Below are 72,089 nucleotides of genomic sequence, written 5' to 3' on the forward strand. Positions count from 1 at the left end.
CAGGGAAATTGAAGTTACAACTGGTTGTACGTGCTTGTGGGGCGTACCTATGCACAGTTGCAAACACACACATCCCTTCCTGTGTCAAAACATTGCCAGAGTTTCAAAGGGGTGCTTGAGATGACCTCTCCGGTGTGGGGATTTAACAACAGCTAAGTTCCAGCGAGATCTCGTTTTTGAGAGCAACGTTCTGCTTCCAGGCCCTCCCAAAACCAACTGTGGGATGACTGCAAGATGGCTGTCACATCGAATACAGTACTGAGAGCTTTAATCCAATTGGCGGCAACGCTGCTATGAGACTTGGAAATCTCCTCTAACCTCTAACCACAGTTTAGTGCGCAAACTATTGTGTTTGCTCTTGGGAAGCTTCGCTCTTGCCAAAGAGAGCCAGTATTTATGCTATTTGGCATATTTATTATTCAGTTAACCCATTCCTTATAAGTAAATGCTTTTTTAGAATTTATAACTGTCCCAAGAACTATGGGTGATGGATAGAAATAAATAGCCATGAGGGGGAAAACAAAAGAAAACAAAACTTTAAATCTCTCTTCTCCCATAACTTTTATAATTTCTTCTATTGTCCTTTGTTTCACAGGGCTATTTGTCATGATGAAGGGAAGCAAGAATCAGACAGTGTCTGAGAAATCTGGTTGTGCTTAAACATTTGTGAAATTCAGGGAAACGGGTTGTGCAATCTGACATCAAATAAAGATCAGATGACCCATAGGCTTCAGTTTCCTCGTGTATGAAGGTAAACGGGCTCTGCAGCCAACATCTTTATTTACTGGGTTACTCAGTAATACTGGGATATTATTGTAGGGCACATCAACAGGGATTTTTATACCTCTGGTTCCTCTGGGCAGGGTGACGTACGCAGATTAGTTCTATTCAGAATGAAAACTCCTTATTTTGCAGTTCACAGGGAACTACGCCATCTCTTTAGAGAATTATTGCTATATTTGTGATGGTTGAAAGCTCTAAAGGGAAAATGGATTTACCTTACTTTCTAAGAGATGCCCACTCTGTCGAAGCTAGATAGGGGCGTGTATACTACTGTGCTTGTCAGATTCTGATCTTAGGGTTAATGTAGCTCATCTGAGAAAAATCATTACTGGCAGACTTACTTGGGTAATAACATTATCTGGCAATAGGGATGTGAAAGTCATATAACCCGACTTGCTCTGAGACCTGGCTAGACTGGTGTGGACCAGCTGTGGAGGTGGGACCATTATTCCTGCATAAACCCAACACGGGCTCTCCCGTTTCCAGGATCTGACCTAACATCTTTGCCTGGTCCTGCTCTGTGCTGTAAAAACGTATCTGCTGCCACAAAACTGATCCGGGTATTTGTAAATCGGTGCTCCGTTGCTTCGTGTATGTAACCAACCATACCATGGGATGAAACCAGACCCTCTGTTTTCCCATTAATGAACAAGCAACAACCATATTACAGAGGGAACTGATTGTATCAAAAGAGACATGTACACAAAATTTCTAGTGTTGTTTGTCAAAGAGTTTATTCTCAAAGAGGCAATATTATTTCAGCCTGAGCATGCCTGTCTCAAGGACTATCTATATAGTATTGCAACAGCTGAAAACAAACCGTAACAGGTTCACGCATTTTCCACTCAAAAATAGCCCTATTTTGTGAGTGAATTCTTCAACATTATTTAAATTCATCTTTAAATTGCGAAGAATAGGTTTCAGGCTAGGGGACAAAGGGGAAAACTTTTTGACTCCCATCATATTCAGTGATGTCAGTGAAACTTTGACAGTTAACTAAACTCGCAACAAGTAAAAGTTAGACAATTTGATGTGAAAAACCAGAAATATCATGGGGAAACAGGTAAGAAAACCCTGTATTTCTGATTCATAAATTAGCCAGTAGAAAGAAAACTCATCTACAATTCTTGGCACAGTTTTCTGAAAACTGATACATGCATAAATTTATTTTTCTTAACAGAACATTGGTATTATTATCTGCAGTTTTCCAAGAGTCAGATTTCTATTCTGTTTATATTTCCATGTTCTTTTTCACTTTTTTTGATGTTATTTCCAGAATTCATTTACTTTTTTCTTCTTTTTTTTTTTTTTTGTACATGCTCTTTTCTACGCTGGGAAAGAGATGTGTTTCCAAGTCATTCTTCAACTGGCTTATGAATGTGACCTTTATCTTAAAACCTGTTTATTCTATGTATTCCATAGCTTTTGTGACTATTTACAATATGTATTGCACATTATTGGCTTGATCCAACATACAGTGAAATCAAAGCAAAGACTTCCCGTTGACCTTGACAATTGTTGGATTAAGCCCTATGGTCCAAGTAAAAGCAGCTGTAATGAATGACACAAAAATGTAATAAAGAACTCATTTATTGGCTTATTAAGCTTATTAAAATAACCTAGTGTAGATTATTCAGTTTTCATTTACAAATTCAAATTCAAACAGTATCTACCTGAAGCTCCAGTATGCTGATTGCTGTTATTTTTAAATACATTGTGGTACAAACTTTTTACTTCTCCTCTTCTGTGTGTCCACTCAGCTCTTCATGCGCTGCTGTATATTTTCCATTATCTGCTGAAGACTCAGTTGCTCGGTGGCAAGCTGTTCATCAATGAATCTTTGCATTTCTTCCCATTTCCTGGAGCCTTGCTCAATGCCTTGCTGAATCAGTGTGCGTGTTAGTTCCACTTTGTTTCTGAGTGCCTCTTTGCTTTTTTGGGGCATTTGGTAAATGGACTGCCAGTCAAATGGCTTGGGCACGTCTATTCTAAGCTCTCCTTGACGAACAGCGATATACGGCTTTATGCTCTCAGCTGCTATTTGCTCAAACCAACGAAGAAGCTCTGAGATATACTGCAGGAATGCAGAGTAATTTTCTATAGTTAGATCAATTAACCTTTTGGCCTCGCTGATTAGCTTTTCTTGGGAATGACTAAGCTGCCCATAGATCTCCTGGAGTTTTTCTTTGACTTGCTTGTTATGTTCATCGATTTTCCTCTTAGCAGCTGCAGACCAATATCGGATTTTTTCCTGAGCAGCAGATGAGAGCTCCATCACCTTCTGTTTTCCTTTTCCTTCAACATCAGTTATAAGGTCATAATATTCCTGGCTGTAGTTTTCCACCAATTCTCTTACTTGGTCCGTCAGGCGTGTAACTGATTCAGCAAGATTTCCAACATAATTCTTCTGCCAAACCACTAGTGTATCTATTAGATTCTTCAGCCATTGTAGTACCTTGTCTTCCACCTCATAGTATTTCACTGACCATCCAAGTGTAGTCGGATCAAAATACTCCTCCCGCAATGCCTTTACATAGAGGAGAAGCTGCTGCAGCTTTTCTGAAATGTCCTGGAACGTCTTCTGGCTAAGATTTTTAAAGTGAGAAACATATTTTTTAACATCTTCTGCCAAGGATCTCAGTTTCTGTGCATAGTCTGAAGCCATTGCATCTTTGTACAGCTGCTGCGCTTGGACTTTGATGTCCTCAAAATTTTTGGATTGCAAGCTTCTAACCATTTCTTCTACCTTCTGAAAAACTTGTTGCACTACTTGTTTCAGTTGCTTCAGCCTTCCTGTGAAGTCGGCTTCCTGGAGAGTAGCAAATGTCTGCCTGATTTTTTCCTGCAAATGTTTCAGCATTTCTCTAATTTGATCAAGTACATTACGACCTCTAAGAATTGTTTCAGAAGCCGGAACTCTGACTTCCAGCTCATTGATAGCTGCAATCAAGGCATCAAAGTACTCCTGAAGTTTTGAAAGGCATAAATCAGCATATTTTGCTACCTTCTCTGTAGTCTTAAGGTATATTTCTTCACCAGTGTACTTTTCGGACAGCCCAGGCACCTGGAATTTTGTGGTCTTCAGGAATTCAATGGCTGAGTCAATTAGGTGCTTTATTCTCTTGTGATACTCTTCTATTATGTCAATTGTAGCATCCAAAAGCTTTGCTTTTATTCTTTGATAGTCAAATTGTTCAGCTTGATCCGCTGCTTCTTGATATAGCTGTTTAGCTTTGACCTTCATCTCCTGATATTTGCCAGAGGCTTCATTGGCAGCTGTGCGAAGCTGAGCATCTATTTGATCTATTTGTTTTACAGCTAATGTGTATGCTTTGTCAGCATTATACTGCATGATATTCTTCATCTTTAAGGCAGCAGCACTAATTTCCAGTCCCATATGCTCCTTATGATACCGATTAACGTACCTATAGGCTGCATTTGTCATTTTAGGTACTTTTTCCTTTAGACCCAACAGCAAGTCTTTGGCAGCATCCTCTTTCCAGTTTAATTTCATTTGAATCAGGTCAGGTTTCTTGAGGGATATCTCACTTTTTAGTATTTCAATGTCCTTCTGAGGAGCAGACTGAAATATAGAACAGGATAAGAAAAAGGTAGCTTGTATATAAAACAAATCAGGTATTATTTATGAGTGTACTTCAACATTCTCATCTTTGCATCTTTAATTTTATTATACAGTAGGACAAATAAACTACATTTTTTTGTCTACTGTATGTTTGCTCTCATACTGAAAAGTTATTTTGGAAGAAATTATATTGTATCAAGCTACTTTGTGTCTCTTCAAACAGTAGGACCAGCACATAGCTTAGTCTGGTCTTTTTAAAAATTTGACTGCAAATAAGATTTTTCCTTCCTTTGTATCAAGTACCTATCATGTCTCATAAGGCACGCAAATTACTTGAGAAAACGGACCTTCTACTCATTCTTGAAATCATTTAAAGTGAATTCAAAAGGCATTTTCTTCATATGAAAATATTAGAGGATTTCATTTTGTAATCATTTAAATCAAAAAGACAATTTACAGAGTTACTCAGAGTAATTAAAAGCCCTTGAATGAGCATCTATTTACATAAACAAATTTTCTAGTTTTCAGTAGTAAATTATTGTCAAGTTAGTGAATTATGTGTTGCTTGTGATTCCTAAATTAGTATTTCATTCTGGAAGGTAAGATATTAAGTTTGAAATTGTTGTAGTATGCCAATAATAATACCATGTTTTGTTAGCAAATCTAGTAAGGTTTTTAATTCTCATAACATATTGTGACATATTAATGGATTAAAAAGATGGTCTGACCTCTTCCAGTGCCCTGGTTCCTATAATGGCCACTTTTGTAATAATTACAAGTAGCCTGATGGGTATATGTTAAACCTGATGGGTGGCTTATCTAAAACTGGATTTGTACTTTCTTCATTTTCAGGGTGTGTGTCTTCCTGACCATAGGAGAGGGCAAAATTAACTGCATGGAGGAGTTGAAACAGCCTCTTCACACAGATGCTACTTTTAGTATTGGAAAGGCCAGCGTAGGAAACAAAAACTTTAATTACTGATAATATACTTTTCTTAGGACAAAGAGTGGTTAATTTGTGTCTTTACATAAACATACACAAACTTTAAAAGGGAACTTCTCCTCTGATGGCCTAACATTTTTTGCTTTTTATTGTTCATATCAAACTTACCCGAGTTCGGTAGTAAACTTTCGCCGTGAGAACGTCAGTGTCCATTTCAATGACGTAGCCCAAGGTCCCAGCAGAGGGTGAAGATACTGAGCCGGACAAGCTCCTGTCAGTCTCTTGATAACGCATATGAACGTCTGTAAAAGTTGGGCTGATGATGTCTAGTGATGCAGTGTTGTCCATGACTCTACAACAGTGAATACACAGCTATGAAGGAATGCGCAAAGCACGAGACCAATGCTGTATGTCTAAATACAATACCACCTATTATTTTATACATATATATATATGTATGTAAACAATGCCTTTGTCATCAAAAAAAAATGTAGGGTTTTACTATCCACGTTTCTTAGGATTTAGCCTAACACATTCAAAACTTCACATCACTCCAATTTTCCTGTTTTAGATAAAACTATATTGAGTTCCGTTGAGAATGTTCATTAAATTAGGGCAGCAAAACAAAATCTGTAGCTGTACCACTGTCAGCTTTCTACAGACTTCTACAAGGTGACTGCAATTTCTTCCGCCAGCACAAGTATAGGCAGCATTGTTTATCTGCATTTGTACTTGCTTTCACAGGCTCTGTCCCTTGGATATATCAACACAACACTTGCAGATCATAACAGGCAGTTAGAAGGCCAGCTCTGTAATCCCTAGTACCGGTAGCTGTGAAGAAAAATTACTCTTTAATGGCTTGTGGTGACAGAGGGATCCAGTCAAAAAAACACAACCTATGCTGATGGTCAGACCTAGAATTGCTCTGATTATAAAATACTGTGTTTATATCTCAGCAGTTTTTTGAAATGGGGCTGCTGAGAAAGCTATTCTAGAAATGCTGAGAGGGAACAGCTTTCCTGCTACCTTGAGAGGGAAAAAGGCACAGCCGATAATGACGGGGTAGCTACATTGGTTCATATTAATTACAGCAAAGCACTCTGGGGCAATAGAGATCAAAGCAACAATACATCGTTGGCAATGTTGTCTATTATAAATTATATCATTAGAACAAGTCTTTACCTAATTCCTGAAACAGTAAGATCTTCCTTGTAGTTTGCGCTCATGTCACGATGTGAAAAGCTGCCAGTTGTCTTCATAACAAAGATGCCTTCTTCATATTTGTAGTTCGAAACCACTGTGAAAAAGATTTCAAATGTGTGTATTTCCAGAACTTACCAACAAACAACACAAAATACATGTCCATTTGTATGTTAGATGGCCAATTGTGGGGTGTTTCAGTAATATGTAAAATTATGTATCGAGAAACTGACTGCCCATAATTCCCCAAATAAAAAGATATGAAAATATTTGTTCAACTGGAGTATTTTAAAATTCAATGTTTCTCTATATTTAGAACAACATGGATATAACATTTTGTATTCATGCAGATCATAAATGGTGATTCTAATTTCTTGAGAGTTTAGAATTCTATTCTGGTGCATATTTTTAGTACTATTGTAAAGTATAGAATTCAGTGATATATGGGACTCCAGACTTTTCCGAGTTGAAATAATTTTTGAAATCAAATATGCTTAGTTCCTGAGGAAAAAGATAGGTATTCCTTCATCTGAACTGAATCAGATAAAAAAGTCACCTGCCTTCTCTCCTTTACATGTATTATCATAAATAATGGAGGAATGTTATGTTGTTCACAATGTAAAGTAAGAAACTGCTACACAGAAAAGAGATCTTTTCCATTTTTTTTCACGCTATGCCATTAGTTATCTTATATCTAGTCATTAGCCTTCAGGGTGACTGACAGAGACTCTGATACTAATTTATTAAAAAATGCTGCTGTTGATAAAAGAAGTATAATCTAATGTCAATGCTAACTAGACAGCAACACCTTCATATACAAAGTCCTGGAAAAAAAAAATCTGTAATAACCCAGTATACAGTATTTCCCCCCCACATTGTAGCGTATAGAATTTCAGTGTCTTACCATTCAAGTCATATTCCAGGAACTGCAATGTTGAGCTGCAGGTAGAGTCAATGGACTGTTCGAAAGAGTCCTTTTTGTTTGTTAAGTCTGTTCTCCAGGTGACATTGTACAAAGGGGAAGCAACTTTGAAAGATCCGGTCAAGGCACCAAATGATGGGATGTAAATTCCAGCAGGCAAGGATATTTTGAGAGGGGGGATCTCAATTTTCTGCTCAGGAATTGTAATTGTAGGCAGATCAAAATCTGCAATCTTATTGGCTACTTCATCTAGATCTACATGGTAACTGCCAAGAGAAATACTCTTTGGAAGAGTGAATTGAGACATGGTTATTTGGTATTCAGGTATTGTCACCTCAAAATACGGTATTTTATATTCTTCTAATGTAATATAGTTGGCTCCTACATCCACTTTGGGGAATCTTAGTTTTGGCAGTGTGGGTAAATTAACATCAAATGGCATTGTGTTTAGTGTCTGTGGAATTTTTATGTTGCGCAAGTCAATGGTGTATGCTGGGACCTGGAGAGTGGTGAAAGGAACTCTGAACTCTGGAGTGCTGAGAACAGGGCTTGGAATCTTCAGGTGTAACTCAGGAATACTGAAAGTAAAGCCATCAGTCAGCTTATTCACAGGTATGGGGAAAAAGTAGCCATCATCACTCTTTGTGTACACGAGGGATGCTGAACCATTTAAGTACTGTTTTCTGTCAGCACTGGTAGTGACGTCCAACTTCAAGATATCCCATAAGCTCTTCTCAGAAATAGGACACTTTATGTTTTGGAGGAAGTCCATGTGTCCTTCCAGAGACCCAGAAATATCAAACTTTGCCTTTGATTTTTCATTTGATAACTGCATATCATGACTGAGAGATATTGACTGAATTTGGCCTTCACCCTTCCAGCCAACTTTCTGGTTTGCAGTATTGATTTTCACTACAACAACTTGTTTAACTGAGGCTGTTTCCAGGAAGAAATTTGGCTGAGTGGCTTGAATCTGAAGATCTGCTGATATACCCCAAGGAGCAAGCTCTAAGGTTGCTTTGCATCTCTGAGCCCCTGTTGTTGTGAAAAGAGGTGTATACCGTGCATAGTTTTTCCCATTGTGCTCCCAGACTGCATAAACACGACGTGTAGATGCTTCAACTGCAAGTACTTCTTTCATTTCACCGTTCCAGAGTCCATCTGCTTTGGAGTGGGCCTCAAGCTTGAGAGATGACCGAGCTCCATTAGCATTCAGATAGGTGTGTGCCTCATGGTCTAGACTTCCAGAAAATGCATTTCCGGTGTAAAATACTCCATCAATGTCCCCATTTGTAGAAGTTTCTACTGATATGTAAGATGTAAGACTTTCTAAAGCAAGTTTGTGAGCAATTCCTCCCTTAGCACTGGTGCCATATTTAGGAGTATTAAAATCATACGTTAATTTTAGCATTGAGGAAATTGTGGGTTTAGACTTAGTATTTCCAGAAAGTTCTTGGCTGAAATTCATTTTTAAAACTGGTGTGTTGATTTCTGCATTTGTTGCCACTGAAGCTTCCAAGTTCCTTTTTGTGAGACTAATAGCGCTGTCATGATTTCCTCCTAGAAATTTGTTATTAGTAAGGGACAATGCTGTGGCCAGCTTCAGCCCCCTTTTTCTTGTCAAACTTGTTGAACCATCCAGCTTAAATTGCAGTGCATCAATGACAGAAGAGGATGAGACACTGAGCTGCCCAGCAATATCTGACTGATTGAACAGCCCAGCACTTGCAGCTAAAGTGATCACACTGGATTTAAATGAGAAGTCGTAAGTAATGTTACCCATGGCAGGAATTAAGATGTGGTTTGATGGGCTGTTGATTCTGAATCTAGGAAGCTTTAGAGTGCGTAGATCCTGTGGGACATGAAGGACTGGAAGCTCCAGAGAAGGTAAGACGAGTGTGTAAGACGGTACTGAAAAGCCAATAAATGGGATTGTGAATCCTGTTGTGCTTATTTCTTTTGGGAGCATGTAACCAAAGGCTGGCATCTCAGCAGTAAAAGGAGAAACCTCAATATTCACAAGTGGAATGGTGTATCCTGGAATCCTGAAGGTCCTTGGTAGTTTGTTCAGTGATGTCTGTATTTTGTATTTGTCAAATTTTGTTTTGGCTTCATTGTATGACTTTGTGAGAAAATCTAAAGCGGTGTTTCTTCCTCTCTCAAAATGCTTGTTGAAGGAAATGATGTATTTATTAAGTACTTCATGCACTGTTGCTAAAGGAAGTGGGATTACATGCATGTCTTTGTTTTTGTCATACTGAGCATTCAAATTTAAATTAAAGGCTTGTCTTGTGGTCTTCAATAAATCCTTCAGGCCTACCTGTTCCCACAGTGAATAATCTTTTAGCTGAGGAGTTTTGATTCCAGTGTAGGGAACCTGAAGCTGAGGAATGCTTAAAGGTATATTTAGGAAGTCCAGGTTGGCATCTCCATTCATTTCAACATGAGCTTCAATTCTGTCATCGTTGTTGCCAGCAGACATATTATGGGAATATCTGTACTGATTGAACCTGCCGGTAGCTTGCCAGCTGACCTGCTGAACAGAGGAACTGAGTGCAAAACCATAGTTATTCAGGAAGTCAATTTTGCCAGTCAGTTTCATGGGGAAGCTGATTTTCACATTTCCATCATTGTTTGTTAATAGACGAATTTCAAAAGGCTGTGCCAAGAAGGAAACCTCATTATTTACAGTTCCAGTAATCCTTCCATTAAGACGAGCATTGTGAGAGCCTGTTAATTCTACTTTCATTCCTCCGAGCTGTCCTGTGCCTTTTACATTCAGTACACTACGTCCCACGCGTTGCGACTCAATTTCAGACTGAATCTGAAGTGTTGCATAATTTAGGAAACCACATTCATATCTCATGGCTTGGTTGACTTTCAGGTACTTGTCGTTTATTCTGTTGTTGGCAGAGAACGTAATAATTGGGCCCTCAACCCTGAAAGTGGCATGTGAATCATGAGTGCCTTCATCGGAGAAATTAGGAGAAGCCCATTTCCAGTTTCCTTTACCAGTGGAGGTAAATGATATGTGTCCTGCTTCTACCTCTGTTGTCATATTATTGATTAGATCAGCTTGGCTGGAGAAATCAGCTTGTGGAATATTCAGTCTGTGGGAATATGCCGTTCCACTCTGCATCCAAATTTTTCTTTGCAGCTTGACCATTAAATTGTTCTGTAGTTCTATTGAATTTTTCATTGTATATAAGTTTGCTCTAGTTTCAGCTTCACCTTCTACTGAAGTCCCTAAAAATACCACTTCATTGGTGTGATCAACTTTGAGGAACCTGTGGTTGACCTTCATGGAATTTTTAAGATTCAGCTGCTTCATCTCAGGGGCCAAGAGACGAGAATCTGCAACAACACTAAAAACCAGGAAATCTAACGCAGAGGTTGTTTGAGCTGAAAGGGAGGTCACAAATTCTGGACTGTTTGCAGATGATGTAGTATTATGAACCTCAGCTTGTGTAGACAGTGTAAAGAATGGAGAAGTGACTCTGAAAGCACCAGACAATTTGCCAAATGTAGGGACAGTCACAGTATGTGGGATATGTGGAAGCTGAAACTCTGGTATCTTCATGTTAGGAATCTGGAGCTCATTTAGATTTAGCTTTGGAAGCAATAATTCTGGTATTTGAAACTGAGGCATTTGTATCTCTGGGAAAGAAATGTCAGAAAAAGGCATATCTCTCATCTTCAGATCATTAAAATACAAATCAATTGCTGGCAACTGAAATTCACCAGACATGAGTTTGTCGATTGTTTTCACAATCTGAAGTTTAATCTCATTCAAGTCAATTGTATAGGAAGGAACTTCAAAGGTATTTAGAACTCTAAACCCTGGGGTAGTAAATTTCATTGGGATTTTCATGTCCTTTAGTCTCCTAATATTTATCTCATAGGAGGGGATATGCAGATCAGTCAGTGGAACAATGAAGTCCGGTGTTCGAAATGTCGCTTCCCGAAGACTTCGGAGACTAACCTCAAAGGCAGGTATAGTGACTATAACAGTTCTGATTTCAGGGACTTTAAATCCTGTTTCAACAAACTGGTTTAAATTTTCAGCCCAGTTTTTTAGATCGTACTTTTCAGCCAAAGCAACAATTTTCTTAAAAGCTATGTTCCACTGGTCAGAAATGTACATGACAACAGAATTATAGAGTTGGCTTATCTTCTGAAGAAACCACTGGAATTCCTGGGAAATATCCATTTCAGAAATCCTCTCTCGCAGGTCTTCCAGATGTTCATTTACCTTGGCTTTCAGATTAGCAAATGTTGTTGAGTTTATGAGCTCCTTGAACCAGTTAATTATTGCAGCGAGCTTCGTGTCCCTTAGTTGTTCCATGTATTTTGAAATCACAGCTCTAAAATCTCTCATATACTGTTTCAGTGCTTCTGCTTTCTGTGGAAGTTCTAGATTTCTGAGTTCCTCATTTATTTTCTGTGTCACTTCTCGGATTTTGTTGTTTGTGTCATCAACAAACTGGTTATAGTCAAAAGACTTGAGCTTTTTAATAAGCATGTCAAGGAATTTGTTGACTTCCTTTATCATCATTTCATAATCAAAGGTTTGCACTTTCTTGACAGCATCATCAATAAAAGCAACAACTTTATCAAAGCATGACTTCACATCGATATTTTTCAGGTAAATGGTCAGTTTCTGGACAGTTTCTTTTATTCTGTACTGGTTAAGCAGTTCTATCATTCTGTCCATTAAAAAATACACCTGCTTATCAATTTCATATTTTACAATCAGTTTGTGCACATGACCTCTGAAAGCGCTGATCTTCTCAGATACTTCGTATTCCTCCATCCAATTTAGAATAAAGTCTTTGATTTGTTCAAGAACTTCATTAATTTTTTCAATTGGTAATGAAAGCTTTAATTTTTCCAAAACTTCTTTAGCATCAAACATTTTAATCTGTTGTTTCAAATTTTCTGCAATGCGTCTGACATCAATATTCTGAATCTGAATCTTGAGTTGTTCTAGTTTTTCCTGTATTTTAGTGGTAATTTTGTACTCATCATCTACATTTTTCATCCAAGCCAAAGTACTACTTCCAATTTTGCTAGGATAATACTGGCGAAAAAAAAATTGCAATTTTTGAATAGTGTCAACTACAGTCATTCTTATATTATATTTGTTATCTAGAGCTGTCATTGTTTCAACTATTTGGTCAAGAATCTGTGCAATAAGCGCTTTAATGTCATACTGCTCATAATGATCTTTGATATATTGCTCTATTTGTATCAGATAGACCTGCAGCTGAGACAGTATTTCTTGAAGATTGTCCATGGCTTTTTCCAGCATTATCTGCAGATCATCAGATGTTATTCTGTAGTCCTTTGTGAAAGCAACTAAATTATTTTTCATGCTGCTTACTCTGCCTTTCATATCTAATTTGTCCATGTAATCATTAATGTGCTGTGGGAGTTTATCCAAAGTTGCCTTGTATTTCCTCATATGCTGCTCTATGTTAATGTTCTTCAGGTAACTTTGTATGGCCTGCAGTGTGGATAGAATGGTGCCTCTGATTCGTTCAAAGTAAACTGGCAGATGTTCCAAGAATGGCAGGTTAATAACATGCATATCTTTATTTTTATCATACTTCACAAAGCCAGAGATGCTGAATTCTTGAAGCTCTGACACACTACCCCTGAGGCCCAATACATCAATTAAATTAACTTCTTGAGATGTGAATGGTAGTATGACTGATGTATCCATCACAGAGAGATCTGCTAAAGCTCTCCCACTAAGTTCCACGCCGGTCTTTTCTGCATCATTGGAAGCACTGAGATCTTGTGAATACACATTATTGTTTAGCTGACTTTTCAATTTCCAAGCACTTGACTGCTCTGATGGAGTAAAAAGCACATGAACTTTGTTATCAAGCAGGGTAGTGTATCTTCCTCTAGACTTCAAGCTATGGCTGGTAGATCCTCTGTAATCATGGGAGAAAGTGAAAGCAAGAGGCTCTGCTTTAAACAGGAATTTGCTGTAAAGGTCCCCTGTGTGTTCACCCATGGCAATCAGCTTTCCGTTACCGTTGGTATGTATGTCAGCAGTGATAGAAAATGGGGCCATAGTGGAACGCACGGCATTGCTGAAACGGAGAGATTTGGAGTCACAGTTTGTGTTCATTGTAACTGAGGAAGCAAGTCCCGCCACATTCAGATTAACTCTGTGACTCACTGCTGCGCCTTGAACATTTGCGACTGTATCTGTTTTGAAGTTTGCAGCTAGCTCAGCGTACGCAATGGTGTAGGTATGCCTTATTTCATCTGCTCCATAGGCTCCCCTGACATTGCCACCCAAGTTCAGCTTCAGAGGCTCGAGAAGGAGTTCTGCTTTGTTGGAAACTTCTACTTTAGTGTATTTAATATTATTGCTCAGTTTAGCTGTAAGTGAGGTAGGCTGCAGTTGTAGGTCAAAAACATGCTTGTGGAATTTGTCAAAGCTGAAGCTGTTGTCTAACTTCGAAGCAAATGTTAAGGATAAGCCAGGAATATTCAAGTCATTTGTGTACTCCAGCTTAATCTCTTTGAATGATCCTTGCAAATTATTTGAAAACTTGAGTCCTTCTCTGTTAACTCTGAAGTTTAAAATGTGTTTGTTGTCCATACCCAGAATGGTACTCTGATATTCACTTCCCAGCGTTATTTCCGCTAGGCTCACTCTTCCACCGAGGTTGAATTTTGCATTGTTTTTACCATAGCGCCCAGAAGAGGAGAGTGACATGGACCCTCCAGCAGTATCAAGTTTGGCATTCATTTCACTCTGCATTGTCAACGGACTAAACTGCACATTTGTGGTTGCGCTGCTGGCTAGACCGTACTGATTTACATTGAGGGATGACTTATGTGCAGCTCGATTCTTTTGATCGGTCATAGAGATATCAGTGTTGAAAACAAGATCCTGGGAATTGAGAGAACCTGCAAACAAGGCATAGTACTGGGTTTGCCTGTAAGTGGCTTGGTACTCAGATCGAAGTGCTGCCATCTTCTTTGACAAAATTAATTCAAGTTTATTGACACCTGCAACATGTCGATACCTCCCATTTGTTTCAGATGTCATTTTCAGCTGGCTGTTTTCATACTTCAGTGAGGCTGTGTTCTTTAACAGTCCACTTTGTACATCAGAAACTGAAGTAATGGAAAATAAATCATCATTGTATCTGCCGGATATCTGATTGGTAGCCTGAAGGTAAGAAGAATCCAACTTCAGATTTGATTTGCCTTCTAAAACCCGTCTCTTTTCATTGTATGAGCTTGACAGAGTGTAAATGCTTCTTGCAAAGACAGAACCCACTTCCAGCTGCCCTTCCATCTTGACGTTATTGATATTCACGTTATTTGTCTTTTCAGAAACAATATCACCAGAGAATGAAAGCTGAGGACCCAGAGTACTGGATGCCATAAGTGACATGGTGTAGTTTGCAACTGGACTAGGTTCATAACTCTTTGTTCTGGCCACCTTAAAAGCTGATGTTAACAGTCTGTGCTTCAGGTGATTTTCATATGCACAGGTAAATCCATTTCTGTTATATGAGGCTTCTCCAGAACCTGAAATAGGAAAAAGACAAAAGGTAACAGTGTAATTTATACCTTTTTGACTTTAAGATTTTGTCTGATGCCACTAAGCTTTTATGTTACGCTTGAATTGCAATTACTGTTATATCATTTTGCTTAAAAGGCCAAAATGTTTTGGTGAATCGTGAATATTCCTGTAAAAATTATTATTTTGATACTTGGGGCTAAAGTTTTGAACTATGAATAAATTAAATCTCTACACTACTCTACTAAATACAATTATATGAAACAACATGAAGTTATGTCATTATTTCAACTTAAATTAAGAAGATGGACTCTCAAGAATAACCCAGATGCAACATCCCTGTTTTTAATGTTTTCTTTATCATGCTTCATTATGGTGGGGAGTTTAGAAAAGACTGAAGCTAGCGTGTCTTTTTGCAATTTGAGAACACAAACTGCAATTTTAGATGAATTAACTTAAAAATACCAGTCTTAAGACCTATCCAGTCTGAGTCCGGGATAACTGCTATGTAGTTATGGCAGTATAGGGATATATAAAAATGATAAAAAAAATACATCTATATAATATATAAAAACAGAGCGATAAATAAACTGTGGGCATACGTACACATACACCTGCACACCTGATTTTGAAAACACTTGACATGTCAGATACACAAGTGTTTGTAGAATCACGCCTTCAGTCTTGAAGGGCTTTTTCTTCAGTAGGAAATATCTAGGAAAATTTGAACCTCAAAAGTCTTTATTGAATTAAACTGACTTCACCTTTAGTGCCTGAATAAAGAGACTCACATAATAACTTTAAAAACAAAGAGTAAATGATCTGAGATTATACAACACCGTTCTTTAAATAAGCGACAGGAAAATGAATGTACTGTACCTGATACATGGAAAATAAAATCATTGAAATAGTTTTTCCAGCATTGCAGTACTAGCACACATTCTTACCTTTCACACTGTAGGAAAGTAGCTCAAAAACTGAATCAGCGTTCGTGGTGTAAGTAGTCCTTATGCCAGATGCTTTCTCTGTGGTGCTATTAGCCAAAGTGTATGCTGCTGACCAGTTGTAATAGTTGCTGTACACATTAGCGGAGACCTCTAAAGTGCCAAGTAAAGGCACGCGAAGAGGATAGGATTCTGGAATAGTAAATGTCGGGATTCTGTATTCCTGAGACGGCACACTTATTCCCATTGACTCCATTACCAGAGGAGGTGTTTTAACAGTCTGTGGCACCCTTATGTCATGGGATGATCTTCCACCAAATGGCAATGGGATATTAATTAGAAAACTGTTTTTATTTAAGTTGTATCTGATCCGGCCTTCACTAGAAAATAAAAGTGACTCTATTAGAAATTGTAAGTCCATGAAGCATATACAGAAATTTCCATGATTCCTACTATTCCCATAATACTGAGCTTATTCACATGCTTATATCAATGTCCCGACTTTAGGTTTAGACAGGATGTAATGATCATCTGTTATTATCAGCATTTTTTAAGCACTCATCTATCAGAATTTACCGACAGCACTTTCGATATCAGTGAATTCTGACAATTTTTTTTTCCCCCTTATTTCATAGTCAAGGAGACTCATAGGTCAAGTAGTCCAGAAACACATTCTTTCCGTAAGACCTTGCATAGAATTCAAAGGTTCCTGATTCTTTGTTCAGAGCTTAACTAACTAACTAACTTTAGCTCCCAGGTGGAGAGTGTCATTCAAGGGGCTAAGTACTCTACTTTTATAAATCTTGCATTTGATTTTCTACTCTGAGAATTCAAATCTGCTTTATGAGCACTAATGAAAACATGTACTGGCATGAAAATGATTCTCAAAATGAAGGAATTTGAATGAAAACAGCTGACATAAAGAAAAAAAAAATCCTCCAAAAAAATCTGCCCCATTTGTGCAATATGGCATGCTGAGGACCAGAAAAAGGTGATTATATTCTTCTTTAAAAAAGCGATGTATTCTTATAGAAATACGTGAAAAGTCTTGTTAGCATTAGAAGTTCTAAGAACCTAAATTCTAAAGAATTTCTCTTCCTGATGATAAGCATTTCTAAAGTTTCATCCAAATATTCGGCATTTATTTTATTCTGAATAAAGATAAATAAAAATCCAACCATCTGACCAGGAGCTAGGAGTGGAAAAAATGGATCGTCAGCTGAAAAGCTTGTGGGCAAGAAGTGTAATTATGAAAAGGCAAAACAGGAGGAAATTTGGCCTTAATTTGTGCATGAACAATAAGCTGGCAGAGATGTTTTTATTGTTTGCCTAAATGGTCTTTTGTATTACAAAATCTTCTTTTTTACACTTAAAGCTACATCCTAAGATGAAAATTAAGGAAACACTTTTGAAATTTGTTCCTTTATATCAAATGGTTAAAAAAGCAATATCACAGGGCATCAGAAATCCTATTATTACTATTATATTGTGCACTGCTGATAAGAATATAGGAGAAAAAACAGTTTTTTCCTTGCTTATGCTTAGCTTAGGAACACAATGGAAGCAATAGAGATGTGTGTCATTAACATACAGTTTCCTATTACCACAGTGAAAGATAATATGTGGAAAAACAGCGCTGAGAGAGATAAAATGCAGGACTCTTCTCCATCTGCTTTTGTAACCCAATCTTATACTAGCTTCTGTTACCCTTTACATTCATTTCAGCCATCAATATTTCCCTAGTTCATGGGAAAATTATACAGCTATGTTTCTATTCCTTACAGTGGCAGCTGTGGGTGTATTCTGAAGATACTACCAAGCAACGCTGTTCCTTGAATCCTTATGCACAGGCAGAGCAGCAATGTGATAGAACACTAACTGGTAAGAGCAATATGTGCTAGGAACTGTAATGAGAGCAAATCCTGGCAGGTGCATGAGCATTTTAAAAATCTATATCCACTTTGGCTGACTTATAGTCTAATTTCCTAGAAACAGAAGAAATACACTATTTATCTGCCTTCCAGTCTCTCTTTTTGTTTGTCAAACCCTGTGTTCTGGAAATTTTTAACTTATTGGATGACTTCTATCATATTTGACAGAAGGGTAAAAGCCTGAAGGGTAATTACATTCATACAAGTTCTGTGAAACTCTCTATTAGGTGGAGGAGATGGGCCCAAACTAGTGCAAGCCTCCAGTCCATACGTGTACAACCATGGCATGTGTTGCCTCTGAGGAACTGACAGATGGAGTCAGACATGGGAAGAGTTCAGGGTACTATATTGGTAGAGGTCAACCAGTATGTCTAGGGGAATGGGAAGAACCGTCCAGTAGGACTGCACAGGTAAAAGGAGAGATATTAAGGTTACGGTCAAAGACAGAAAGGTCTGTAGGGATGCAGGACACAAACCTATGGGAAACCTGGCTTCATCAGTTCTGTGGCTTAGAGTAAAGATTGTTCAACACTGTATTTTTCTTCAGTTCTCACTACTAGATAACACAATACTTCAGGATATATCCATATGTTTCAGGAGTGACTGCTGAGTCAAATCTGTATTAAACACATGCATAATTTCCTCCATGTAACTTCATCTCTCTGATCTTAAAATTCTTTGATATGATTCCAATTTTATGCTAATGTTTACAGCAATTCCACGCTGTTTTATAAAACAAAGTAAACCAAAATGACAAAAAATATATGAACAAATATCTATTTTCAGTTTCCTGCGTGACTGTCCTAGTTTCTCTCCCTACCTTTTCAGGAAAAGTTCTTCAGGAATGGTGATAACAGGCAGGCTAATTTTCTGAATGCTCAGTTCCTGCAGTCCACTTAGTTTGTCTTGCAGAGTTTGGGCATAGGGGACATCTTTTGATGCCTTTTGCAGCCAGGTGTTGGTTGCCTACAAAGAAGAGACAAGTTTTTCAAAGTAAATAACAAGTTTTAGAACTTCCCAGTAAGTTATCTGAAAGCCATTGTAACTATCCGTATACTGAGCCCTAGGCATCTGATAAAGTGACTGGCTCGATCAAAGTTGGAAATATACATCTTATTCAATACGATGAGTGCTTTTACAAGAAGTTCCCATTTTGGCTTCCACAGGGGAGGCAAGAATTCACCAAGGCTATGTGGTCAAGCTGTAATATCTACTGTAACTTGAAACATACCACGATAAATTGTGACACAATATGTCGCAGTGTCATATCTGTATGAGCCACTTTCCGATCCAGCAGTTCATTGGCATGCTTCTCGAAAGTTTTTGGGTAGTCTGAAAAGTCAACTGGGAAGCCAGAAGACATTTTCTTCACAGCAGCACTGGCGCCTGAATTCCACTCTAGCTCAACTTTCTCAGAATCTGAAAATCATGAATTTAAAAGAAAAAGGTTAAATGAGTAATATTCTTATTCTATGTAGGGATATACTATAAACTAATGTAACAAGATGCTTAAATTTATAGGTTGTTGTCGTGGTTTAGCCTTTAGCGTTGTACACATGGATCATGTTTTTGCCCCTACCATATCTGAGAAGTACTCTTTCTGAAACTGAGTTTCCATGAGTTGTTGCAGCTGCGTTCATCTGAAGATATCCTTTGGTTGGTGAATAATTAACCAGTGCTTCAGTTCTAAATTCAGTTTGCAGGCGAGGAATAGAAACGGTGCCTCCTAACATTGCCTCTTCCAATCCAGCATACCTGTGAAAGCAAAAAATAAATGTGAATATAAAAAATTTCACTCTAATTGTTCACTTATGTTTCAGGAGCAATTTCAGCATCTAAATCTATAGTAAAGGTATAGTAGGTGTTAAAAAAAATAGATTGAATCAAACTTGTAAACTCTGTTCCAATTCAATGAATGTTTTCAGCTTCTGCTAGTTACTTTGGGAAATCTACAGTAAATTATTATATTGCTACTGTGCAGATACACACAATAATAATTCTGTATTAATTCCGTAATACTGAAATGGATGGAAATATGTACCTGTCTTGGTAAAGTTGTACCTGAACCAAATTCTGAACTCCTTACTCAAGCTGAATTTACTACTAAAGGATACAGACTGTGGCCATGAATCACATAGGAACAAAACACTTGACAAAATATATTATGCCACGGGGCTTCATTTTCCTTTATTCACATTTATTTTATATCTCTGTAACTTTGTTGACTTGAGCAAACTTCTAATATTATGTTAGTGCAAATGAAAGGGAATTGAGGTCCCTGACATCTGTCCAAAGCTCCCACTGATATCAGAGGCAATTCTGCATGAACAGCAAAGACAAAGACTCCCTGGGGCACCATCAAGATCACAGAATTCCATGGAAGATTGAGGTTTATTAAAGAATGTGATCAGCTCATTGCACTATGGGCTTGTGAGGCAGACAGTTTTAGAAACCCTGGCAGGCTGAACATTTTTGTTAGCTCCCCTGTAGGTGTTCCCGGAAATATTCTCATCATGAAGCGTGGGAATTTTTACAGGAAGCTCTCAGTTATTTTTGGTTTTGTTGCTTATTGAGTGCCATTAGATTTCTTCATGGGGAGATGTAATAACTTTTTTTTAGAGCTGAACATAACCAGTAAATGATAATACCTCTCTGAACAAATCTTGCCTTGTTTATATCCTTGGATTATCACACCTGCAATAACACTAGTACAATGTCATTCTTGTAGTCATGTGTGTGCAAAACATGGAAGAATTAGCCCAAGGAAGTTGTAATACAAATTATATATATATACATATAATAGGAAAGATCAGTTGGTGGACTAGATGTATTTATTTGATGTATACGTGATGGATCACAACTAAAATACTTCAAGGGCTTTTAAAGAGGGTTTGAATGACAAGTTTATATGTCTCTCTATATAAGGAATTTCTCCAAAATGGGATAAAATTTCCCAAAATTTTCTACCTTCAATAAAACCTTTGCTATCTTATGCAAAGGTATCTGTAAAAGCCTAAGTGGTTTTCTGAGTTACCTTATCTGGCCAGTAAGAGTAACTTCAGAAATCTTCTTGTTGTTGAAGTCTAAGACAAAAGTATATGCTTTCTTCCCAGAAATGGATTCATCAGTAATTCTGAAGTTTGTACCAAAGTCAACATCAATATCTGGAATGTGGACGTCACTGGTCAAAATCTTTCTGTCTCTGTTGTACCTGAAGGTCAATGTGGCCTCATGCTGCTCTACACCTGGAAAACATAATGTATTTTGGTTATTCGCAACTATGGAATCTTTTTGGACTTTTCTTAAAAGGAGAATAAAAAAGTATCGACTGGAAATTATATCACCCTGAAGATCTAACACAACCTTTGATGGGTCTGAATTAGAAAGTGGATCATCTTTTTTTCTCCTCATCTTCTAAAGCCACCATGGGCTGATCCACTAATCCTGTCACTACTTTTGTTAGGTAAACTTGCTATCCCACAGATTCTGCCTTTGAAAAATTTTCTGTTTATGTAGTTCTTCTCAATTTCTATGCTTTACTTCCATATTTCATCAGAAATGGTATTTTTCTCTTGCTTACATAGAACTCATTAACAACTTCTCTTCCTTGCTTCAATTCTCCAACATCACACTTTTATTTAAATCATGGGGAAATTTTTTGGGGATAAAATAATCAGGCTCTGATCATGAAAATTTTGCACTGGGATTGCATATATGAAATGAAATGAGAATTAAAGGGTGAAAATAGTATTCCATTTTATACTGTAAAGATTTTTTTAATGATTTATTCCTACAAATATTTTTCACATTAAATGACAGTCAACTGAGCTAAACCAAATTTCTTTTTCAGACTCTTACCTTCTGCCTGGACAGCAAACTTTAAGGTGTCTATCAGGTCATTGTCCTCTCTCTGCAGGCCATAATTTGCACTTGCAGAGTATTCCTTCACTTCACCTGTGGACACTATTTCAACTTCAAATCTAAAGAAAGAATAAACATATGTCTTGTAAATAACTATTTTGTTCATGACCACAAATAGAAGAAATCATACAGTTCCTGCTAGTTTGTTTTTAAACCTCCTGCTTGTTTGTTTTTAAAGATTTTTAAAGGTAACTTTATGTGAGAGGGCAGTGTAGATACTAAGCCCTAAGAGGAAAGGTTAGTTAACCCAAAATAAACACAGTTAAAGCTGATATGACTTACCTGGATTCTCCAGTCAAGGGATAATATGGAGCTGCCTCTGTGGCACTGGCATTAGAGTACAATAATTTGCTGCAGAGATTTAGACCAGTAATGAAAGGCTTGCAAGAAGTCCAGGTTTCTCGGTTTTCAATCAGAGGTGGAATCTCTTCAGTTTTGGCTGGAGACACCAAATGTAGCGTGTTGCTGGAATGGAAAAGTGAGCCGTTCACTCCCAGGACAGGTGTTCAGATATTGTTCTATTAAGAAGCTTACTTTCTGACTAAAAATCACCTATTAAGGTAGGGGTTAATGAAATAACATATGGTGGTTAAATGATCAAGTGGTTTATTATTGTAAGTAATATTATTGATAATTATAATTCTGTGTATTGAGCCATTTACCCTCTCTAAAATTAATATAAGTAGTTCATTTAAATTCAACCTAAAAATAGGCATTGCTATTATAATAAATTTTTTATGAAAGAAAACAAAATAATAGAAATGTTCAGTGTCTTGTTGAAAATTTCAGAAAATAGTGACAAATTAAATAATCTGTAAGCCTTGACTCCCAGTCGCCACTTATCTGGGCTATTTGCTTATCTTACAAAAGAAGTTATCACACTTTCACAATGTCTGGGATTTTTCTGAACTGAAAATTTCTCCATGTGTGCCCCAGCCTCTCAGTTCCATCACAATAAAAGAGAAGGGAAGAACATAGCCTCAAAAGTTCTCATTCAGTTCTCATTACCTGATACTGAGGAGCTTTGTTGGAGTCTTCGGAGCAGGAATGCTGAATTTCAGTTGCCCAGCTTTCATACTAACATGTGCTTCAATTCCAGACTCATGGAATATATTAGAATTCACCTCCACGCCACTTCTAGCAAATTCAGGCATGTTTATTCCCAGGTGTGTTACAAACTCAATTGCTACTGAAGGTTTCGCAATAAGTTCTGCTTGCATCTATTTAATAAAAACAAAATGGTGTATTTATTTGCCCAATTCGCTTCTTCCTGGATCTATAAAACAAATGTAATATGCTTGATAATCTAGAGGTAGGGTTTATAGAATTGATTTTGCTATTCAAAGAATTGTATTCCCAAGTCACATAAGCAGAGGGACCACATAAGTGGTAACTGTGATGTAACAAATACAGCAGGATGATAACACCAAGGAGCCTTACCTACTTCAATGCAAAAATACCAATGCTCCAGAAAGGTTTTGTACATGCAGTTACTTGAATGTATTTTTAAATCTGAAGACAAGAGCCAGTTTTCCATTGTAAAAACAAAATAGCAATTTTCAGAAACAATGAGTAAACTATTCGACAAAAGAGAAATTAATCCAAGATTTGAATTTCTCTAAACAGAAAACAGCTTATTTTCAAGCTTTTGGTTTTGCCATTACAAAAAGGGACAGAATGCAAAATTCTGGAAAAGATTCCAAAGGTAACTAAAAGGCAACCAGTACTAAATTTGAGGACATATTTTTTTATTTTTACTTAAATAGTGTATATGGTGGAAAATTAAAAGTTTAAGTGAACTGAAACTATTGAGAAACTTATATATAATATTGACTGAATTGGAGAAAAATAGCTATTAAAACTGGCAAAAAGAATGGAAATATTTAATTTATTATTTTTTTTAATTTTAACCGGATAATTAATTTCATGTAATATGCTCTTTAATTGTTATAATTTTAAAATGTTTCCTTTCAGATCATTTAACTCAGTTTTCAATATTTCTTCTAATTGAAAATCAAAATTTTCACTTTGAATGGGCTACATCAAAATTTTTTATTAACTGTTTGGTTTGAACACCAAATTCACATGCTGTAGCTTTTGTACTAGTCTCATTTGAGAGCCCGAAGAGAGAAATAAACAGAGATTAAAAAGATTATTTTTGAAAGGGTGATTAAAATACTTTAAATTCATAAATTTTATTATGTCTCATGCTTAATGTATTATATGTATTGCTTCTTACTTCAATGTAAATGTCATTCACAAATTAACTGGAGACCTCTAATAAGTAAGTTGTTTTTTTCATTTAAAGAGTATTCTGTAGTCTTTAAAATTCTTCTGGTGTTACAGTTTTATCCCTAAATGAGACTGTAGATTATCAGGAGGAGACAAAATAAAGCAAAGTGTTTTGATGCTTACACTTTTTTGATGAAGCTTCACAGCTACTTTGGCCCCAGGTGTCGCTATTCCAGACAAGGCAAACTTCAGTTGCAAACCTGCTCCAGTTGGAAGCTCAAACTCATTGTCCATGAACATGTAGTGGACAAATAAATCCCTGTCCACACCTTTTGAGATGGCTTGTGCAATCTGTGAATCAAACAAGGAAATGAACACTAAGAAATCTACACTTTGGAATACGTCCATTTCGTACTTTAAAAATTGATCATTGAATGATTGCAACCGTACAATCCAGAAATTAATTTAATATACAGTACAGAAACTAATTTCTACAGATTCCATGCTTCAAAAAATATACTAAAGACTGTTTATCAAAATCTTAGCTTTAAATGAATACTAGATTTTATCACCTCCCTTGATACACACGGATCACCTACCTTGACATACACATACAAAGGTAAATTCATTTAGATAACACGTAACATTCTGGCTTTCCCCAAGTCAATGGCAAAGCTTTTTTTTACTTCAATGAAAGAAGGGTTTTACCAAATATTCCTAAACTGTACTACATCTTGCTTTCTTTTAAACATGGCGAATTATTGCTTAATATGAATATACATTTTAGCAGTCAGAAATTTAGTAGTATAACAAAATGGCCAGCACTAAGATTTTGGGGATTGTTCCAATAGGTATCTCAATCATACAATAAGATCTGAACCTTCCTTCTTTCCTTCCCCTCACCCATCTTCCAGGAGGACTCCAGTCGGTTATTCAGGAGTCTTCATGGGTTTCTCATTGTGCTTCAGACTAATCTGCATATTTTATTTTACATAATTTTATTTTCATGCTAGTATCAAGTATCCATTTTTTACATCATAGATAAACACAATCAAAATCTTAAAAAAATCTTGTACAAACCCCCCAAATTAGTAATACACATTGGTGCATCAGAAACATACCATTTCTGGAACAGTCTGAAGAATTTTAACGCTCTTTAAAATCATGCTTCCCAGCAATTTGAAATCATTGAGTTTCATGTACCCAAGTTCTTCTCCCAGGATTCTCAGATATGCTTTTCCTTCGGGAGCCTCCTTGTTGCCCAATTCTTTTATCAATTTTTCAAGGTTAAGCATTATTCCTTTCATGAGATCCTGAAAATTTGGTCAGAAAGTAGTAAAACAGATTTATGAGAAATCTGTAAGATCATATATCTAAACCAGTTACTTACTGAACGCCAGCTAATCTGCACATGCATTTCTTACAGATTTGCCTCCAGAAAAAGGCCCCTCCCACATACAATTAAGAAAAAAAACATTGCTAAATAGTATTAAGCATTTCTATTTTAGCTTACCAGAAGAGGAGAAGGCTTGTATACAATAGAGAGGGAAGTGCTGTAATTATTGTGTAAAGATAGGAATGCCGTGCTGCACAGAGAATGTTTTCAAGCTGTACCTGATCCTGCTTGTCATCCTGGGAGTAACCAAAGTAGTCAAAAAGTGCCTTGGAAACCTGCTCTGGCACTCTGCCGTCAACCCAGTACAAGGCCTTGCTTGCAGTGTCTGGGAAAAACCCCTTCTCTCCAAACAAAGCTTCCAGTGTTGGTTCAAACCCCTTTCCATCCAAGCCAAGCTGGAATGAACAGGACAATGCAATAACTGAGACAATTTCCCCACATCTTTGGAGCTTTGCAACAAATAGACTTCTTGGGGAACAAACAATACATTTAAACTTTATCCTACAAGTCTATGATTCTTAAGGGAAGAGACAGAATACTAGGTCTTACAATGAGTTTTATCTCTGTGGTGAGGTCCAACAAAAAACCTACACACAGGCTGTATCTCCCTTAAAATCTACTATGACTACTTCAGTGTGCCAGTAATAATTCATTAGCTTGAAGTCAATTTGTTACAGATGGGTTCATTTTACCCTAGCTGAGGCCTTTAATAACTCCAACAGGGTTGTCCATCCAGTCAGTGGCAAGTGACATCACATAACGGTTGGCTTGCTCTAACGCCCATTGAGATCAAATGAAAGTCCCCTTGTAAGCATAGTGATCTTTAGATTTCTCCCAAAGCTTGTAAAAACAATACGTTATTCAGAGGAAGTTGTTATAAGCAAACAGAAATGAGAAAGAAAACAGCTGAATACTAGCAAAAGTTTTTGATAATTGTTGTACCTCAAAGATATCGCTTGGGGCAAATCCATACACATTCAGGGTGGTTTTCAGCATAGTCTCTTTAGGAATGTAGCTGTTTGGATCAAACACCACATTTCCCTCTAGTTTGGCAGAGATGGGATCAACTCCAGGTACAGAAACTCTTTTGGAAATCTGATAATTTTGTGAGAATTTTCTGAAATCTTTGGCTGTTGGAACCTGGTTTCCTTTCAAAGCTTCTTCAACTCGGCTTTTTAGACTAGGAAAGAGGACAGCAATACAAATACGATTAGTATAAATTCCAGAAACACATTTAATCTTAGTTGAGGTATTGTTTGTGTTACTTGCAGACATTCTTACAGCTGAGGTGAATATAAATTGCTAGCTCTCTGCACATATTAACAGTAAAAATAAGACTTAAGGGGAAGATCGTAAGCTGGCTCTGCTCTGTCAAAGCCATAGATTTACTCAGCTGATGTGCCTGCTCAAAGAAAACAAACAAGCAAACAAAAAAACAAGCAGAAAATGCATTGCTAAATAACTACCACTGCAATTATGGTCAGAACTTTGTTCTTCCTAGGAGACCAGTATATAACTAAATTTTACTTACTCTTCAATGCCTACTTCTTCGGAGTCTAGGATGTTGGCAATGTGTGAGGCAATAAAGCTTTTCACTTGCTCGTTCTTCTCCTTTGTGAGGACTCTCAAAATCTTTGCAAGATCAGTTGGGGAAGGATCTTTCATCAGAATGAGATACGCCGCTAGACGTTTGTCTGTAGGTGCTTCTCCTTCTTGGAAAGCTTTCAGAAGTGCTGAACGATCCTATATAAATAGAGAAAGGTTTGCACTGATGAGCTGGCAGTAGATGATACTGTTAAACTCTTTTGGGAATATATAGGGTGAAATAATTTCCAGGATGTAATTTTTTCAGGATTGAGTAACTATATCTATACCTTATTTCTATAACTGACGAAAAATTTTTAATTGAAGCTATTCTGATAAAGTTTCTTTTGATAGAAAATGCCATAGAAATTATGATTTTATTAAAAATGATTTTCTTATCCTGTATCTGACAGGTTACTTTTTTGTTTAGAATACTGAGGTTTGATTGTTGGGAATCATAAATGTTCTGGTTTGCAGAAAAAATCTCAAATTTTGGCTGAAAGACCATTCAGTTTAGGAAAGGGTGGTGATAAGACTCTTCTGCTGCAGGAAAATAAACATAGTTTGAAAATAAATAATAATAAAAAAAATTAAATGCTTTAAATTAAATCACATCTAAGGACATGAGCACCAGCTGTTTCCAGGCTCCCAGAGTCATTAAGTCTTGTCTGGAAACAAGAGCATGTCTCTTAGATTAGAAACTTATAGATATTGAAACTTTCACTACACTAAGATGAAGATGCTGTGTATAATGACACCCATTCTGTAGGAGGTGCTTTAATGTCTCTGGATGTAAACGTAAATCTAACCAGTACTATTAATAACAACAACGACAAAATGCCTGTATAAAATAGGGACCTGGCTTTTTCTTAGTTAAATCCATTTAAATCTGCAGTAATTCATCAGTTAAAGCGACGTTTAAATAAGTAGAACTCCATTTAAGACACTCTAACAGGAACAGATCCAAACTTCCCATTTAAGCAGAGGCCATCTATACAGAGCAACTGCATCTCAAAGGAGCAACTCGCATTATGTCAGAAACCTGGAGAACTTCTCAGGTACGTGGGTGGAAACTAAACTAACTAAAGGAATTCTAAAAAAGCTGGAGACGGCTAAAAGGGAGATGGCAAAACTATGAAATAATGGGAATGCTTTTGCATATTCAATAACTTCTGTGAACAGTCAAGGTGAGCCGAAGACAGTTTATGCTAGTTCTTGTGACCCAGTTTACCTCCTCAGTAATGGTCATTTTCCTGAATGCCTGGATGGCTGCTTTCTGAACTGAAAGCGATGCAGCTTCACTTCTGATACATGTCTTAAGAAAAGATTTCAGGTTGGGTTTAGCTTTCTCCATTACTGCACCCATGTTTCCAATAGCCTGTCAGCGATGAAAACACAGAAAGATAACAAACATTTATTCTCCACCAAGAGCAGTAGAGTAATATATGTGCTACAATTTAAAATAATAGCCTGCATAAGGAAAGAAGAAAATAAAAATACCCGAAGTGTGAGGTATGTGAGTTCATCTTCCCCAGAGCAATCAGTGCCCAGCAGTGACACCATGAAGTCTGCAACATCTGTTACTTCCTCTGTCACAACCATCTTCTCGTTGTAGAACCTAAAGAGAGAAACACACCAGAAAAAAAAGTAAAAAATAGGAAATGTCTATTTTCTTTATTCTCAAAGAGCAAATTCATGAGATTAACAAAAAAAAATCCTCAAAAAGTGACTACTCTTAGGTTTTACTCTAAGCATTGTAACGTTTTCTTGAGGTTATTTTGTACAATTACATGCTATCATTACTTACTTAGTAACAGCGTGGCTCAAGCCGTAAAAAGAAGCTCTACTTGGCTGATACTGGGCCATGTTAAGAATTTCCCGTATTCTTTTTGGTGTTGGAGAAGGCAATAGTCCCAGGGTGTATGTGATCAGGTCTACCACGAGTGGATTCGCGTTTCCAGTTCTCAGTATTTGAAGGACTGCACCATAGCACTCTGGAGTCCCGCACTGGGTCAGGGCCTGAACTGTGATGGAACTGAAAAGAAAAGAGATAACTTTGATTGATTAATTCCCTGTTTGCAGTTATCGCTGCACGTTGCATGTTTGAAATAAACATTTGACAGGTTTATTAAGTTGTTTTAATGTAAATTATGTATGCTTATGTGTAACTGGAAGCAAATCACACAATCGCTTATCAAAAAGAAGCTTCTTAGTTTTACAAGTTATGCTAATAACATGATTAGCTCTGAAAAACAAGAAAGTATTAACAACACTATAATTACACAGACATATCTTTTTTTCTCCACAACAGACTTTCCCACAACTTTAAGTATTATAATATAATATATTGAACCACTCTGAGGCACTAGCCCCTCTACAGACTGAGGACATAAACTATGTGTAAATTGACTCAAGTCCAGCTAGGACAGAAGAGTAGGGGTGGGGAGTGGAGAGCAGGGTCAGACCAAAGAATCGTGCCCTTCCATGTCTCTCAATATCTCACTTTCAGAACTGTGTTCTTTGCAATAAGTCAGACTTGGGAGTTTGCAATTAGGTCGTTGTCCTTGAGCAAAACGGCACGAAAGATATTTGGCTATAACAACAGATCCACAGGATTGTGCCTGGCATACACACTTGTGACGGTGTCGGGGAGAAAAACCCTGTGAGGGGTTGTTATACTCTAATTCATAGTTCAGCTTCTCCAATAAATTTGGAAGCTTTGATGGAGGAATGATCAAAATGACATTAGTTCTTCATAGAAGCCTAGGAGTTTCAGATCTATTTGAATTCTTATACTGTTGTCATATATTTAATGTACAAGTTCCAATTAATTACCAACACAGCATTTCTGATGGAAAAACGTGAAATCCACAGGTTTTACTCTCTCTTCCTTCTTTCTCTCTCTAGATAATACTGATGATACTTATTTTTCCGAAAGACACTCTTTACATCTAATTAACCTCTAATTTAACACTGTTTGCAGCAAATCATCAACTTTAGAATGGATTTGCTCTGGCATTGACACGTGGTGTACTTACACAACGAACTGTGTAACGTACCTTGAAGTTTCCATCATCTTTGGTACAAGAGAGCCAAGAGTGGTGTTATGTAAACTTCTAAGTCCGGTAACAAATTTGTAAAAGAGTCTTGCTCTCTGCTGGTTCTGCTGGGAGGCTGTAAGTTTCTGCAGTTCCTGAAGGATTTTCAGAACAGCATCCCCCTGCCTAGGAAATTTGGCATCTGTACTTTCCAATGCAAGTCCTTTCTCTTCCAGTTCATCTAGCAATTAAAAAAAAATTATTGCATTCTTTATGTCATCATCAAGGAGCTATGTTAATTTTTAACTTCTGTATAAATATAAAACCTGTAGGTTGTTTTATATGAAAATTGTTGAAGTTTAGCAGCTGAACAGTTTCTAAAAAATAATGGAATGGAATGGAATTTAAATGTAATTCTCTCCAAAATTAATAATAATAATACTTATTCATATAAATTCTTTTAAATTTTTATGAAGATGATTCCTTACCACCTTTTATATTAGCACAGTTTGCTTTTTCAACTTTTAATGAATATATCTTGGGAGAAATACGTTATGACTAGGAATAACAAATTGCAAGGCATCTCAAAGTAGTGTGTTTTAGAACCAAATGTATAGTAATCATGGACTGTTTACATTTGGTAGCTGAAGCTAAAAGTTGCATAAGAAATTATGGTTAGCTAAAAAGGGATCATTAAACTCATTTACAATAAGATTAAAATTACTTTCCAAGTAAATTATAACTTTTTAATAATAAATAATAATAATTTCTAAATTAAAATGAAAAGAGAAAGATTATTTAAAATTATAGAGTGATTTTCAACTTTTCAGGCTTTTCCATTTTATACGCCAAACTTTTTACTGACTAAATTGATCAAATTTCATAAAAAATTAGGAATTGTTTTGGTCATTAACTGCATAGTTAATGAATTCTGGGTTTAAAAAAAGTTGTTGTCCCTGTATTTGACATGTATTTATATTTTCTCCCTGTATGTGTATTATTGAGAATTTCAGCTATACCTCCATCGAAATTTCTGTTATTGATCTTTGGGGTGTCTTCAAGCTTCAGTGTCTGGTTGACCTCTGTCATCACACCATAGCGATTTCTGGCAAACAAAGAAAAATCGAGCACTTTAGTTGAGTTTAAGTGCCTTTGAGGCATCTTTCCATGCTTTGTCCCTCCTTGAGAACAAAATGCATATTTAGGGATGAAGTCAGGGCAGAATGTGATACATCATCATTCAAAATGAATATTTATAAAGAAAGGGTATTGAGAAACAGCGAGCAACCTACTTGTATGAGGAAGGCAGAAACAGGTGTTTTTCACTGCAGACAGCATCTCTTATATGCCTTTTCTTTGCATCAATATTGTAATGACAGAATTGAGTGCTTCTTAGAAGGGTAGATAACGGGATATTCTGTAAAATGAATAGTTTGGCAGTCATTTTACTGAATAGTATAGGAAACAAACATAGTTTTAAAGGCTGCCACAGTTTTCCTGTAATATTAACAGTTACAGCATATTGGAAACAAAGGTGCGTAACTGGAATCATTCTCACACAAAGACAAAATTGTGCCAGCATCAATCTTTGGTCTTAAGTCTCTTCTCAGGCGAAAAATCCAACTGAAATTTTCCCTCAGGCCTTACTAACGTGTTTGGCTTAGCAGTTACTTCATGATGGATCCCCTGCTGCCTACCACAAAGGACTCCTTCATAGAAACCAGTTTGTAATTTTTAGAGTAGTTCAGGCTCCTCATAATAGCTGATGCTCTTTTTAATTTCACTCTTATTATGCACATTTTTAAGATTTATACAGTAAGCTGTAAAAGTGGAAGAAATTGTAAAATGTGCTTTTTTTAGCATGGTATGAAATCTTGATTTATTTAATTTTATTTGAGGGAAAACACTCAAAAGTACAGATGCCATGACACCAGGAAGAAATCTGCCAATATTCACGCAAGCAACTGCACTTGATCGTTGTGGATTCACAACTAGCCTCAACAGCATGTCAAACCATTTACTTTGGGGCATTTAAAACCCTCTTCTCCTGCACATTGCATACACATCAGCAGGGGTTTGGTGGCGTTTTTTACATGAAATGGGAATGTTGAAAGTTTTGACCCACAAAATTAAAAATTTGGATGTGATCTGATAGGTTAACGTGCAATCAATAACGCTAACTCCATCTATGAAAAGGTCTCCTTTAAAAATTCTTGAGAAGAATATGAAAGAAAGTAATTACCCTCTTTCCCTGAATCTGTTTTTTCTCTATTGACTGCCAACAAAACCACAGTCTGATATAATGCAAGGGGGCAGAAAACCCATTTAAGTTTTAGAAGATAATTACAAAATTTACTTATTGTAGTAGTTGTTTAAATGATTTAGTGAAGAATGTTATATCATAGAATTTTTGATAGTATACTTACTAGTCCCTTCACAATGGCAAGAGGGCTGACATAATCTCTGATAGGACTGAAGTTGTCACAGGCTTTCAGGTCTCTGTTAATTGAAATATCTTCTGCTACATTTCCTTTTCTAGATTTGAATTCAACTTCACTGTCACACTTTCCATATACAGTATCCTGGAAAGAAGAAATAAGTCAGTGTCTTTGTTTATGCTGTCACACATTTTCTGATCTAGGTGAAAGGCACCCTTTCTCATCTGAATTTCCAGGTCTTTTGAAAATGGTGTTCAGGAGTAACTCCACTAGGTGAGATTTCTTCCATTTGTTAAGGAAATAAGGTGAATGCTTTTCAAAATACCTACCATGGGAATTGTTTTTACATTTTCTACTGTTTCTGTTGGCACAAGTAGAGCTGAGATGATCCCTCTCTTGAGATTCAGTACATTCAGAGGTTCGTCCTTCTCTGGATACAGCTTGACTTTTGTTCCATCCTGAATGCTGAATTTTAGTTCATGTCTGTCCAAAAAAACCCCCAACGTTAGTATGAAATCATGTTAAACCCGCCCACATGTTATCAATAAACTTCTGGGCTATAGCTAAAGCATTGTGTTTATCTTGGTCTACCATTATTTACTATTCACGGTTGTTCCTATTACAGAGTACTACTATTAAAGCAGAAAAATTTTAGCCAAGGACATTCTGATATCACCAGACTACGTCATCTAAGGACAAGCAAATATCAGGAGCAATGGCTGGAAGTTGGAATTGCACAAATTCAGAGAGGAGATAAGTAAATTTTTAAAATGAGGTAATTATTAACCACTGCAATAGGCTACAAAATGATGGGAAGGATTCTCTACTAGTTGCAGTCTTTAAATAAAACCTTGATTGTTTTCCAAAAAACGTATTTTAACACTGTCTGAAGCCGTTTGGAGATCTATGGCTTGTCAAACAAGATGGACTGGATACTGAGGCATTGAAATAAGCATGAAGGTGCACAAGTAAAACACGCACTGACTGGCACTGGGTGAAGTGAGTAGCAATAAGTTACGAAAGCAGATAAGTAAGGAAAAGATAAGTGCATAGGTCATTAAAGACCATGATAGGAAACCTGGACTTCAGTCTCAAATGCCCTTCTATTGCACAGTCTTAGTACCATGTCAGCAAAGGAAAATTATCTTAAAATGGCTGCAGATAGCCATTTGAGAATTTGCTTACAAGAAGGAACATTCCACTTGCAATAACCTTTTCAGGGACTACCCAACATTTTCCTGATGTAGATGATATAAATGACAAACACAGGCCAGGTGAAAATTCCGGATGGAAAAAACCCTACCCCACTAGCAATTGAGAACTGTGCCAAGATAGCCCTAAATTATATCAGGGAGAGTTTTGCTGTGGAACCAGCTTATAAGTCTACCATGTTATCATGAAACGTGTTCCATGCCTGGAAAAAACATAGTCAGGGTGGACTGTAACACTGAAGCCTGTTCCATGTCAAGGCTACAGGTACTGATGATAATTGATATTTCTTACTTGGACATGGCATTTGCAAAGTCCTCAGAGTTCTTCGACTTTTTCAGCATGGCCCTTCCCTCAGTGTCAACACCAAAAGTCTCCCTCAGGGAGCAATGCATTGTCCTCAGGATGAAGTGGCACAGCTGTGGTACCTCCAGTTCAACCTGAAAGCACAAATATGATGTGTTTATCCTTTTTTCATTATCACGTTTCCAGGTTCATCCAGTTGCAGTTTTGAAAATAAGGTATTCCTTGGGTTTTGTAAGGTGGCAGAATCACCCTGCTAGCAGCTGTTTGGAAAGATTCCAAAGTACTTTAAATAGCTTAAGGGAACATGGGAGAAGATATGAAAGCAGGTATTTGCTTGGCTAATGGCATGGAGTATGCTGCATACACAGTAAACAAGTAACTTAGGTTCTGAAAATTTATAGTACTAGAAGGACTGTATGAAAACTTCAGTCATTACACTGATCAATGTTTAGATTCGGTCAGAACAGTGTGCGCTACATAAAAAAATATTTTCCCTAGTTACTCCATTTCAGAAAAAAAAAAAAAAAAGATGGGAAAGTTTTGGGCAAGGTGGAGGGACATTGGGTAGTTTAATGGTCTACAGGACCTTTTACTCCTACAGCCCTGATCCTGGCTTGAGCATTACCATCAACAGGCTATCAAGTAGTCATGGCATCAATGAGCTGTTTTGGTTCAACTTCTAGAATTGTATGGTGGACATTGATAGACTCAGCCTGGTAGCAAAGGAAAACTGAACTACCAGGTCCTCCCCCTCTCTCGTGTAAAAGTACAGCCCAATCAGGATGGAAATGCACGGGCACAGCAGTATGAACCACCTCTGCCTCTGAGGAGGTCTGCCATCCTCAGCACCTGTCTAGGACAGGGAGGGCTTAGTCCTTAGGACTCTCAACATGTGCCTTTAAAAGAATGATCTTTTTTGGCAAAACACTGAAGGATGCTCCCCGGCTGCCAGCTCCCATGTTATTCAGTATACAGTCCCAATCGATTGTACTTACTCCTCTTTCCCTACCTTGCAAGTGATCTTTGAACCGCTTCGAGAATCTGCTGTTCCCGTGATCCCATTTGATGTTTCTGCTTCATATGAGTAAACATATTTTCTGAGGTGTTTAAATCTGGTTGCATCTTCTGCAATTGGGAAAAAAAGGGTGCTTTTATGACTTGGGTAGGATATGCGTATGACCATACTTAAAATACACGCCTAGTGTTGTGTAACTAAAATGAATGCCACATATAAAGGAAACATGAGGACCCTCCCACTATTTCCTTTTACAGAATAGCTTTCAGACAAAGAAGCAATGCCTTCATGTCAGCTGGATACTTTCTGAAGCATAAGACGAAACTTGTGGGAAAGCATACGTTTTGGGGCCCACCGCTCTGTTTGATGAGATCCGAAAATATGACCCCATCTGGCCTTCAAATCATGCCCCATTAACATTAATGACAAAAACAGGAGAAAACCTAAGATATGGAACTGTTTTTAAAATGACGCTATTCCTTCTAAATTAAACCAATCAAATGGTAGTTTTCAAATTGGTCATAAAATGATTCCCTTCAGCTCAGATTTTTCCATAATAATTCAAATGCCAGGAGCTGCTTTATCTAAGTCACATGACTGAGACTGAAAGCAAATAAACACAGAAACAGATATAACACCAAAATTAGCATTCATCAATACCATTTCACCTGAATCTACAGAGTATCTTTTGGCCCCAGACCCTCCTGAAACATGATCTGCTCTAAGTCACATATTAGATCAGCAAATTTTACTAGAGTAGACTCTTTAATGGAGATAAACCTAAGTTATACGAAGAGCATCCAGAGCAAGACAAATGCACTAAGTTATGTGAAAGAATAAGGCAGGAGTAAGTGTTTCCAGAGCTGTTTCTCTTTTTATCAAAGGAACCCCCAAAACCTAATGGGCTTCCTCAAAGGGATGAATATCACCTGTGTTTAATCTGCTCCTGTTGCTTGCAGAGGCAATTTATCTGTAATTTTAAACTCTACAAGCAGGAACAAATGTGGTAATAGAGACATAAAGGAAAATTATATTTTGTCTCACTGTCATATACAGGGATATGAGATGATCTTTTGGTGTCTGGAATGTGTAATGTAGGCCAAACAATGCCCTCGATTACAATTCCCTCCCGTTATAACTGCAAACATCATTTTAAACTCAACATATGATGATCGGGCATTTTAAGTGACTGTGTTAGAGCAGTTACTGTCAGTGACTGCGTTAGAGAAGTTACTGTTCCCTCTCTTTAGACTGAGCAGCTCACTGGGACTGTGAGGTTGTTGTGATGCTGAGTGAAAAGCAATTCTCTAAATTGCTCCCCTCTGGTTATTTGCGACTGTCTGAACATATTAGAACCCTGATCTACTTTTACAGAAAAAAAAAAGGTAAAGTAATCTAAGTGTAAACCCACATGTCTGCCATCAAATCTGCTTGACTTTGCCTGACTATATCTGCCATGACTGTAGCTTACTCTTCCTCTTTTATAAAATACTTATCATGTCAGAGGCCAGTGGCAATGTCATCTTGCCCTTTATGTCAGAGAATTGCATACTTAGAGAGGAGAACAGAATAGTACTATGAATCTCGTATTTACTCTTTGGACTATCGCTTTTTTTAGCTTTACATAGTTCAGCAGTGTTTTAATTGAGATTACTTTCATATAATTGCTAAACAGAATTAATATCATCAATACTAGCTCTCACACAGCAATCAGCATCTTACAAACATTTCAAAACCGACTTAAATGACCCAATTAACCTTAAAATTAACTGCTTTAAAAAAATTCAACACTATCCCTGTCACTTTTGGCTATCCTGGACTATAACATTGCTTAACTGTACATTCTCAGAAATTTTCGCAACACCAGTATCCACTATGTTAAAGCCAAAAGGCTAATTATTGCTTCATTTCCCACTTTCAAACAAAAATAAATGGAAAAGGCATAAGGAAACGATCAGATTAGAAATGCAAATACCAAATAATTTATTGTATCAAAAATATTCAAGAAAGCGGCAATGAAGCCCAGACCTTTGAATTGGTTCAGGCAGCTGAAATAAACCCAATTGCCTGGAGATGGTGCTAAAGCATCCAACAAGGGGGAAAAAACAACCCTGAAGATCCAAAGGGACAAAGAACAAAACAACTCATTTGGTACTTTGACCCTGTGGTGGAACATTATGTATTTAACCAAGCAGTCAGGGCCAGGCCGAGTTCATTATAAAGATAGGGCATAAAATCAGCGTTTCCTGAGTCTTGACTTGTTTAAAGAAATTGCTGTCCTTGCTGAGAGAGTTGATGATTTATTCTACAGGTATTTAGTTAGATATGCAAGTGCAATTCTGTGGGTTTAGCAGTCACTGTGAAGGGTAAATGAGAACTGAGATTCAGCCTACGGTGAGGTGTACTGTACATAACCTCGCCGCTAAAGCTTCACACCTGATAAACAGGGATTTCTAGATTAAGGAATTTGCACCTGACAATTAAGAAATCAACAAAACAATGGGAAGTATTTTCCTAATGGGAGCTTTTTAAAAGTTTAGAAACTCAACCTCAGCTTTTCCGATCTTAGGAAATTTTTGAAATTCTTGGAGCCAAGCCTTATGGATAATTAAATACCTAAAATAAATGGCAATAAAGACTTCAGAATATTGCCATCACTTTTGTTTCAGTTATTTCAGAGGAAGAGACTTATGGGATAGGAAAATTCAGGCTTTGAAAGATATATTCAGTTAATACTGTAACATAAAATAACAAAAGCAGATGCAGAAAATCAGTTACTTGAACATCCTGGATTTCCACTTTCAGGTGTTTCTTCTTCTGTAAAGAACAAAACCAAGAATTAAAAGCTGGGAAAGCAATTTATAGCTATAAAACAAGGACTATGGAAATAAACATACTACATTTTCATTGCAAGACATTTATAATTTATACCAACTTTTGATGAAGTTTGGCACACCGATGTAAATACCAAAGCGCCTACTAAAATGGACAGTACAGAGACAAATCTAGAGTTGCCTTGATATTGTGAACTAAGACCTCAGAATTGGATCTTTAGGTCACTGAGTTAAATTACTTTGCTTTAAACTGAGAAGGATCAGCTTCTAGGCTAACAAGTATTTTCAAAGGCCCTATGTTATGCGAAATAGAAAGTTTATAAACAATGGGCACAAAATGTAGAGGTAGGCAGATGAAATGTACCATATAACACTGTTTATTTCAAAAATTTAGTCTGTTTGAGCACACAAAAATACTGCATAATGGATGAATGGCTATATTCTTCTTTTTGTACGTTTAAAAAAGGACGACTGACAATTAATACTACAATTCTCTGCTGTTAAATCTTTTCTGAATATTGAGAATTCATTCTTTGGAGGAAAAGAATATTGATTGGAAGCCTATTCAAGTTCAGTAGAATCATTTGCTCCAATCTGTCTTAGGTATGTCCCACATGACTCTATTTAAAATAAAATATAATCTAGTAAATTTGCTAAATTTGCTGCATTCATTTGACGCTATGTCAGTCTTTGGGATATCACACATAAATGCCAGCACTTTTCACAATATTATCTGCAGACTTTCTAAATTTTCATTCTGGGAATTATAAGGTCGACCACTCTACAGAAATAGATTTTAATGCTAGTTACACTAATAGCAGTAGCAACAGTAATACTACTATTACTATTACAATAGTATTAACATTAATAATAACCATTAGAAACAAGGGCATCCTTTAAAGTTGTATAACATCAGTCAACAACAGAATGTTAGCTCAGCAAAGGTGTATTTATGATGAATTTGATCTGCATATAAAACCAGACCTGCGTAATTGGCCCCAGACTCACTTTCTTCCTTAAGGCTCCCGAAGTCTTAACACTACTATGTCGTATTCTACAAAGCCACTTCTTGGGAAGCAAGGATAGCTCACAATACACAGCACCATATTGATCTAAGCTGTCATTTCTGATCTTAGGAAAAAAATCTCTATTGGCTTACTTCTTTTACTACTACTGATGATGACTATGTCTCTTTAACACAAAATTGTATTTCAAATGTCAGTGTTGCTTGCCAAGCACATTTTGCTTTATTGCTCTCCGTCTTCATATTGTGTGCAAAATAGGTTAGCAACAGCTGGGATAAGTCTGTATGGTATCTCCAAGCTACAGTATCTCCATGGGGGTTTAAAAGGACAGAACAACAATTAGGCCAAAAAAAATTATGGGAATTCCTTACAAGTTGCAAATTACATTAAATCTGATCAAAAGACACCAGATGACATTTGTGAATTTTTCTAGGTTGGGATGCTCCTATGATTACACAGTTCTACAGAGGGAAGAGATGACATCTTTGCTTACGCTCTCTAATTTTATAAGCCATTGTCCTGTTGATTTTTGCATTATTGTTTTTTTCACCAGTTCATAAATAAAGCGGCAAAAAGCACTAATATAAAAGGCAGTACTTACGTGTGAGAACACCACTGCTCAGCAGCAGCAAGAGCAGCAAGAGCTGCGCAGGGCCCATGGTGAGCCCTGAACCCTCTTGCTGCTTTCTTTTCCTGTTTTTCCTTCCCTTCCCTCTTCACCTCTTCCCTACCGCCTCAGAGGGAGAATGAGCCTTCTGACTTGGACCTCCATTTATATAGTCCGTAGCAAGCAGCTGAGGCAAACGGTTTAGAAAGCTCAGAGCAAATTGCCAAAGGTCCAAAGGTGAGAGTCCCAGATCCCTACTGCACTCCAGGCAATGCTCTGCTTTGGTTGCTGGGAGTCCCTGAAGGCAGAAGACTGAGCATATACTGGAGATAAGTTACTCTTCCAGTTCATTGGGTTTTTTCTTTAACAGAGTTTTAAAAGCAAAACCCCTCAGCTACAGACTCAAACAATGTATTCAACTAAATTTCCCACGTCTACATAGGAACGATCACAATGCATAAATTATAGCTGGAAGAAATGATCACTGCAGCATGCTTTCAGTATAGACGCTGAGAGGCTTAAGGGTATGAGTTCTTGAGAAAATGAGAGTATTGTGCAATTTAGTCATCTTCCCTATACAGGCAGGAGAACAGAAGCTGAAGATTTTTTCCTTTGTTGTGCCAAAAATTTGTTATATACCTTTCTAAAAATAGTTTTACATTTACTTGCAATATTCTGGTAAATCAGGTCGTGTTCTTGTTGAAAGTAAGGTCTTTTGTTTCCTTAGATTCAATTTCTTTTTTTTTTTCCTAATAATAGCAAAAGTATGAAAATAAGATGACAAAATTTATCTGAATGAAGAAGATAAACTTATGAAGAAGATAAACCTAATTCAAATATAAACAAATGAAAAACCTTTTAATGAATATGCATATTGGTAAAAAAGACTGATTTTATGTCATAAGAAATTCTAGTAGTTTGAATTCTCTCTCATATCTATCAAAGCTAATTGCAATAAAAAAATTGACTATGGAAATAGTTAAGAAAATTTTGTTCAGTAAATTTAATTTTTGTATATCTGATCAAATTGAAATGTTTTGACATTCCCAAATCAAAATATTTCCTCTTAGTTTGTTGAATCAAAAAAATAAAATTTTGGCTTAGCTAAGCAGTAATTTCTTTTCCCTTGAAATGTTACCATGTTACCATGCATCACAGCAGCTATCCCTAAAGTCTCTTATTTCTTCATACCCTTTCTCTCTTGGACTTCATAGTTAGGTTACATTTCCCAGGATGCACTAGGATCATGTAACTCCCAACATAAGTTCAACCGAACGTTAAGCGCTGATGTACGACAGGACATTCTTTCCAGTAAGGGAGGCATCTTCCTTGTAATTAGGACTTTAATGACATTAACAAGATCGTGTTGTTTCAGTGAGATTTCCTGCAGAAATTTATTTCCTGGATTCATCAGTATCGGAGGCATCAGAAAGAAAGCATTTCTTAGATTTTTCCATTTCGGTTTCCGTCCTTCACTTATACCGATCATAGACACAATGAAGATTATTATTTTTTACTTCCAAAAAGCAACATAAGTTTTAGGGTTTTGTTTACTTTTGTGTCCACAGCTGCCTCAATATGTGTTGTGATACGTAACAATGATTTTACTTTGCAGTGTAATTCTACCAGAGAGACTGCACAAAAATATCGTATTTTTGCCCCTAGCATTTGATCCCTTTCTGCATTGAAACATCAACAGGTTTTGGCTATTACTTAAAATCTATTTATTTGTTCACTTTGCCACTGCAGATAAATAGAGCTCTGGAGCGCCAGCATTCAGAGATCTGTTAGCTATTTCCCTATTTTGCCTAGTGTCTTCTCACTGCCTTTAGGTGGTTCTTCGGGCTCAAGCTGAAGTTGACTGATTGCATTAATATGACATCACATGGACATAAGCAGAAGTTATGACTCAGCCCATAAGCATGCAGGTAACATGGATGCACCACTCTACTGTGACAGGTTTATATTGCTGTATTACCTCGTCAAGGGACAGCACTTTTTTTTTTCACAACAGGTGCCACAAAATGCCACACACTTTTATCTATTCAGTCATCAAGGAATCCCCCTGTTTTCAGCTCATTGGAAAAAGTCATTACTCCCATGGAGTTAGACAACATAAAGTTCTTATTTCAGCTATTTCTGTGAAATTGTGGGCTTTGACCTCAGAAAACAGTTTGTCTTCCAGACCAATCTGTTTTAACCCGTATTATCTCATTTCATTCTTTGTTTCTCAGTTCCGTTTGGCTAAGTCCCACTCTCCTCTGCGTGCATCTCTTGGAAGTGAAATGAAGATTTTAAAGATGGAACCCTTCTGAAGCCCGGTGACTGTATCACAGGTCGTACATCTTTGCATCTTTTGTACTCTGTATGACAAAGACAGGCAGAGGGTATTGGTGCAGACTTGAAAAAACAAAGGATGACAGAAACATCAATATTTACTCCCTGATGTTCTACACTGGAAGTAGCTCCAGTCTTTGGTATATGCTGTATATCTCTAATCTGCATAGATTTAGTCCTGATCTAAAAATGAAACACCTAAATGGAAGTTCTTCAACTGTCTTTGGACCGAGCCATCTCAGGTGAGTGCTGTGTTCCACATTTCTTTTCCCTTAAGATTTTTTTTTCCTTTAGTGCATTACTTGGAAACAGAGACAGTTTGGGCCCTGGTGCTCACCACTGTAAGGTAGCATTGTTGAAGCAGTAGGTACTGCCAGAGACCATGACGTTTGTTCACCATTTCCTTCAAAAAACTTAAATATAAATATTAAATTATTAATATTAATATAATATTAAGTATCAATATTAAATTATATTTAGAAAGGAACTATTTGTGGACATTGCGCACCTTTTTTCTTAGGAAAACCTAATAAGGGGAAAAATCCCTAAAGGAGACAAAAATGTCATCAGCATCTGGTAATTAACCATTACTGAAATGAAGTTTCATGGCTTATTGCAGAAAATGCAGCTCATTTATTAATGCTGATGAAATAAGACAGCTGGAGCTGTCATACATTTCCTGAATTTTGCCAATTATGTCTTCTTTCTTTCCTAAAAATCTTGCCATTGGTTTAGGAGGTTCTGCATGTCCACACATTGGTACTACCTGAAAATGAAAAACATAGAACATGCACAGATCCAGAGTAAGTGCAGTTCATATATGTAAAGAAGGTTTGATAAACTGAAGGTGTCACATGTACATGGAAGGACTGAGTATTCACAAAGTCCACCATCTCATGTATTCAGCAGACCTGCTGTGTACGGACTGAATCAATGGTCTTATGAAATGTAGCAAGTATGACAATACTACCAATACGCTGAAATAATGTTGGACAGAGAGATAATTTGTGCATGGGTATTATGGATATGGGAAATCTCTTAGCAATTGTAGAATCGGAGAATAAACTTGGTTTGGAAGTGACCTCTAAAAGTCATCTGGTCCAACCCCGCACTCAGGTCTAACTAGATCAGGATGCTATGAGCCTTGGTCAGTGGAGTCCAATCAAATGATGAAGGTGCGATTATTTGACATTCCGTCCTTGAGGGACTTTAGTCTAGCTGCACGCTACTGCTTCCTCACACGTACATGAAGAAGCTGTGTATTTGGGTGCATTAAAGGTACTTTAAATGAGTGAAACATCTCCATTTCCATTGGAACTACAGCAATTGCTCGAGAAGTAGATGATCAAGTTTCCTGCTTTGTCATGAGAAAGGGTTTGACCCTATGTCTAAGTGTCCTATGTATGGCTACATGTAATTCTGGTTAGGAGCAGCCTTCCTGATTAAATGGGGCTACTATGTAGCCACGATTTGAAGTTTGTAGAGCCAGAAAATTGAACAAGTAAATAATGAAACGACTCCTGTGCATGTGGAGACATGTATCTGGGAGTACGAAGTCCTAGCTTCCGCTATGTGTGGATTGCACATGTGGATTAAATGCAAACATAATACATGTAGCAGGGACCAGGGCTCAGGACTGAGTACATGTATGTACTAAGCTGCTTAGATTCCAAAGAATCCTCCTTCCATCCCTTTCTCCCTTCACTTTTTCTTCTTTCTGCCTTCCTTTCTCTCCTTTTTCTTCCTCCTTTCTTCTTTTCTTTTCTAAGAAATATACCCACTACACAGTGCTCACATTTTTTTTTGTTATTACTCATTTAGGTCAAGGCTCAGCACTTCAGGTTCTTTGGGAGCTCCTTGGAAACATTGGTCTTAGTCTTCTACTGTGTTTCCCAGATCACAGTGTCATCTGTTTAGGTCTTAGCATGTCCCTCACCAGAGAAAAAAGGTTGTATTTTCTGGCGAAACACCTATGGTGCTAACTGTAACCCAATGGCAATTGGAGGAAACCTTGTCTCCCAAAGGAGGTGCTGGAGGCGCATAAACACACACTTTGTTTGTCTAAGAACCGCTGCCAGAAGCCTGCTGAGGCATCAAGAGTAGAAAAATATTTGGCATAAGCCATCTCCTCCAGAATTTCTCTCCTTGTAGGTAGTGGAAAATGTTTCCTTTTTACATATTTATTTAGTTCTTTTGAGTATATTCCTGGGCAAAAAGTCTGTCTTCTTTTTGCACTAACAAGAAAAAGTACCGATTCTGTTGAACCTCTTATTCACATTCTCCTTTCAAAGTATTAAACCTCCCCAATTCCTTCATTTCGTTTTGTCCGTAGGCAAGAAATGTACTTTTGAACTGTGGTAGGTTGGGATCTCTAAATTCAGTTTTGAATTCTGCCAAGGGATTCCTGCAAAGATGTCACAAACCTCTACTTTATTCTCTCTCACCAACAAGATGACATGGTGAAATGCTCCATGTATTTCTAAAAAAGCATTTTTTCCTTTTTTTTTTATATTCTCTTCTAATTTCTTATTTATCTACACCTTCCATTCAAATGCTCCCTTCTAAGCTCACCACTGGAAAATTTATCTTTTACTGTCTCTTTTAGTACTAATAACTGTTTCTGGTACAGATGTGCAGTGCATCTGCGAAAAAGTCAAGACTGAGAAATAACCCACTAACTTTCACAATGACAATCCAGGGATTTCCTGTAGAAAAGTTACATGCTGCTGTTCCAGTAACGTCCATTGGAACAGTGGCATTTTCTTCACCCTTTTTGTCCAGGTTGTAATGTTCCAGTATTGCCAGCCCTTCCAAAATACCGTATTCCAGTGGAGTGTCATAACATCAGTGGTTCAGTGAACCATGTTTTTTGAGAACTCCAACTTGAAAATCTGCGCACCTTTTTGCTTCATCTCTCCCTTGGTTTCAACCCTCCATCATCTTCATACTGCTAGAGCTCATGCTGTCTCCACAGGCTTTCATGTACACAGGATGCCATCTGTGCCTGCAAAATTCCAACTGCTTTCCCAAAATTAATTCACATCACCACTGTGCTTTCTATGATGCTTTTCCTCATCTCATCTGGCCACTTCTGAGAGACTCAATTTGTTTTCCAGACTTACAAGTTGAGTTCATCAACATAGAAACAGTTTCTTTCCTTTATTTACTCTTTCTTTTCGAATATTTATCTGTCACATGTTAATTTTCTACGGAATACCATGTTCCTCAAATAGGCACACTGCAGTTAAATACTTAACCTTCAATTAAATGGAAGCTTTGAATGTAAGAATTGTCATTTATAGAACTACTGCCTTGCTGTTTTTCTTTTTGCTGGCTTCTGCTGCTCACAAATACACTGAGGAGTAATGCTTAAATCTTTTCTAGTTGTTTTGGGAGTTCATTTTTCCACCACTCTGAGCAGTTCATTTTTCTTTCTGCTTTTGAGAGCTGTTCAATAATCACTCAAAGTCAAAGAGTCTGACAGGTCGCCTTCACTCACGATCTGAGCTGATCCATCAATTTGATAGTTTTAACTGATTGGTATGCTGCAACACAAATTTCTACGCAATTTTACATGGAATTTTACTAGATCATTCCTGAACCTTTTCAAGGCACTGTTCTCCTTAGGGAAAAAATTTCTGTCTTCACGTTAGCAACAGGGAACAGTCCGCAAACAGACTAGCTTGCCTTACACAGCATAGGAAACCCTCGCCACTAGCTTTCTCCTAATGTTAGATAATCAATACTGCAGAATATGCCCCCTGTGACATACCAGCTGCTTGAAGGCCACAGGAAAGGCTCTGTGGACTAAGCTCAGACATGATCGTTAAGGAAATAATTAGGTTTACCCAATGGCTCATCTGAGGAGGAGAAAGAGATTATTTTTTTTCTTTCATTTTACTAAGGCGCTGATGCTATACGAGGAAGAAAAAAAAAATGAGTCAGTACTTTTTGCATGACATTACCAGAAACGATAACGAAACATATGAAGCCACGAGAGTGATAGTAGATATGTCTGGCAGGTGGGGACTGAACTTTAATCTATATATGAACTAGGTTATAAATTTCCTTACTGGATGATGAACTGCACCTGTTAGGCCTGAGGCTCTGAAAAGTTAGAAAGGAAGGGGACATGTCATTCAGCTTATTGGTACTGACATCAAAGGCTTTGCACTTTCTGGTCACCTTCGTAAATATAGCCTTAACGAGCAGTGGGTTCAGTTTCCTTCCCAGGGTAAAAATGTTTTCAAAATTAGAAACACTATTGTAGTGGTTGTAATTTTAAATTCTAGCACAGGCCAAGAGTCACAGAGACTTGAGAAAAAACCTTGCCTTTTATCCCTAAAGAGGCTTTGCATTGTGTCACTGAAATATCTTCAGCTCACCCATACACCTGAGTATTTTGCTGATTAAACAGCACAATACTACTGATGATAACCAAAATTCTTGATTTTTAGAAAACTCCTTCGAGAAGAAAGGTCTTTTTAGCCTCTGTCTGGGTTCCTTTCTAAACTCAATACAGCAGCTTTGATTAACATACAACTGACAGGAATCAAATTCATATTTTAAAGACAGATATTTGGGATATTTTAACATTAAACATTTATATCTTTACTCACCCAGGGCAACATTGTGGTGCTGCAAAATACTACCTACTTCCTCTTTGCAGGTACAACTCATGTAAAATGTGCTGTCAAATCTTAATCATTTTAATGTACTTTTTTAAGTAAAGCATTTGTCTGTACTTCACCAATTTTTTCATTTTACAGGCAAGTATCCTCTTTCCTGTTCTTCATTAATTTCTTATTACTCCTTTTCTGTCCAGCAAAATCTCGGTGACAAATATTATCTTCTTCATATATTGCATTTATTCCAGAAAGCCCTGTTTGAAATCACCTTATTGTCAGTTCTACTGTATTATCTTTTTAAGGACTTTATATTCCTATAGCATAATTCAAGCTTATATATGAGCTCTTACTTCTTTCTGAGTGCTCTTTCACTCCTTTCATTCAGCTAAGAATGCAACTTTTCAATACTAGATACCTCTGTACTTGATAAGCCACTAATAGATAATGGTAAAAATTTAGTATTAATAAGCAAAAGGGAGGAAAGGAGTGAAAAAAGGAAGAAGGGAGAGAGGAAGGGAAGAAGAAAGGAAGGGAGGAGGAGAAGGAGGGGAGGATGGAGGAAGGAAGGGAGGAAAGGGGGAAGGCTATTTTTGTCATCTGTACTTTCTGTTGTGGGTCTGTGGTGGGTCAGTGAAGTACATATACCTAAATGCACCCCTGCATGTGGCCGTAATCAAAAATGAATTCATTGTTCTCAGCAGAATGAGTTCAACAGCTTGCACTGGGTATATGGAATTTATCAATTTGGATTAAAAAAGAAAAACCTAGCTGTATTCTAACTAGGATGAGACTTTGTTGTCGTTGTTTTTATTGTATTGCTGAAGAAGGAAATGTATCTCCTAAAACCCACATTAATAAGAGTTACATGTTTGCAACTGAAATTCAGTTTTGGTGGAATATGACCTCAATGGAATATAAATCAGCATGAGAGAAGTGTATTTATCCAGAATACTAACTTGTCTCTATTATTTTACATGGTAAATGGGAGTTCTACTGTGAACATCTTGCCCATGGAATGGTTATTTCCTTGCTTGTCTATAAATACACACTTCCACGCACTGATTAATATGGACTTCTGCCAAAATCAAGGTGTTTCCAAATCTGGAGTTTAGGTTAAAACTTATTTTCAATATTAGTACATTTTTATTAGTAAAATTATGTTATTTTTGTTAACTCCACCATAGGCAGAAAGAATGGCGTTGGAAACTAGCATGCTACCCCTGATTGGTACTGCCTACATATTTGATGATGTCCCAGGGGCTAGAGTGACATTTTATCTTGATTCTATATGATGATTCCAATTTTAAGTACCAAATTATGTGGTCAGATTATCACTGAATTATTGGGCACTGAATTCCTTCTGTATACAGCTTCTGTTTTGGGGTCTGAGGGATAATCAGTCCATGACATCCTTGAAAAATGCGTCTCTCTGGATAATAATGGGTTGCAAACACTTGCCACTTAGGCTAAAACTCCTTTACGTAAAGGGTTCAGTGAAGATGGAGCACTTTGTTTTATGTTTGTGTATGACTGTCCAATTGTCTCTGCTACCGACAATGCAGTGATTCATTATGCTGATCACTCAAATGAAACCAAACCCCATTTAACACTAAGATAAAGCATAAACTGCAAAAACAGGTTAAAGTTCATCTTTCAATAGCAGCTGGGGCTCAGAAAAAAGGGAACATCCTGTTGTTAGATGTTATTTAGTTCAGATGTTATTTAGTAACAGAAGGAAAACTTCCAGCAGTTAATTTTTTTTTAAGTTATTTGAAAACATGCTTAATCAAGTTAAATAAAACATCTAAATATTTATTTAGTTGGCAAGAATGAAGATTTCTGAATTATACTTTTTGGCATAAAACCCCAACATATCAACACACCAGTTATGAGACAGTTTAATGAAAAAGGACAGGTTTCTAAGAGAAATGTAATGCTAAGAGTCACTTTATGTGCAGGAATGAACTGGTTGACAATGATGGAGTTATGTTACTCTACCTGATATGAGGATTTGGCTTAATTCTGAAGCTGCCTCTTTGTTCTTATTCGACGCTCTCAGCAGCAACTTCTCTGCTGACTGCTCCACCATTTGCCTTTCTATTCCTTGACCTTTCACCATCTTTCCCCTTGTATCCAGTATCTGTTCTATTTTTCATTGCCACAATTGCACTTTAAGATATTTATTTTCTAGTGTTATTCTTTTTTCTTCCTATTTCCTCTGTTTCAGCACGTCATCTATACCCCACACTACCCCAGTGCTACCTTTACTTCTTCTTCCTCATAGTTAGCATCTTGCTAAGTCTTGCTTTGCGTTAGACTGCTGAAATCTTCTCTTTATCTTCCTGTTCACTAAGCCCTTGTAATCTGCTATCCTATCCAGAATTCCTCTGCGAGAACAACCTAGCAGATTCTCATCACACAGCACTTCAGCTTCTTAAAATGGCCACTTTTGTTGCATCAAACCACACATAACCTCAGAGTGCTCTACTGTGTGCCTTCCTGAAATAACCCTTTGCCCATTTCCTAAGCTCATGAGGCAACGCTTGTGCACTGTTTCCTAGTCTAGTGTAGACTTCAGGCCTACAATGTTCAGAGGGTAAGTTTAGATAAGATGTATTCCACTGTAATGGTAAGGATTTGGTGGGCAGAGAATGTGCACATAGTTGTGAGCAATTCAGAACTGTGGTCAATGTGTAGAGGTGGGCAAAAAAGCAAAGCACTAACATAGTGAAGGAAGAGAATGGAGAACAGCGTCAAAATTATAACAGTATTACAGTAATGCAAACAATGGTACATTCTGAACAGGAACAATAACAATAACAGAAGCAATAGGGCTATTATTCAGTTCCTGTGGTTCCAGTGGTTCCAGTACAAAGAACATATGGTGAAAACTGAGAAGGATCAGAGATAGGCAGGTCAGAGCCACAGAAAATATTCCAATCTGAGAGAGACTGAAGAGACTGTAACTGTTTGCTTTGAAGAGGAGATAAGAAGAGATAAGATAAAGGCACTGCAACCAATTACAAATATAGAGAAAGATGAAAAGCACTGAGAGTCTCCTTTTCTTCCAGTACTAGAAGACACTTGGGGAATGCTTGTGTGTGGAATCAGTTCCTGAAATACAACCATCCAATTTTATTTTCAACTCTTTGGGTATCAAGGACATCTGTACTGTGTTTGGAGATAAGACATGGATCTTACATGAGATTTGCACCCTTCTCAGAGGGCAACTGAAGGTCAGAGAAGGTAATCCACTGAGTAAAAAATGATACTAGATGCCCAAGTCTATTTAATCTTGCTTTAGGTGAATTTCACAGTTGGCAATAAATCTGAATGTAAAAACTAAACACAGTAAATAAAAATAAGTATCCAACAGGTAGCTTTGGAGACCTCCGCTTTAAGTCTATTCATTTATGTACCTCTCAGTTTAGCTTATCTGCTGGACGTCCTATTATAGAATCATAGAATCGTTAGGATTGGACGGGACCTTAAAGATCATCTAGTTCAACCCCCCTGCCATGGGCAGGGACGTCTCCCACTAGATCAGGTTGCTCAGAGCCCCATCCAGCCTGGCCTTAAAAACTTCCAGGGATGGGGCTTCCACCACCTCTCTGGGAAACCTGTTCCAGTGTCTCACCACCCTCATGGTGAAGAACTTCTTCCTAACGTCCAGTCTGAGTTGACCCATCTCTAGTTTTAATCCATTCCCTCTAGTCCTACCATTACCCGACATCCCAAAAAGTCCCTCACCAGCTTTCTTGTAGGCCCCCTTAAGATACTGGTAGGCCACTCTAAGGTCTCCTTGGTGCCTTCTTTTCTCCAGACTGAACAACCCCAACTCTCTCAGTCTGTCCTCACAGGAGAGGTGCTCCAGCCCTCTGATCATCCTCGTGGCCCTTCTCTGGACATGTTCCAGCACGTCCATATCTCTCTTGTAGTAGGGGCTCCAGAATTGGACGCAGTACTCCAGGTGGGGTCTCACGAGAGTGGAGTAGAGGGGGAGAATCACTTACCTTAACCTGCTGGCCACGTTTCTCCTGACGCAGCCTAGGATACGATTGGCTTTCTGGGCTGCTAGTGCACACTGACGGCTCATGTTGAGCCTCTTGTCCACCAGCACCCCTAAGTTCTTTTCTTCAGGGCTGCTCTCAAGCCAGTCACTGACCAGCCTATATCGGTGCTTAGGTAGCTAGACTGGGACCTTATCACAGTAGTGGTTTACAAAGACAAAAAAGAATATTTCTTTCCTTGACTGAGCTGATACAAACAAAAGAGACTGAAACAGACAGATACAATAATACAAGGATACAGTAAGAATATAAATTACATATTTGCCAAAACTTGGACATCTTAAGTCATCTCATATACTAGAGTACCTTGCCTGTTTTCTGCTGCCACTTCAAAAGAGTAAGAAGCTCCTGTAGATACTGTATCATAACTGTCATTACTTCAGTAACATAAGGAAACTCAAATAGCAGCAGACACTCATGATTAGTCATCTGATTAAACACGTAGATCTTCACTGATTGTAATGGAAACTTAGACATTTAGATTACCTGCAGACACCTACATCACAGACAACTTACTTAGTTTTGAAATGATCCAGATTTTCATGCTTAAGTATGTGAGCTAAGAATTTTCCTTCAGAGGAACGTAATTCTATAACTCATCCTGAGAGCTTCCAGCATCTCTCTGTGAACCACCTGACATTGCTGGGAAAAGAGTGTAGCTGTTTCTGTATGTCTACTTTATATTCTATAAAAATCCATCTTTTAGTCTTAATACTAATTCATGAGGCGTGATTACAGTGGGGCTAGAAATAAATTTCAGAGATTCAATTATGTTCTCAGATAAAATTTGCTCTCAACAGACTTACATCGATAGACATGTGTTTTCTTATATCTTAAGTGAAATAATTCCTGAAGCACCCAAGTAAGAGTGTAGAATGTAGATTAAGGAAGAATGTAGAATGTAGAATCAGGTTCCTTGGTGATGGATGGTAGGGTTTGAAATGATTAAAGCAGAGAATGTACAACTCCAATTCTTTGAAATAGCAGTTGTGCTTGGAAATTCAGATGTTAGCATTTTGATTTTTGAATTTCAGTTATCCGAGATTTATGTTGGGAAAGTGTTTGAAATTTTCCCATGACTTTACACTTTGGTAAAAAATTATTCTGAAATGAAATTACACATGGACTTAATATTTCCATGTCAGATCTTAGCTGTCTGTGCTGGAAGCTTTCTGCCTTTAATCACTGCTGATGGACACCCGACTCAGCCACAGCACAGAAGCAGGATTAGACTGAAAGACCAAATGGTGAGCAGTTAAATAGACCACAAACAGGCTACTTTGCTTGGGAATTTTTCCCTATTTCTTTAAAGTTAGGGTCCAGAGAGAGAAGATGATGATAGGAGAGAGTAGGTCAGAAAGCTAGAATATATATTATCTTTGGATGGGGGCCTGAATGAAGCTATGTATTTTAAGAAATAGAATACAAGGGAAAAGATGTCTGAGGGGGTGGAAAGGTGGTGTTCAAATAAGGATGCAACAGAGAAGTTCCAAAGTGAATGGGCTGCTCAAATATTTACACACCTAAAGATGTCCAGAACTATAGTGATTTCATGAAGAGAAATTAAGACACCCCTTACTACAAAAAGACTGATCTGAAAAACAGATTTGCTGTAGTGGACAATAAGAAAGAGATACAAACAGAAAATATCTGGCAAAGAAGAACAGAAACGAAACTAGTTCCAGGGGAAAAGGGTGATGAGGACAATCGGGTTTGTTTGTACTAAAAAATTAAATGGGCCAAAGATCACTTTCTGGCTCCGAGGCTAAGGGTCGTGGTACAGTCCATGTCCACCAAGTTAAATTCTCTCATGTCACCAAACAAGGTGCTTACATGCAATATGTGTATTGGGAATGGTTCCTGACTTGAGATAAGTTTGAAGTGGTGCCTGGGCATTATTTGGGAAAGTGCTTGTTGGGATGGGCTAAAAACATGCTGTTGACTGTGCTATTTAGCTGTGAGAAAAAGTAAGGCCCAATTGCCATAGTTCTGTTTTGTTTACTAGTGTAGGTGTAGCCTGGGAGAGTAGAGTCCAAGGAGACATGAGGATAATATACAAAGAACTGCGAGATTAAATAGAATGCCATGACCTGAGGACCGAAGAAAAGCAGGGAAGAAAAATGCTGGGATTCCTCTCAACTCCAGGAGGTGTCAGGTCTAAAAACCTGGGAAGCATCTTACCAAGAAATATTTAATAAGCCATCAAAGCCATTATATTTTGTCATCAAAGTGTATCCAGCGAACAAAGGTATACAATGTTTGCCAAAAGTAAGGATATGAAATATGAATCTGAGGAAGTCTGAAAAACACTATTCATTTTTACGTATGCTGGAAAGCATTGATTCTACTGGTTTCATACTGGAACAGGTCTAGATTATGTCAGTTTAGGGAAAACATTCAAGAAAGTGGTGTTATTTCCAGTGATTCTTCTAGTGGAATTTCAGAGATTTTTTTCTTACAAAGGAGGAGGATAAAGATTTGATAAGGGAAGGAAAATAGAAGATTATACTATTAGTATTCCTACAAAACTGAGAAATGTTCATCCACTGACAAGAATTTATGAAAAGAGAACTACTCTCAGAGAAAAAATTCAAACCAAAAGCATGATCTTAAGTATGTGGAAGAAGAATGTAACTTCTTTACTGCAATACCACTTTGGAATTTCCATATTAAACAAGGGAAAGAAACTTAAAAGGAAGAACTCCAAGCTTAACTGAATAAATAACCTTGTCAGAAAATACTATTAAAATAAGCAGAACATTAACAATGAATAAGAAAAAGGAGCAGATCAGCAAAAAAGTTAGATCTTGGAAGGGTTAAGGGAGAACTGCCAAAACTCCAGAGGGAAAGTATGAGTTGAGTACTGTAATAAAAAGAAAACCAAGGAAGGACAGGAGGAAAGGAGCTGATAGAAAGATACTGTTAAGCTTGGTCTGAAAATTAAATTGACATCAACCTCAATTCTCACTATCAAAGCTTGGGGCACATGTAGGAACAGAACTGCTTTGGAACTTTCTGGTGATACAGAGAGGTACTCGGCAATGACAGTGCCCTTAGAGATAGTGAGCTACTCAGCAAAAGCAGCAAACCTAAAAATTTGACTGAATCCTATGACATCTTTCCATGGATCTAGCCTATAGTCAACACAGAAGAGACTAGAAGGTTACCCAGGAAGGAACTAAATGATCTTAAGAACTAGAACATTAGGAATATCATGGATTCCAGTAGTACAAAGAGAAAGGTCATTCATTTAAGAACAGATAGAAGGAACTTCTGCTTTAAGCTAGAAACCTGTATATTGGGAAAAAAAAGAGAGGAAGGGAATTATTTATATATATCATTTGTGGGCAGGATAACTGTGAATTATAACTGAGCTGTGGTGTAAGTGGAGAGCAGCTGCCATCTTAGGCTCTACTGGTGAAAATATTTGTACCAATGATAGGGATGTATTACCTATTACTCATTAGAATACGACAGTAATTATTGATTATTTTCCCTGGTACTTTGGAAACCTCATGTAGAACATTCTAAGCACTTCTTGTTACCCATATTCAGCAAATGTGAATTCAACCTAGATGGAATGGAAAGACTATTATGATCAATATGGAAAAAAGAAGTGTGTTTTCAAGAGAGGACAAAGCAGCCTGACGCGTCTGTCCTAGAAAGGTCTGAGAGGGCTATGACTGATCCCTGTAAATCCACAGGAAGAGAGAAGAGCCATACAGGCTTAAGGATGAAGTTGTTACAGGCCCAGAGTAAAGCAGTCAAAGGTACATCAAGGCTAAAGACTGGAAATTATGCATCAGCCTTTGTAGAGGAATGGTGGTATCTAAAGAGACAAAACCACACATCTTAGAGCCCAGTTTAATACATTTATGACTAGCATAAGAAAACACAGTTTCTTGTGATGGCACGTAGGACTCTGATCCTAAGGATTTCAATTGCCCTTTCCAGTTTTATGCTTTAGAAATGCTGCAGAACTTTGCTAAGCAGAAATTGAGAGAACGATGAAAATGCACAGTGGTTACTTCCTTGACAAGATCAGTAGACTAAATTCACAGAGTTCTTGCAGAAAAACTTTTCTGTTTGCTTACATTTATACCGAAGGTTAAACATTACCCTGAAAGGTGAAGCTCCTCATTGCAACATCGGATGGTATTTTTCCTCAAACACTAATGGATTTTTAAAAAACAAAATGGCAAAAAATCCCGCTAAAAACCTACACCAAAGATTTCAGGAATGTTGTTTCTAAAATAAGAACTGTGTTTAGTGTCAACAGCTGACAAGTATGCAGAAAAACACAGATTGTTAAACTGTTATGACATTGAAATACTCAGGCCCAGTATTGCACTTTTTATGTTTTCTTATTAGATGCATGATTATGTCAGGGAATACATAAACAGAGAGGAAGACAAAAAGCAAGATTTTTAAAGGCACCAAGAACAGTTTGTCAATGGGAATTAGGTGCCTAAGGGGTATTACCGCTTTGCATATAGATTCCATAATCTTTGCAATTAACGATGTACATTGGGCTATCAGTATAGGCAGAAATGCATGCAATCATAGTAATAAATCCTGGAGTTCTGTCAGTGCAACTGCTTTACAATTGGATACATTCTTTCTCTGAGAGATTCTTTCCCTTAAAATCTTTAGTCAAATTTTGCCTTGACTAAAGAAATTGGCCATCATTGCACCGCAGATAAAAATCCGTGCTTTTATAATGCAAAAGAATATTGAAACAGACTTGTTTTTCCACAATGACTGGAACTAGTAGAAAACATCAGTTTTCAAGAAGGTATCTAGTTTAGTGTGACAACGTTATTCTTCTAAACTACCTGATAAACCCAAGTTAGGCAGTCTGCTCCCAAGAACTCTGCCTATATAAAACACTGTTTTTATTAAACATTCCATAGTATTAATTAATGTAGAGGAATGGTGTTTAAAATAATTTCCTCTAAGCTATGTAATAAGGTCTGGAGTAAGTGGTGGACAAGATTTAAGGAGAATCATTCCCACAGATGTAGATTTCAACACTGTAAGAGCCACCCACGGATCATCCAAACTTTCTTTAGCAGGAGGGTTAGCCACTTCCGAGAGTCACACCTTGCCAGGTCCCATTTTGCCCTTCACTGGCTTTTCTCCCAAAACACTTGTAAAAAATTTTTCTTACAGTGGGGCTTTTTATTAAGAAAACCAACCTCCTTGATTGCTGTTTATTAGAATATGCTTGATAGTTTGTACCATTCTGTGGCAAGAAAAGAATTATGAGGAATAGAAAGCATTTCAATGAACTGCTGAATGACAGCAGAACTCATCAAACTCTCTTTGAACTTTAATTTATCTTTCTATTGTAATTCCGGCAATGTGATGGCCATGCAAAGAGCTTCATAGAGCACTTAATATTGTAAACAAATGTTTACACTTTACTGGTAGAAAGTAGCAACTGTTCTCATATTTGCAGGGGAGTCTATTAATCTATTATGATGTCATTAGCTCTGATAATTCCTATTAATATTTTAATTTTTTTTTTTCCATCGGCTTACAGTTAGCTACTTATGTCAGCCTAGGAATGATTTCCAAGTGATGTGGAAGGACAACATGTACATTTTATTTCTTTAGCACAGGCATAAATTCAACAGTGAAAAACTCATGATGTCATAAACATAGTTAAAAGAGAGACGTATTTAAGTTACATATTTATTGGTGTTTGATATAGAGTCATAAAAGTTAATTATGGAAAAGATCTGAGCCAAGATTTTGAAAAATGGTGATTATTAAAATGAGGCTGCCTAACTGTGCTAAATATGAGTGCATATTTAACCAATTAAAGTAAACACAACAGAATTTTTTTCAGAAACTAGTAGCCTCCATTAAATTTTAAAAAGCTGATTAAAAAGTTAGCTGCGATGAAAATCAGGCTACTAGTTTCTAATACTAAACACTGACTTGGGAACCTAACTTTTTTTAAAAAATTGGCCTTGTTAGACTAATAACTTATTGCCACTCAGTGGTACCTTTCATTCTTTTTTCGTGTTGTATTTTTAAAGGCACTAGTGAGATGCTTTGTGTTCATTAATATATTTCGAAAACTGTGGCGTAAATTAGTTCTTGGCCACAACAGTGAAATTTCTTCAAGTATCCGAAATGGCTTAACGGCAATAATTCTTGACATGCCATTTCACTGCATGTGAAATGGGTGCCCTGTGTTGACTGGGAATTCATGTGAAACTCTGGAGAGGCGCACAGGCTAAGAACAATTACTTCTGGGGCAGAGCAGTAGCTGCTTCCATGGAACATCTCCAAGAAAGGTCATGAAGTTCAACAAGGCCAAGTGCAAAGTCCTGTGCCTGTGTCGGGACAATCCTCGTTATCAATACAGGCTGGGGGATGACATGATAGAGAGCAGCCCTGCAGAAAAGGACTTGGGGTGGATGAAAAGCTGGACATGAGCCAACAATGTGCGCAAAGCCCAGAAGGCCAACTGCATCCTGGGGTGCATCAGAAGAACTGTGGCCAGCAGATCCAGAGAGGTGATTCTCCCTCTCTACTCTGCTCTCATGAGACCCCACCTGGAGTATTGCATCCAGCTCTGGAGTCCCCAACATAAGAAGGACATGGACCTGTTGGCGCGGCTTCAGAGGAGGGCCACAAAGATGATCCGAGGGCTGGAGCACCTCTGCTATGAGGACAGGCTGAGAGAGTCGGGGTTGTTCAGCCTGGAGAAGGGAAGGCTCCGGGAAGACCTTATAGTGGCCTTCCAGTACCTGAAGGGGGCCTACAGGAAAGATGGGGAGGGGCTGTTTGCAAGGGCATGTAGCGATAGGGCGAGGGCAATGGTTTTAAACTGGAGCAGGGTAGGGTTAGATTAGACATTAGGAAGAAGGTCTTCAAAATGAGGGTGGTGAGACACTGGCCCATGTTGCCCACAGAGGTGGTGGAGGCCCCATCCCTGGAGACATTCAAGGCCAGGCTGGATGAGGCTCTGAGAAACCTGATCTAGTTGAAGATGTCCCTGCTTACTGCAGGGGGGTTGGACTAGATGACCTTTAAAGGTCCCTTCCAACCCAATACATTCTATGATTCTAAAGTAAGCAGTGCCACCAAAAATTCTTTGTCTTTGAATTTGCATTCATTTTAGTACAATGTATTTCTGCAATTATAGACATTAAAAACAATGCATGGCATCAATTATTTCTGCATCAGTAAAGCTGCTGAGATAACAATTTTGTAGTGTCTTGCTACAATCCAAGTATCAATACTGGTTTTTAACCAAAATAGAGGGAAGGGCAATTTTAGATTGTTATCAGTCATGATAACAAAGCTGAGAGAAAGCAGCAAAACCCACCTTTGAAGCTGGGTGAACGATTAGGCAGCAAAGTTGCACTGAGCTCTGCCCTGCTCTGGCTCTGCTTGGGAGCAGAATCCTATTACCAAGTTCAAGATTATCTCCATGCACTGCAGTCCTCACTACACAGATATATTCCAGGCTGAACTCAGTCTAACTGAGGAAGCGGTCAAGGAGCAAAGTGCATTGGATAAAAAGAAGAAAGATCAAAGTAAAGAAACTCAGCATAAACTTCTTAATGTAACAGATAATGAAGGCATTAAAAAAGAAGAAACTAAATAAATAATATTTTGATATGAGGGCATTTGCCACAATACAGTTGATTAACAGAATCTATTTTACTAGATAAAAAAGAGCCAGACCTGATGGAAAGAACTTCAAGGGCTATCAGGGCAGGCTCTATTACAACTGACATGGTCTCATGGAATCATAGAATGGTTTGGGCTGGAAGGGATCTTAAAGATCATCTAGTTCCAATGCCCCTGCCATGGGCAGGGACACCTTCCACTCTCTTATCACTCTTATATGCCACCACCAGTATGTTCCATGGAATTAGACAAGGATGTTTCATGTTCTAAAAAACCTGCATAACTAAATGCTTTATTATGGTTCTTCTTATACTAATTTTTGTCAAATGCACTGCCAGCATTACTGGAGCCTCTGGACATTGTTGGCTTTCTGAACTACAGGGCTGTCATTTGACAAAAGCATAACCTGGGGACATAAACAAATGAAAGCCAACAAATGTGACCACTGCTTCCATGCTGATTCTTTGTTTGGTAGCCCAGCTGAAGACAGCAGATGATGTTTTCAGAGTTGAGGAGTAAGCACATACTCTTCACTGGCTAAAAAACTGGCTGGGTGGCCATGCCCAGAGAGTAGTGATTAATGGGGTGAAATCCTCTTGGCGGCCGGTCACCACTGGTGTCCCTCAGGGCTCAGTGTTGGGGCCGGTTTTGTTTAATATCTTTATCAATGATCTGAACGAGGGGATTGAGCGCACCCTCAGTGAGTTTGCAGATGACACCAAACTAGGTGGGAGCGTTGATCTGCTTAAGGGTAGGAAGGCTCTACAGAGGGACCTGGACAGGCTGGATCAATGGGCCAAGGCCAACTGTATGAGGTTTAATAAGACCAAGTGCCGGGTCCTTCATCTTGGTCACAACAACCCCAAGCAACGCTACAGGCTTGGGGCTGAGTGGCTGGAAAGCTGCCCAGCAGAAAAGGACCTGGGGGTGGTGGTGGACAGCCAGCTTAACATGAGCCAGCAGTGTGCCCAGGTGGCCAAGAAGGCCAACAGCATTCTGGCTTGTCTCAGGAATAGTGTGGCCAGCAGGAGCAGGGAAGTGATGGTGCGTCTGTACTCGGCACTGGTGAGGCCTCACCTCGAGTGCTGTGTTCAGTTCTGGGCCCCTCTGTACAAGAGGGACATTGAAGTGCTGGAGCGTGTCCAGAGGAGAGCTACCAGGCTGGTGAGGGGTCCGGAGACCAGGGCATATGAGGAGAGGCTGAGGGAGCTGGGCATGTTTAGCTTGGAGAAGAGGAGGCTGAGGGGAGACCTCATCGCCCTCTACAACTCCCTGAAAGGAGGTTGGAGAGAGGTGGGTGTTGGCCTCTTCTCCCAAGTAAATAATGACAGGACCAGAGGAAATGGTCTGAAATTATGTCAGGGGAGGTTTGGATTAGATATTAGGAGGAATTCCTTTACTGAAAGAGTGGTCAGGCACTGGAACAGCCTGCCCAGGGAGGTGGTTGAGTCACCATCCCTAGAGGTGTTTAAGAAACGTCTAGATGTGACACTTCAGGGCATGCCCTAGTGGCAGAGATTGTAGGTTGTTTGGTTGGACTTGATGATCTTAAGGGTCCTTTCCAACCATGAAGATTCTGTGATTCTGTGATCACAGTGTTACAAGTAGAAAAATGATTAAAGTAAAGCATAGAAAAAATGATGTGGGAAATTACTGATTTACCTACCCCATTCAAAAAAAAAAATTTAGGTGTACACTAGATACTAAATTTTGTCCTTGTCTATGAGACTATTTTCCTACTGAAGCGCAAGTATTTTACTTTCAACTACCTGAAACTTCCTAGGCTTGTAAAGAGACACCCTACACCAGAAGACTCCATATCATAGCAATATGCTGAATGCTAAACCACCTCCAGTTTGCTGTTGACTTTTCTTCCTCTTGATTTACATCCTATGTAACATTTAACATTTTAATGGCATTTAGTTACCTACAGCTATGCAATTAAAGTGGGATTATTTTCACCAAACTTCAGGTATCTATAATCTTAAATTGGCCATCTAGATTAATCTCACCAAACCTTTCTAATACAAATACATGTATTTCATCTAGAACCCAGGTTCCTCCCATAACTAATGGGAGAAAAAGAGACCTCATGAGTAGAACTCATCTCCTAGTTAAAAATAGAGCAGGTGACTTGTGCTAAACATGCCTACTTCTTTCCACTGAATATTAAACTATCTTGGACAGCTGGTTCAGATTTTAATGCTACACACTAAATATTTATAAGATGCAGTCTCCTAAATTCCAAAGTATAAAGAGATTTTATAAAATCTCAGAAAGTGTTTATTTTCTCATTTTGGTGTCTAAGAATTTTTACAACACACCCCGCGGGAGTCTTGCATCTTGCTGAAATTAAATGAGATTATAAATTCCTTAATCACCTAGGAATTATTTCATCTAACTTTGGGCATCTAACCTAGTCTAACTTTGATGACTCACTTAAAATAGACACTTAATGATTGTGTGTTTACAGTAACATAAACTGAGCTGAATTTTATCCTCTGGGTGTTCTTAAATAGTCTAAACTTTTATTACTCCTCCTCATAAGAAAAGCTATAGAACATGAGATTAAGTTACTGCTCCACAGATATCTAAGTTGTTTTCTTATATGCTTTCTATGTTTATGTCACCATTCCCAGTTCTTTCTAAATGAATAATAAAACATTTACTACTTGGGAGACTGAATAAAATACAAATTGCCTTCTATAATCTGAAATAGGATCCTTTACTCGTTCCTTCAGGAAAGCAGCATAAGAGAAATTGCACTGCTTGTATCAAGGACAATGAATTCACTGTAAACAACTATCCGCTTCATGTGTAAAGTTCCCACCTAACATAAATTATAAAAGAGAGGATGTCAGCATTTGTTCATGTTTGATACCTACGGTATAAAAATGAGCACTGCTCCAAGTTCAGTGTCACAAGCAGACGTGTGAATTTCAAGTGGCAGTCATATTTGTATGATAGATCTTCTTATGATTGCACAAACTGGGGAAGAAAAGTTTTCTTAAACTAAAATCATGTGGTAATGAGTGCAAAGAAGAATTTTTTTACTGAGTACCTCCCTCCCTGACTTGCAAATGCTTTCAGTATAAGAGATGGCAGTGGAAATGATTAAACAAAAGGTGATTATTTCACAGGCTTATCAGACCTCTGTTAAAAGGTTGTTGCTGCAACCCCTGGTTAGGGTCACCAGTCCTCCAAAGATAGGATTAAAAACCCCAGAAAAAGCAACGTACATAAAATACCTCTCTCCTCTCCTCTCCCTCTCTCTCTCTTTTAAGGCACGAAGCATCTTTTCTGTGGCCTTTACAGGCAGAAAGAATGATTTCAAGACTCCTCTTTGATGACACTGAAAAGTAACATCCAAATTCAACTACTACATACGACAATTTTCTCATTTGCATCAAATTAATTAGCAGAGGTGTTCCTTTGCAGCACAGAGAAAATGAACAGACCACTGCACTCAGCCACAGTTACACCGCATACAGGAATGTTGTCCCTATACTAAAACAAATCTACAAAACATATATTAACTTGGTTTGTTTTTTCGTAGAAATCAATCGATAGCAGGATACTCATCTCTAACTCAAACATATACACAAATGCCAAATAATTTCTAGAGATAGCTATAAAATGGAAAGCAAATTAATTAAAATCTTCATCTCCTCTCATGTTTTTAAATCACAATTTCAAAATTTCATGACGCTTTCATATACACTCTGTTAACTCCAGTTGTTATTTTTCACTGTCTCTTGGAAAAAGGTGGAATAAGGACCGTACAAAAATAATCCAGCTCTCACTTACTTAAACATTAAAAAATAGCTCATAATCACTATAAAGTCCTGTGCCATTAGATATATAGCACCACTCTGCCACTTTTTCTTTATTAATTATTTCCTTTGTATAGCAATCAGTGAATCCAGATGTCTGAATGTGAGAGATCTTAGCTGTGGCATCTGGATCCTTCACAGATTCCAAAAGTAAGTCCGCTATTGGCATTTAAACTGAATCACACTCCGTCTAAGTATTTATACTGCCTTTGGCTTGCTGTGTTATTGTGCACTTATTAATAAGCTGGTGTGCTTACATTTTGACTGGGGAATACTCTGTGCACTTTGGAAGAAATCCTATCCCCATTGAAGTCTATGGGAGTTTTGCCATCAACTACAAGAGAGCCAGGATTTCATCCTTTGAGTTTTTGCTCACAGAGAGGAATAGAGCTCACCTGAGGCAGGCTCTTCAAAAATCTTTCAGTCCTGTAAGTCTTCATTACTTATCCATTAAAAAAATCTGCTAAAGAAAGAAGTTAAGCTAAAAAATCCCAGTTGCTCTTTCTTTGTATTATCAGCATACTCATAGATCTCCCATTTAGACAAGGGTTGGCACAGAATGTGCTCAGATTGAGACTCTCAAGCCGCTCACAGAATGGGTGACAGCAGGTAAAGGCAACTGAAATATAAAGGTTTTGGCCCAAAGTTACAGTAAGGGTCTATTGGGTTCACAGCTCTACTGGATCCCTCTTGCTAAAAGCAGTCATGTGCCACGTTACCGTGGACCCTCCCAGTGGTGGGTTTGCATTTCTGCTCCCTTCCAACACTATGTGGAAGTCACAAATATTTATAGTTAAAGATATATCATAAAAGAAAAAAAAGAAAGGAAAATCACTGAACTCAGATCTTTTAAACTGAGATTTATCACATATTTTGTGATCTTTTAAAAACCTTTTAGACAGAAAACTTTTCCTAGAAAACCCTCCACAGATTTAAGAATTTCTCATGAACAAATTCTAATAGAACGTAAAGTATTTTGAGAATGGAGCTCTATTTCTTGAATTTTAAACCATTGTTTTCCATGAAAAGGGAATGAAAAGGGCTAGGAAAACTGCTGTGTACTTTTCAATGCCCTGGTTATTTTGCCAAAGAAATCTAGGGCAAATTTATTTTAGTTAAACATTTATTGGTGGCCACTGTTTCTACAAAGGTTATTTTGCTATCCTCACCATTAACCATTTGTTTCTCTGAATGCCAGTAAGTGCCACATTATTCATCTGCAAAGAGGTTTTAGGAAGTACTATTTGTTAAAGATAAATTGCAGGACTAGTTTTCACAGTTCAAAACCTTGGGTTTTGCAGCTCAGTATAATTTAGGTCATGAACCATTCCCACTGCTCTATAGTGAATTATAAAACATATCAATCCCATTACCCCAAAGAAAAGACATCATAATATGCAAGGCACATGACTGTATTTTTTTTTTTTCATATGGTTGAATGCTTATCCACTACGAATAGAATGAAGGTTTAGTTGAACAGCCAAGTTACCAGAGTAATTCTCCATGTGCTCACTCCCAGCTTGCAGCAAACGAAACTCAACGTGAGGTTAAGTTCACGTCTCCTTAGGGTTAAACGTATGTATGTCAACAGCTAGCTCAGCTTAGCTGACATGAAAGAACTTCTGAAGCCAGAATGAACTGAGCTTATATTTGAGTTGAAAGTTAAATGCTAATATTTAGTTTTTATTTATTTTTATTTTAATAAATGTTGTTATTTTGGTCATGGATTTCTGAAATGGACCAGCATTCAGTTACAATCCTATGAGTTGCCTGGACTTGACATCTACTGCTCCTCAAAGCTGCATAAGTTCTAACCTTTTTGGACTACTGGTCCAGTCCAAAGCTCTGTCTGCCTGATATATTTTAGCTGCCTTTTTCTATGTTACAGAGTATTCTGATTACAGAAACACATCTGGCTCATATATGTTAACTTTCTGTTAAAAATTGCCTTTCTTGTCAGTTCTCTCCGACATTGCTTCAAGCATCTCTTACAGACCTTGCTTTTCTCTACTTTACCTACTGTCAGCAGTTACCTAACACTAGTCTCCTGTCTTGTCATATGAGGGTATTACTTTGAGCTGGCACATTTTATCCACTTCTGCATTCCCTTCTGCATATCTTGTCTTCTGATCAGTCTTTCTCTGGGCATTCACACGAAAACTGTGGGAGAGCTCAATACTGCTTATTGCTCTCCCCACTGACCCAGGCAGAATGGATTCTGAGGAAGCCATGGAAGTGGCAACAAACGGTCAACACATTCCTAGCAGGGAAAAAAAAAATATATAAGTGCTCAACCAAAGCTAAGGAAGGAAAGAACTTGATATTAATTTTCAAGTAATCCCTAGCTACAGTACTCTCTTGGAACTGAACTTTGGCTTTGCCACACATTGACAATAAGGAGCTGGAGGCTTACATGGTGGATAATGGCCAAACTAGAAAAAAATGAGATTCACTGACTTATGCAGCCACCTTTTCTTAGGCCCTGACCTGGCAAATCTTTCCAGATTCAGACGTAGTTAGCAGAAAGACATACTTTCTTCCTGGGCATTAATCATGTTACACCTTCACCAGCAAGTACTGCAGTTCAAAAGGAGTGAACATGAAGAGCAAAACTGTTCTTGCTGAGGACCTACTAGCCATAGTATAAACTTTTTGTGGACTTCAGACTAGTTTTGATCGGGTCCCACAGACGATGCAAGTTAGGACTGGAGAGTTTAAGGCGCGCACCTGGTTTAATCTCATTTGAAAGGAATCCAGTTTGTGCACTCCAAGACAGCTCAGTAATGTGAATCAAAGCAGAGTTAGCAGGAGGTTTGCTTCAGGAACACATGCTGGATCCAGATTAAGAAGTGAATGTAGTTGCATCTTCAGATCATCTGAAGTGATTCACTCCTTTTTTTGAGTATATGCCTCCATCACAACCTACATCTCATTCCCCTGTCTCTCCCTCATAATACAGATAGCTAGAATAATAACTTAAAGGAGTGTCTTGTATCTCCTCTTACCCCAGCAACACTGTCAGCTGTCACTGGAAAAGTTTAGCTGTTTCTCTACTTCCTTGACAGTTCAATGATTTGATTGCTTCTTTTTTCATTTCTTTTGGTTGCTTGTTTTTCATTTCTTTGTTTTTATTTTGTGTACTTTGGAAAGCAAAAGGGTTACAGTGTCTCTTCCACTAAAGAACATGTAAGATTAAGCATCACTTCTCAGAAAGTGGTATTGTAAGTGGAGGTTAATTCAAGGAATCAGTATGTTATCACTAGTATTATCATTTCCCTAGAAATTAAAAAGATGGTGTTCGCTTGTCAATGTTACCTTTGTAAGAAACAGGGCTTAGCCTTGTACTCTTTGCTTGCTCAGGACTTCTTATCTAGGTAGAAATTTTAACTGATCGAGAAACGCTGGGCTACACTACAAAGATGAAATATCTGAGTAAAAGTAAAAATAAAATTTTCTTCGAAATTACTTACTAAATTATCTAGTAAGAAGAGTGGTGACTGGTTCACATTGCATTTTTGTCTATCAGCTAAGGAATAGTGCTGTCACTTTAAAGCTGAGCAAAGTCAGATAGAACGTGCATGGACTGAGGAGAGTCTGGAAACCCTGACTTGCATTTCCTGGACAATTGGTTTAACTCTCTAGACTGTTACACAAGTCTGATGCTTCCTCCAGCTGTACTTTTGGATGAAACTGTCTGTGACTGCTGTACTTTGTGTTGAAATAAATGCTGTCCATGTGTGTTAGACTTGCTGAGAGACCACCGATTGAACTGACCTCCTAAAGGAGCTGACGTTGAAATGCCTTGTTTGTAAATCATAAACAGTCTCAGGGGAGAGAGCAGCACTGAGAAGCCAAGACAGTAAAGCTTCAGGGAACACAGAAGACTTTTGGCACCAAATTAAGTTTTCACTAAAATAATAAGTGCCCACAAAACCTTAGGTGCCCAAACAAGATTTATATAAACAACTCTAATGAACTTATTTGCCTAAAATCCTAACTGCATTGAATTTAATGTGACCAAAGGCCTTTTTTTCACTTTGCCCCTTGAAAGCCAACATGTTAAAAATAACATGCTTGAACACTAGGAATTAACAAAATATGAGTATTTCTGAAATTTACACCCAGATTGCTTTTTTAAAGAAAAAAGAATATTGATTTGCTAATAGCTTGCATTTCTTTTTCTAATATAAAACCATTAAAACCAGTGAAAACAGAATGGGTAGAGCCAGCTTTCCAAAGGCATTTAAAAATCTTGTGATACAGAAAGGCACTTAAAAATCTTGGGACCTAATGGGAACACCAGTTTATGTTTTCCATTTATGCCACCACTTCAAGCAATCCCATTTATGTCACTTGTACTTTGCTACCTGGATGCTGTAAGAAATTCTCTTCCAGGCCTAGTTCCCTTAAAAATTCCAACTCTTAACATTATAACTATAGGTCTGTTTACTTGACAGAAAAATGCAAAGGGGAAATTTATGAAAATATCATGTGTATTTTCTCTTCTTTTCCCAGGGGGGAAAAAAAAAGTTTAGGTGAAAACAAATACAATAAAATTTGAATTATTGTATCTGGTTTTAGTTATTCAAAAGGTGTATCAGACTACACCTGGCATTACAGTTGGCATATATTAAATTGTTTTTCTAGCCAAAAGGTACTTTTCTTGTTTGTTTATATCTGACTTCCATGTCTGAGCAAAATTCAAATATTGCTATAAAACTATGATTAATTAACAGTATGGAAAGACAAATACTTTTTTCCTCTATTAAGGTAAATTCTTTATTCAAATAAATTAGAGCACACATTTGCTGTAAAGCAGTGGTTCCTTCTGCATTTAAGAGTATTTTTACATGACTAAATTCAAGTCATTTCTTTGTTTTTCTGTTACTAACTCAATGAGCTCACTGCCACGCAGCAGACGTATTTATTGTGCTGTGCAAAGGTTGCAGCCAACAGAGATTTGTTACGTGCAAAGTTCAGGTATCTGGGATCTTAGTAATTAAAGCATGGTATTTCTTGTTGCTTCTTTATAATCCAAATGGGTCCAGGTAGAACAGCTTCTTTATAACTTCTCTGATAAGGACTGGGGTAAACAGGAGGTAAAGGCAGACACTGGTTTCAGTCTTGAGTTCATTCACTCACTGACACCAGTTTTAACCTACATGCACAATACTGATAAACACTGGCAGAGTCAGCACTATCGATAAGGCTCCTGCTCCCTGTACAAATACCGCATGGGTCTTGCGGTTGAAAAAATTCACAAGGATGCTTGTCAAAGTTGTTTTTGGCTAAGAACCTACTATACTGTACTTGCACCTACAGAGTCTAACCTATCTGAGCTCCTCCAAATCCATACAGTAGACAGGAAATACCAGGAGACAGTGTTGTAGCCTCTTCAATAAAACTGAATCTGAACCATTATATCTAGGGCAGTTTCATTGTTCTACCATTAACTAGAGACCGTAAGTACTCCTCTCATCTCATTGTCCACTGGCTATGAGAAGGAAAAAAATTCACAGAAGGAATTATAAAATCTAGCCAGGAAAGTGAGATAACCGAGTGAGCAAGTATACACTCATTAACTGCTGCTTTAATACACACACTCCTGACTGAGACAGTCCAGAAAACAAATGACTTAAGTTCCACTCCCAGATAATGGTCTCAGTGTTACCAGGAAACAGTACAAATTTATTAAAATATCATTATTATTGTGTCCATCTTTTAGAGCTGTCACTGTGATACCTGCAAATTACCCCCAAGGCCACCATACGCTACAGGTAACTTATACTGAAGCCTTTCTACTTCCGAAGAATAGGTTCTCTTTAGTTTCTTACAAGAGCTGGTGATACAGTGGTGATACAGTGGTGGTTCTGCCCAGTACTGTTTCACGGCTCAAATATGTGTTGATGTAGAAGACTGTGATAGGGCCTAACTGGATCTCAGTTTTGTTTCTGCCCCACTATCAGGTTTCTTGCATTACACACCGACAGGCTCAGCGCATATGCATTTCTTTCATCCCCAGGTGGGAAGGAAAAAAACAAAAAAGAAAGTAAGAAAACCTTGGCTCCACCCTACCAAAGGATCAGGCAACAGACTGCTATTGGAAAGGGCCAAATGCAAAGTACCTCCTCTCAAGAACCCATTCCTATGACAGGCAGTTATTTATCATTTCTAGATGGAACTGGCAGTTAAGAACAATCGATGCCTGAATCACTTAAGAGTTTTAGTCAAAATACACTGTAAATATGTTACATTGGATATTTTAGTTAAAAAGCACCAACATGAATGACAATGTTGTTAGCAATACGGGAGTTACTGCTACTTAAGGAGAGAAGGTATTTTCAAGACTGAACTATATGCTTCCATTCTGAAAGGAAACATTTAAAAAAATGTTTAAGAATACAGAGGCATACGGTGACATTACAGGAATTTAAAAGCATCCAATTGAGATAGCTGAAGAATGTTTTCAAAAGCTGCATCTTTCAAATTGGACTTCCCAAATACAAGACATTTCTTTCTGATTTGATAAAATGTTATTTAAAACTTAGATAAAACATTATGTGAATTTGTGCCATTAATGTTACATTTCCTTCATATTTTAGAGGGATTTTGTGGTATTTGTGTAGTTGAATTTGTAGTTTTCCTTTTTTTCTCACAGAGAAGTTAAATTATTTTAACAACTATAAATGGGTATCTTACATACCTTCCATCTTGATTTGTGGCAGTAACAGAACCCTAGCATCCAAACAGTGTACAAGAAAGTCCATAAATTATGGACTTGAATGGTTGATCCCTTTTACTGTTTAGATCATAGAATCATAGAGGAAATTAGGTTGGCAGGGATCTCAGGAGGCCATCTGGTCCAACCACTTCTCAAAACAGAGCTGATTACAAAGCTAGATCAGGTTGCTTATGGCCATGTCCAACTAACTTCTAAATAATCTCCAAGGATGGAGATTACACACCCTTTCTGTGAAACCTGTGCTATCATTTGATCACCCCCTCCTATGAAGTACTTTCTTTTTTGTATCTAACTGGAATTTCCCTTGTTGCACTTTATTCCCCTCAGCCCTCCACTGTTCATCCCTGAGAAGTGTGTGGCTCCATTTTCTCACCTATAAGGTAGTTGGAGACAGCAACAAGATCACCCTATAGCTCTCTTTTCCTAAGGCTGAACAAACCCAGCTCTCTCACCTCATATATCATGTGCTCCAGAGTCCTAACCACCTTGCCAGCTTTCCTCCAGACTCTCTCCAGTTTGACAGTGTTTCTCTTCTATGTCAGAGCCCCATGATGAGACACAGTATCCCAAATGCATTTTAAGGGCTCGATATAGAGCAATAACCACTCCCCTAGACCTTCTAGCTACTCTCTTGCTAATACAGCTTCTTAGAAGGTAGGACTTGATAGCTGGAGGGGCATGCTGCTGACACATGTTCAACTTGTCTACTAGTTCCTGTTCTGCAAGGTTCTGCTTTTTTTTTTATCAAGTCAGTCCCCAGCCTGTTCTGTTACATGGTCTTACTCTAAACCAGATACAAGACCCTGTACTTAGTTTTATAGAATCATAGAATTGTTAGGGTTGGAAGGGACCTTAAAGATCATGTAGTTCCAATCCCCCTGCCATGGGCAGGGACACCTCCCACTAGACCAGGTTGCTCAAAGCCCCATCCAGCCTGGCCTTAAAAACTTCCAGGGACTTCCAGTTTTGCAGAACTTCAAAAGGTTCCTGTCAGTGTACTTCTCTAGCTTGTCAAAGTCCTTCTCGGGAGCAGCCCTGCCCTCCAGCATATCTATCACTCCCCCCTATTTGTTGTCACCCATGTATTTGCTAAGAGTGCCTTCTGTTCCGTCATCCAGGTTAATAAAGACGCTGAACAGTTTCCACCCAGGTATTAAATCCTAAGGAAAGTCGCTAGTAAACAACTATCAGTTAGACTTTTAACCACTGACTGTTCTTCACTGAAGCACCGCAGTCTAGCCAAGTCTTGTAGGCTAGTCTAGTCCCTACCTTACCCAGTACACACCTCCTCAGTTTGGTTTCAAGATGCTATGAAACGCTATTTTGAAACCCTCATACAGTCTACATCAAAAACTGGCACTTGTTGACACAATGCTACCTTTTTTCCAGTCCTTAAGAAGTATCTGAAGACTTATTAAAATCAGTATTACACGCACAGAGGCCTCTTCTGGCAGGAGGGTTTTTTTAAAAAAAAACATAACTGAAACATGTTTGGATGAAAGTTATCCCTATATACTTATTTTAAAGTATGCACCATAATGGCTGACATCTAATATCTTCATTAGTTTCTGCTGGAATATAAATATTTGGGCATGACCTTACTGGTCACCTAATATGCTTTCCCAAAATGAAAATAACAATATTTCTAGAAGACTTCTGCTTATCCTCGAACAATTCTGCCTGTTCTGCATGATTATTGGCAGCATATCTTTGCATTCCTAGAAACAGACAAAAGCCGTTAACAGAAATCCTTTTATTCCTGATATAGTTAAAACTTCTAAAATTGTCTTTAAGACTTCCAAACATGGTTTTCTCCTTATGTCTTTTTACTTTCCTTATAACCTCTCTTCACTGTCTTACCTCTCAGTTCAATCTATTCCTGTCAGTTTCCTCTTTCTGCATATTTGAACCTATTGGGCAATGAATTACGGGCAATGAATATGTGCCCATGCTATGCAGTCGCAGTGTACTGCCATTCATCACAAAAATTTGCTGTTTCAGAGAAGCACTCAGAAATAACACTGAACATGCATCAGTCTTCTGTGTTAGCAGTACCTCTGATCATGTGAAAGAAAAGAAATAACACCATATAGCTCGGACACTGGGGGAAGAAGTACCTAATCATGACATTTAGACACAACGCAATCAGAACAGCCATCCACAAGCATTCATTGTCACTTGCTATAGAGCTGTTGGCAGCACAGAGATATTTATTATCACTTTACATACAAAATGCTGCTCCCTCTTCTTTTGCTTAACGTTCTCCACTGCCAAAAAACAACCAGCCACTAACTCTAACCTTCCCAGGTTTCAGTAACATCAACTGACTAAATTCCGTTCCTTTAATTATTCTGACTCCTGGAATTATCACTGGCAATTAAATATATAGGCCAAGAAATCTGGCATTAGCAGGATAAACTGCACAAATAATGAGTACTCACATGAATAAGGAGTATTGACAGTAAGGACAAGGTCATGCTATCAATATGTAAATTTTTTAGGGCAACGCCTATGTTCTTTAGCTCCATTATACTCAATTGTGAAAAAGCAGAAACATTGTATTGTAATTAATAGGAATTATTTAGCAGTCTGAGACTTGGACCAGCGCTCTTGGTAAATCGAGAGCAAAGAAATCAAATTAAATGAATGATAAAAGACAGTATCTATGTCCCTGACACAGAAAAACAAAAATGCAAACTAGGGGTTATGAAGGCCAAGGAAAGTAATGAATATAATTAATGGCATCATTAACTGCATGGTAATAATCTACAAGCAATAGCAACATAGCAATCTCAAAGATAAATTCAGGATTTGCAACTACTAGATACGCACCATTTCTAGTGTCAGTTAGTACAAATAGTTACAGTGCACTTGTTCACCAAATTCAAGGGACAGCCTCCCAAGTTTCAAGGTGCTGTTTTGGAGATCGAATAATCCTCACTTATTCAGCTTTATCATTAGATCAGGGGTACTGTTTACCTTCAGTGATTCACTGCCTGAAATTACCATGACTCTGACTTAATTTATTGATTCCAAGGAAAGGTTCATGTGAGAAGTCACATAGACTAGCATCATTACCCTTTAGCCTATTTTCTGTAGACCTGTTTGTGAAGCTTGTCTGCAAAATTATTTTTTTCTTGAAAATTGTCAATAAATCCTTACCTTTCAGGGTTGTTTGCAGGGACCCTTTTCTCAAGTCACTCTTTTACCACATGTTACATCACTCTTTAAATGTGGCCTCAGTCCATCTGATTAATTAGCACACATATAATAAATAAAACAATCAGATAAATACATACTTCAGAAGCAGTTATGAATTTCTTGTACACTAGAGAGTCAGATTTCTGATTCAACTCCAAG

The 72,089-nt window shown here is 37.7% G+C and overlaps 1 protein-coding gene across 1 annotated transcript; it reads right to left on the bottom strand.

Annotated features, from left to right (window-relative positions):
- Window positions 1-2,355: 2,355 nt before the first annotated feature.
- APOB (apolipoprotein B) lies at window positions 2,356-39,593 on the bottom strand. Its single transcript, XM_074581947.1, has 29 exons — window positions 39,461-39,593; window positions 37,779-37,817; window positions 34,995-35,110; window positions 33,974-34,119; window positions 32,800-32,953; window positions 32,459-32,614; window positions 31,325-31,449; window positions 31,052-31,137; window positions 30,054-30,273; window positions 28,802-29,029; window positions 28,495-28,612; window positions 28,226-28,372; window positions 26,942-27,153; window positions 26,353-26,590; window positions 25,629-25,805; window positions 25,136-25,327; window positions 24,198-24,365; window positions 22,791-23,002; window positions 22,065-22,247; window positions 21,720-21,841; window positions 20,896-21,106; window positions 19,441-19,616; window positions 19,093-19,280; window positions 18,682-18,827; window positions 15,934-16,310; window positions 7,414-14,994; window positions 6,492-6,606; window positions 5,478-5,661; window positions 2,356-4,366 (listed from the first exon to the last, which is right to left on the bottom strand). The coding sequence occupies exons 1-29, from the start codon at window positions 39,516-39,518 to the stop codon at window positions 2,540-2,542; spliced, it is 13,902 nt and encodes a 4,633-aa protein (XP_074438048.1). The 5' UTR covers window positions 39,519-39,593; the 3' UTR covers window positions 2,356-2,539.
- Between the last annotated feature and the right edge of the window lie 32,496 nt (window positions 39,594-72,089).

This window comes from Larus michahellis, chromosome 3 (genome assembly GCF_964199755.1).
Source record: "Larus michahellis chromosome 3, bLarMic1.1, whole genome shotgun sequence".
In the NCBI taxonomy this organism is placed as follows: domain Eukaryota; kingdom Metazoa; phylum Chordata; class Aves; order Charadriiformes; family Laridae; genus Larus; species Larus michahellis.

Excerpts from the sequence above, each read along its gene's own strand:
- APOB (XM_074581947.1), bottom strand. The coding sequence starts at position 39,518 with ATGGGCCCTGCGCAGCTCTTGCTGCTCTTGCTGCTGCTGAGCAGTGGT. Across the intron at positions 32,615-32,799 it reads ATGTAAAAACAATTCCCATG|GATACTGTATATGGAAAGTG; the intron begins GTAGGTATTTTG and ends TCTTCTTTCCAG. Across the intron at positions 29,030-30,053 it reads AAGATGATGGAAACTTCAAG|TTCCATCACAGTTCAGGCCC; the intron begins GTACGTTACACA and ends TTTTCTTTTCAG.